Source organism: Otolemur garnettii, unplaced genomic scaffold, assembly GCF_000181295.1.
Source record: "Otolemur garnettii isolate 467f Iridium unplaced genomic scaffold, OtoGar3 scaffold00002, whole genome shotgun sequence".
NCBI lineage: Eukaryota > Metazoa > Chordata > Mammalia > Primates > Galagidae > Otolemur > Otolemur garnettii.
Window position 1 is genome coordinate 17,621,612 of NW_003852397.1, and position 72,089 is coordinate 17,693,700.

The 72,089-nt window shown below is 35.8% G+C and overlaps 2 protein-coding genes across 3 annotated transcripts in view; one reads left to right on the forward strand and one right to left on the reverse strand.

Moving 5' to 3' along the window:
• Positions 1 to 23,775: 23,775 nt before the first annotated feature.
• Positions 23,776 to 56,971, forward strand: HSF2 (heat shock transcription factor 2). 2 transcript variants are annotated; one of them, XM_003781637.3, is made up of 13 exons: positions 23,777 to 24,045; positions 36,046 to 36,154; positions 36,297 to 36,424; positions 37,645 to 37,769; positions 40,937 to 41,012; positions 44,081 to 44,142; positions 45,042 to 45,129; positions 46,692 to 46,840; positions 47,254 to 47,484; positions 48,103 to 48,208; positions 52,726 to 52,779; positions 55,415 to 55,499; positions 55,938 to 56,971. In XM_003781637.3, the coding sequence occupies exons 1-13, from the start codon at positions 23,953 to 23,955 to the stop codon at positions 56,231 to 56,233; spliced, it is 1,602 nt and encodes a 533-aa protein (XP_003781685.1). In that variant the 5' UTR covers positions 23,777 to 23,952; the 3' UTR covers positions 56,234 to 56,971. The 2 variants fall into 2 exon arrangements, with proteins under 2 accessions (XP_003781684.1, XP_003781685.1); XM_003781636.3 differs by lacking the exon at positions 52,726 to 52,779 and having other exon boundaries at positions 23,776 to 24,045.
• Positions 56,972 to 64,721: 7,750 nt separating this feature from the next.
• Positions 64,722 to 72,089, reverse strand: part of SERINC1 (serine incorporator 1) — a 25,938-nt gene continuing 18,570 nt past the window's right edge. Inside the window, exons 8-10 of the mRNA XM_003781639.2 lie at positions 68,784 to 68,928; positions 68,437 to 68,667; positions 64,722 to 66,291 (exon numbers count right to left, since the gene is read on the reverse strand). Coding sequence (XP_003781687.1) covers positions 66,156 to 66,291; positions 68,437 to 68,667; positions 68,784 to 68,928 — 512 coding nt within the window. The 3' untranslated portion in view covers positions 64,722 to 66,155. The remainder of the gene's footprint in view (positions 66,292 to 68,436; positions 68,668 to 68,783; positions 68,929 to 72,089) is intronic.

Consider the following 72,089-nt stretch of genomic DNA (forward strand, 5'->3'; position numbering starts at 1 on the left):
TACACCAAACACTTTATTTTGGGGATAGGGGAGGACCCTGAAAAACAATGGTGCTGCCATTAAGAGAAGTGAGGAAAAGAGAGAGTAGAGCTCAGCCTGATATCCCTACTCACTGAGTTTTAGACATGTACTCAGCACACAGTATGTGCCAGGCACTGGGCTGTGAGTTAAGGGGTAATAGATCAAAGGGCCCGAACCAATTACCCCATGATCATGTGTCTGGCAGCACTAGCAGCAAAAGCAGTAAAACGCAACATACAGCATGACCCAGATCTTTTACTTTCATTCATCAAGAAACATGAAGAGGAAATCCGGACGCATGGCCCACTACCATACAGCAGAAGCTCTTTCTTCTTAGTTCTCTCGCTTCCCCAAGGTCTCCAGAAACTCCCCGTCCCCAAATCCCCAGTTTCTCAACCCAGAGATTATTTTTGCTGCTCATCTTTCTTCCGGTTTTTCTCTCTCTTCGTTTCTCTCCAACACAGCTCCCCCAGCACCTTCCCCAAAGACCATGACTTTTGGCAGGATGTCATCTTTGCCATCCATAGATTTTTTTTCTCTATGAATCAGTCCATCAACTTTATCCTTTTCATTTCAGCACCTATTCTGATTTGGCATCAGGAAATGTCAGACCCTTTTAAAAAGTGAGGAAGGGAATGAGACTAAGTGAGCACAGCCAGAACCCTCTTCAGGGGAAGAGGATTTACGACATTAAAATTTTAAAACATTCAAGGACCTGCTCTGAGTGGTAGTAAGTGGTCTGTGTATTTTTTGTACCAGTTCTTGAAATAATTACTATCATTATATCTACTATAAGGAGGAGGGAACCAAGGCTTAGGAATTCAACATTACCCCAGGTCACATAGCTCGTAAAAAGTGATGCCAGTACTAGAACCTGGATCTGCCTGACTTGGGAACATTAAACTTCCTACACCTTGTGTAGTCCTTAATTGTGAGTGAAGATGAGCCCACTTTATGTCACTGATTGTTCATAGTTCACTTAGGACAAAGAAATGTAAACAGACTGTATATTCAGGGCCCATTAGGCCCACTTCTTCCTATCATCCTCCCAAAAAATCCCAATTTTTTTCAATCTTATACAGTGGAAAAGATCAGGAATCTTAAACCATGTACAGTATGGTATGATGTATATTTCTTTTATAATTTAAAATTGATCAAAGTCATGAGGAAGGAGAAAAAAAAAAGAGAAGAAACTTCCTCGGAGACTTATTCATCTCTTTTTTTCAAGACCTGTTTTAAAACTTTCTTTCCTGTGTGAAATCTCAACAGAGCCCTAAACTCCATAGTACTTTACTTATTCTCCAACACTATATATTTGAGACTTAGAAAAGTCTTCTTTAAAATACTAGATTCTGGAATAGCATGTTCTCAAGTAATGTTTATCATGATAATACTAAGGATAAACAGTTATATTTGCAAAAAGATACTATTCAAAAAGTATCTGTACCCCATTAACTACTATTACAAAGAAAAAAATAAAGAAGATACTAATTTGAGAAACATTGATTTTTTTTTTTTTGAGACAGAGCCTCAAGCTGTCCCCCTGGGTAGAGTGCCGTGGCATCACAGCTCACAGCAACCTCCAACTCCTGGGCTCAAGCAAGTGTCCTGCCTCTGCCTCCCAAGTAGCTGGGACCACAGGCGCCTGCCACAACGCCCGGCTATTCTTTGGTTGCAGCCGTCATTGTTGTTTGGCAGGCCCGGGCTGGATTCAAACCTGCCAGCTCAGGTGTATGTGGCTGGCGCCTTAGCCGCTTGAGCCACAGGTGCCTCAGCCGCTTGATCTAAGCCAGAAACATGGATCTTAATGAAGTACCCTAGTCCTAAACTTCTGGGTCAATTAGTCAGTCAGAAGAAAAAAAAAATGCAACCTTAACTAATTATTTAAATTTAATAAAGACTTTGGGGTTATATGAACATAGCTACTCAGAAAAACAAGCTAAGGTTTTAAAATTATTAAAATTACCATATTAATACCTAAAAAATGATTAAGCCATATGAGTCCAGTACTTCTAATTTCACGGCAGTCTAATTCTTTGCAAAGAGCTTCCATGTACTTTTGTGGTGGCTTCTGTCCTATTCAGCAAACATCCCCACAGGTACTTGCAGTAGAGGGAAAATAATCCAAACTGTGTGTGCCACTTCACTCAGATTTCCTGTACCTTTAATTGGTGTTTGGAGACAGGTCTGTGAACACACAGTCGCATACAGCCCTTCAAGGGCTAACCTCAAGTTTCTGACTGTAGATCTGTTTTCCATTCTACACGGAGAGCTGTATAACTGATGATGGTCTCAGTATTTGGATATTTTTCATTCAGTTGAAATAACTGAAAGAAACAGATCTGAAATACGTCAAAATTATCTTCACTGCAGGCTAAGAATTAATTTTATAATAATGTCCAAAAATACCCACATTTTACTGTATTGCAAGAATTATTGTTTAAATCCAAGTATCTCCAAGATATTCTATAATCTCAATTATTAAAATATAGTTGCTGGATAGAATATTAGGTTTTATGCAGATTTAGAATACAGGAGGAAAGGCTTAGCAATGTTCTGTATGATTTTCCAACATACTCGTGCCTTGGGCACCACCTAGAGGAAAGACGTAAAATTTAAATTGAAAATAAACGTTTGCCTTGGTATAGAGGCAAATGGATCAGGAGAGTTATAAAATAGGAACTATTTCACCCGCCTGAGATGATTTTTCATGTAACCCTAATGGAATATTATTTCCCATATTATGTAGATTAAATCAGATATCAATTGGAATCTAGCCTGAATACTTAACAGTTGCAATTACTTAAAATTTTTACTTGAATATAATTTAAACTCTTATTTCCCTTGGTAAATTAGAGGACCTATAGCTACATTTTCCTCTAACATTGAGCCAGAGTGTATTTATTTTAAATTAAACATAACACTTATGTTGTCATCAAACGCTTTAAATAACAAAGAAAAACCTCTCTCTCCCTCTTTCTTTTCATACAAAAAATAAATTCTGAATTTAGTTTACTGAAACGGAAATTGAAATGTAGATTAGAAAATCTTTCAAATCTAAATGTTCTATTACTTTTAAAAATGGAGAAGAAAAAAATGTAACTTTATCATCACTTTTACAAAATATCTTTCTGGGCTTGATAGCATCTATATAGCAAAGTGAGTTAAATTAATGGTCATAGTAACTTCTATGATCAAATATTTTTAATAACCTTCAGGCAGATATTCAACTTGTTTTCTAAGAATCATTGTTACAATTATTTATACACACAATCATTTGGTTTTTAATTTTAGAAGATTACGGGTATACAAATATTTGGGTTACATGAATTGCTTTTGCACAATTTGAGTGAAAGTCATGGGTGTGCCCCTCACACAGATAGCGTGCATTGTATCCAAGGTGTGAACTTGCCCCTACCCTCCGGCCCCCTCCCACCTGCTTGCTTCCTTTGAGAACACAGTTTTGTAAAAAACGAAAGAGACTTCTTATTGTCTTACTATGCTATATTGAAAGCACTTAACCAGGATGAAACTCTACACCTTCATCTCTTTTTAATATATGCTCTCTTCTTTTAATTGATTTCATATAAAAGTAAAGCTTCAGTTAGTCGTTATATGCCAATGAATCCAAATCCCAGTGCTGGCTCTGGCTACAAAGGCCTGCACCCCTGACCCGGGCCAGCTCTGCTGCTGTCATGTCCCGTTGTTCTTCCCTTCATCCTCCCTGTTGTAGCCACTGGAATTGTTTTGATTTCTCTACACCCTTCTCTTTTCCAAGACTGGGATTTGGCAAATGCTATTACTTTTTCTTGAAACACTCTTCTTCTCACCCAATTCATCTACTTGCCTTATTTTTAGTTATCTTTTATATGTCAGTTCACATTCACCTTGTCAGGGAACTCACTTGCTGAGATTAGGTCAGGCCCTTCCTCCTGTCCACCCCCCTGAGGATGTAAGCATGGGAACACTCTCTAGTTTCGCTCATTATTACAGTCTGGGTGCATGGCATAGAGTTAGTGAGAACTTCAATCATTTCTTGAGTGAACAAATATATGAATGATAATGTCACTTTTGTCTTCCTTCCAAAAAAAATAAAATCAAGATGATTGATATTTTAAAAATAAAATCAATTTATTTCCTCTTTATCCCAAGACCCAATGAAAAGGAGAGCTGAGGCAGATACAAAAACAGTGTAAACCAACAATGAGAAAGAGAACAGAAAGTGGGACAATCAGCAACTGAGCTTAATAAGTCTTGGGAAGACTAACAGAAGATAATGAATTAGTAACTGATAAAGTAAGGCCAAAGAAGATGCTGTAGAGTTCATACACAGAAAGTCGACCAGTCCACCAGGAACCCAAAGACTGATGACTTTGAAGTGCCAGTGACAGTGGAGAGAAGAAATAGGGTTCTAGCCTAAAAAGGGAGAGATAATTTGCAGTATTTTACATCCCCACATCCACCTCCCTCTCTCAGCTTTGTACTCAGAAAGTCCACCTGCCTAGCTTTACCCCCAGTCTAACCCCAAGTGAAAGAAAAAGAGAAATAAAAAGAGAGAGGTAAAGCAAGTAATTGGGACAGAGAGAAAGAGTGTAGAAAGAAACAAAAAAGGAAGGGGGGGAGAAAAAATGAAAGCCGCCATTCTTCTCTGTCAAACCGAGTATACTTCTTTGGAAGAAGGAGAGAGTTGGCATTTGCATGGGAGTTGGAACTCTGACATTTAGGAGCCCTAAATTATAATGTTTATTGCACTCACACATACTTTAAAAAACAATCTTATCAGAACAATAAATACACCTGACAGAAACTCAGTCGGCTTTTCTCTTACTGCTTTCTTAAATACACAGACAAACAGGAAAACCACCAAAAATCTGAGGATAAAAACAATGCATCATAAATGAGTAAACTCAAAATAAGCAGAAATGACTTTCAAACACAGGTAATTCAACGAAGTCTTTAAGAAAAAAGACTTCTTACTGTATCCTCACAGATGTGTGAGAAGACATATCTACTGTACCTAGAAAAGTAATAAGCAAGAACAAGATGCTATTTAAAACAATGTAAGAAAGCAAATGTGTTACTGGAAATTACGGCACAAATACTGGCCTGGTGCTGTGGCTCACGCCTGTAATCCTAAGACTCTGGGAGGCCGAGGTGGGTGGACTGCTTGAGCTCTTGGGTTTGAGACCAGCCTGAGCAAGACTGAGACTCTATCTCTAAAATAGCCAGGCATTGTGGCAGGTGCCTGCAGTCCCAGCTACTTTGGAGGCTGATGCAAGAGAATCTCTTGAGCCCAAGAATTTGAGGTTGCTGTCAGCTCTGATGCCATGGCACTCTACCTAGGGGGACAAAGTGAGACTCTGTCTCAGAAAAAACCTTAAATGCGAGAGTGACTAAGCCACGTTGTCATCCTTCTATGGTCTGCCTGGCTCTACTCCTCTTTGCTATGTTCCTTTCTTTTTTCTCTTTCCCCATCTTTTATTCTCCCTTTGTCCCTTTTTGTTTTCATTATATACCCTCCTTCTGTCCTGCTTGCTCTGCCTCAGCTTTAGAATGTTAGTGGCCTGTCTCATCAATCCTTTGCTTATGTTGGGGATAGTTAATACTCAGTGGATCAGTGACCATGGAAAAATTTCAGAAATGAGTTTATTGATCTCTGCAACAAAGTCATATTGTAAACAAATGCAACTTATTAAACTCATTATATAACATGATGTAATAAGTAGAACCATAGATCTGTTTCCTAGGATCTCAGATATTACCACCTTTTTTAAATGTAAGAAAATAACCTTTTAAAATATTAAAATAAATGTGAATATTCCAGAGAATATTCCAAAATTCCACTGCCCTAATGAATCACTGAAAGAACTGAGAAATCCCGTGCCTTCAACATTATCTGAATAATTTTTTAGGATATTATACCTCTCAGCAGAAACATTTACCATGCTTCATGTTTTATCATTAATTAAAAGAAACTTATATTAACTAAGGGAAGAAAATCTGATCCTAGGGAATACAACTCTCTGATTTACATTTGTAGATGCAATTTTGCTGAGAATGGGAAATTGTAGTGGCTGGAAAATTATGAAATTATCACATTAAACATAATTGGGGGCTTCTGTAAAGGAGATTCAGATTTCTTTAGCAGCTATTTCTCTTACAGGTGATCTTTTCCCGCGGTGTATACAGTTCGTGGCATTAACAGGGCATGAACAGCAGAGGGAGCTAAAGACGCAGGCCAAGCGGTGAAAGTCAGTCAAGGCGAGCATTTCGCCATAGCCTAACCTTGCTTGAATTTAACAGCAGCTTAAGAAAACCTGCTCACCTTGAGGGTGTGTAAAGCGTTGATTGAAGTATTGGGCGATTGGGCCAAGCGTTGATTGGGCGATTCCTCTGTTAACGCAAAAGTACTATGAACGTGTCTTTGATGGAGCTCATTCTTGCTCATTCTTTGATGGAGTCATAGATGATTAGAAAAATACATTTTAAATCTATTTATCTTTTATTTGGAAAGGCCATTTTCAAATATTTCGGCATCTGGATGATTCCTGTTATGAGCATTAACAATAAGGGCAAGGATAGTGAGGAGGTTAAGCCAAAACAGATCATCTCACTCTAGTTTTACGAAGAAGGACTTGTTTAGGGTGGTCCTGTTACAGATTTCTTTTGGCGTAGATGAGGCATTCTTTTTATTATTATTTGCTATTCTTTTCTCTACCATTGTTTTCTTCATATATTGCCTTTCCCTTGAATTTTACTTGCTTGTCTCTTTTTTTTCATTTCCACAAATCCTTATCTCCAAAAGTTTTCTATTTATTCTTTTTTCCTATTTATTCCTATGTATTTTTATTTCACTTCAATTTCATTTTACTTTAATCTCTGTTAATTACTGCCCCTTGATTTATTTTTAATAATTTCTTCCTTTTTTCTCATTCATCTGTCTTTAATTCCATCCATAAATTTTCCTTCATTTATACTCTAAGCCATCACCTTTTAAAATGTCTTTTTCTCTTTTACTTTTCACATTTATTGAGAAAGCTATTCCTTTTTCACTTTTGCAGATTGAGAACAGCAATATCTTTGGCTGTATTGCTTAATTTAGTTATTTTATAAATTTTTAATGAACACCTTCAGTATGAGAGACACATACCAGACATCACCATTGGGGAGTAACCCTAAGTAATGAATGGGGGAGATAGAAATGAAAAAAACATGATTCTTTCCTTCTGTTGTTCAGAATACATACATCTATAGTAAGAAATGGGCACAATACAGTCTCTGTAAGCTCAGATGCAACAAACTGATCAACATAACGGAGGTGGTCAGCATGGGATCCAGGCTTGCTGTACTACATGTACATGTGGTGTATGTCTGGTCTATGAAAATTAGGTCAACTTGAGGTAGTCAGTGTAGGGAGGTGGTCAACTATAAAAGTTCTACTGTAACCACAAAGGCAGTATAATATTAGAACCATAAGAAAAATATAATATATGTCCTGGATATGGAGAAAACCGTCTATGAGGAGGCAGCCCATGTGAGTGATCCTGAGGGATATATATCACTAAGCATAAATGGAAGGAAATTGATGAGGCAGAATGAAGGAACGGCCTAATCGTGTTAAAGCCAGGGGTCCATGTGGAAGAACAGGTGGGAATTCTGTACATTACTTGTTATATAATAAGGATGGTTCCTCTGCCATCCTTAGATGGCATAATAGACTCTGCCTTTGGTAAACTTCTTCAACCCTTCTGAAGACTTGGTAAGAAAGATCAAAAATCACAACGACCAATGTTTACCCTTCCTTTGCTTCTCTCCTCGTTTGTAAAATAGAATTAAAATAGTATATAACTCAGAGGGTTTGGGTGAGAATTAAGCGAGTTAATACACGTGAAGTAAATATTATTGTTCTTGGAGCATAGTAAGTGCTGTAAAGCTGTTTCTTATTGCGATGCTAAGGATTAATCAGAGCCATTTCAAGTACTCATCCATATTCTTTCCATGAAGATTTTTCTAATTTCTCCAACCCACTGTGATCTTTCATTTTGCTGCATATCTAGTCAGTGTTAGTTGGCATTTAATTATTCTCTAATTATTTGTGTATTTTCCTTTTGTATCTTCATTAGATCATAAGTTCTTATCAGAAACCACAAACTGTTTCATGCTTGTTTAATTCATCCATGGAACTAATGTGATTGAGGACACTAATAGACACTCAAAGAAACATTCACTACATTAATCAATATATCCCATATCTGAGAGTATAGATGAGAAGAGGCTGAAATGAAAGCCTGCATATTCATTAATGGAAAGAAAAAATTATAAATGGTCTCAGAAGATATCTAAGAAGAACTTCTCAAAGAAATAGTATTTTACTGCTTTATGGTAGTTCAACAGTATCAAGGGATATTTATTGAACATCTACTATTAAATATCTATTTGTCCACAATAAATTTACTGTTTACATTTTCACAACAACCTTATGAGGCAGCATAAGTGAGTGAGCCTCAGAGGAGACCAATGTCATTCTGTTATTGACAATGACAGAGCTGGGATTCAAACACATGTCTACCCAACTTCAAGTATGTTTTCCTTCTTTTATAAGATCTTCCATCAACATCAGTAAACTGGAGAAATAATTTGCATTTGGGACTAATTAGTGTGTTACATAGGCAGAAAAATTATAGTGACACAAAATGAGATAAAGAAAAATCAAAATGTGAATTTCCAGAATTAGCCAAGGAAATACAGCAGGAGCTATCAAATGTCAAACAGTGAATAATTCTAAAGGGTGGAATTCTACAACTTTATTGCAAAGTCCTACATAAGGCATATTGATACTGCATTTTCCAAGTTGGAGCAAGTGCTCTTTACAGGTTCTATGAAAAACCTTGACCATGTGTTTATTATTGAAAGAATCAAAGTTCATAATAACAATAAAGTACTCGGATTTTTTTTCATCTCAGAAGTTTTATTAAAAGCATGTGACAAAATACACTTTCATGATTAAAAACTCAAAATGATGCACATTCAAAAATATGCATTGTATGTTTTTAAGGATCACCCTATATCCTTTCTTGACTAGAATAGTAGGCTATTTCTTTGTTAACTTGGAGTAGAGTTAAGGCATCAATAAATAGAGCCCATCTCTATGCCGAGTCCTTCAGCCAGCCCTGGTTCTTAACTTAGTTGATAGGGCATTGCATAAAAATCTGCTCCTCTTGAGAGGCATCTGTGGCTCAAAGGTGTAGGGTGTCAGCCCCATATACTAGAGGTGGCGGGTTCAAAAAAACTGCAAAAAAAGAAAAATCTGCTCCTCTTATTATTTTTTTATTTATTCCTTTTTCGACAAATATTTAAGGAGCACCCATAGTGTGCCACACACATCTTCTAGGATCTTAGAACACATGGGTGAAAGAAAGGAAGATCTCTGCTCTTGCAGACAAAAAATAAAAAGGGATGGGGCTGTATGCGAGAAGGGAAGTAATTAAGATAGCTGCAATTTTAAATAGGCTAGTCAGGACAGTCCCCAGAGAAAAGATGACATTTGAGCAAAATCTTAAAAGAGGTGAGTTAGCTCTGAAAATATCTAGGGCAGTGGTTCTCAACCTTCCTAATGCCTCCTAATGCCGCAACCCTTTAATATAGTTCCTCCTGTTGTGGTGACCCCCAACCATAAAATTATTTTTGTTGCTACTTCATAACTGTAATTTTGCTACTGTTATGAATCGTAATGTAACTATCTGATATGCAGGATGTATTTTCATTGTAACAAAGGGGTCACGACCCACAGGTTGAGAACTGTTGATCTAGGGAAAGAGCATTTTCCACAGCAGAATTTTCAGTGCAAAGGCCCTAAAGCAAAGTGTCTCTGACATATTTGTAGAATTTAATCATCAGAAAAATGCAAATCAAAACCTCTTTGAGATATCATCTAACTTCAGTAAGATTAGCCCACATCACAAAATCCCAAAACAATAGATGTTGGCGTGGATGTGGAGAGAAGGGAACACTTCTGCACTGCTGGTGGCAATGCAAACTAATACATCCCTTCTGGAAAGAAGTTTGGAGAACACTTAGGGAACTAAAAGTAGACCTGCCATTGGATCCTGCAATTCCCCTACTAGGTGTATATCCAGATGACCAAATATCACTTTACAACAAAGACATTTACACAAGAATGTTTATTGCAGCCCAATTCATAATTGCTAAGCCATGGAAGCAGCCCAAGTGCCTATTGGCCCATGAATGGATTAACAAATTGTAGTATATGTATACCATGGAATATTATGCTGCCATAAAAAGATGGAGACGTTACCTCTTTTATGTTTGCATGGATGGAGCTGGATCATATTCTTCTTAGTAAAGTATCTCACGAATGGAAGAAAAAATATCCAATGTACTCAGTACTATTATAAAGCCAAAATATTATCACCCACATTGTCATACAAATGATAAAACACAATTATAGCCCAGAAAGAAGGAAAGAAGAGGAAGGTGAGGGGAGGGGAGATGTGTGGCTGGGTGGAGGAAGGGTAATCGGTGGGACCTCACCTATTGTGCATATTGAAAGGATACATGTCAAATATATTAAGTGTAGAGTATAAATGTTTAAACACAACAATTAAATAAGTGAGGAGAAGGCTATATTAACCAGTTTGATGTAAACGTTCCAAATTGTATATAAAATCAGCACATTGTACCCTATAAATGCAGTAATATACATAGTCATGATCTATTAAAAAAAAAAAGAAAAAGACACAATTGTAAGAGGGAGTTACCTCACAAATGCAATCAGTGTAACCTGGTTTCCTGTACCTTCAGTGAATCCCCAACAATAAAAAAAGAAAAGAAAAAGACTTCACTAAAGAGTCTAGTACCTTAAGAATAAGGAAGGAAAGAAGAGTACTAAGAGAAGGGTCTGTTTAGTCTTCCCCTAACTCCTGCACCCAGGTACAGAGGTTTTATAAGATGCCCTGATTGGGACAGGACTCATCACAGAGGTACAGGCATGTAGGCATTGAAAGGAATTTGGCTTCACTGGAGAGACAGAGCCTTTGCAAAGGTTTGTGCATAGGAGCGACATATTCTACCGTATAATTGCATTTAAAAATAAATAGCATACATTGGTAATGTGAACGATTCTTGGTAAAGTTCTAAACAAGACAAAATTTAATCTTGTCCCTTTTAGTAGTTACATCCCTAGAAAGTGAGGTACTGTGTACAACAAAAACATATACAAATAAATAAATAGTATAAAGCCATGTCATTACTTATTAATGGATAATTTAAAGCCAGGATTCCAGCCAATGGAAAATATCATTTGACAATATCCAAAATATCAGTGGCCTTTTTTTTCCTTCTTAGGTATTAAACTTTTTACAGTTAATGATAAATATCACAGTGATGATTTTAATATAGATAAATAATTTTTTATTCACCTAGGCTTAGAATAACATCTTAGGGTCTTACCATTAACTTCTGATTTCTTTCTTTCTTTCTTTCTTTTTTTTTTTTTTTTTGGACACAGAGTCTTATTCTGGTGCCCTAACTAGAGTGCTGTGCCATTATAACTCACAGCAACCTCAAGTTCTTAGGTTCAAAACATCCTCTTTCCTCAGTTTTTGTATTTTTAGTAGAGATGGGGTCTTGCTATTGCTCAAGCTGGTCTTGAACTCCTGAGCTCAAGAAATCCACCTGCCTCCACCTCCTAGAGCACTAGGATTACAGGCATGGGTCACTGTGCCTGACCAACTGATTATTGAAATAAAAAATTGGCTTGGCACCATAGTACAGTGGTTATGGCAACAGCCACATACACTGAAGTTGACGGGTTCAAATCCAGCCTGGGCCTGCCAAACAACAATGACATCTGCAACAAAAAATAGCGGGTATTGTGGCGGGCACCTATAGTCCCAGCTACTTGGGAGGCTGAAGCAAGAGAACCACTTAGGCCCAAGAGTTTGAGTTGCTGGGATCTGTGATGCTGTGGCACTCTACCGAGGCGACATAGTAAAAAAAATATATATATTAATAGTCATTAAAAATGTGTTCATCAATTTATCCAGTCATTATAAGTCAACAGTATTAATAAAATATGTTGGTTAAAGTTGCTTTAACATACAGAGTACCTGGACTTTTTAGTTGGCCAGAGGTTTTGGTATAGTTGAAATTTATGGATCTCCTGCAGAGAGTAAATTATCAGTCTCAGCTGCTTAAAGAACAGAAATGTTTTTCCTACTGGTTCTGGAGGCTAGAAGTGCAAGACCAAGGTCCGCAGATCTGATTCCTTCTCAGGCCACTGCCCTTGGCTTACCAATGTCTGCTTTCCCCTGTGCCCTCACATGGTCGCCTGTCATTCTGTGTAGGTCTCTGTGTTGTCTGTGCTCTAGGCCCCCTTCCCACAAGGACCTCGGTCACATTGGATCAGGTCCACCCACAGGGTTTCATTTTACATTAATTATATCTTTAAAGGCTGTATTTCCAAAAGCACTCACATTTCAGGGTATTGGGGGATTAGAAGGTCAGTAAATAAAATTTGAGGAGACTCAATTCAGCCCATAACACCTAGCAACAAAATCCCAATGATCTAAAACAAGACTGAGGCAGGTCGAAAGCACACAGTTACCCACCTAAGCTCTATGCAAAGCAGAGAAACCCAAACCTGTTCTTGTTCATTTGTGCTTGTTGTTTATTATAGATTTTGATATTTTTAAAACATTTAAACAGTCATTGTTAAAAAGCGGAACTATATGTTACTTTCTAATACTTCTAAATAGAGTCTTGTTAACTGGCTTCTAAAGGTCTCAGCCTGCCTGTGGGCTGACCCTGGGTAAAGGCTAAGAAAGCAGTCCAGCCAACTGGGTGGGTCTTGGAAGCAGGGCTCAGCATCTGGCCTGGGAATTGGAGTACAAAGCACAAATCTATGACTGTATCCCAGTTATAGGTTTAAGAGACAGAAAGAGAGTCAAAAGAGAAGGCTGCCACTTCAGACTGGGGATACCAGGCACTCCTTCCAGGCGTATCAGATACAAGAGCCCTTGGATTGCCTTTAGCATTATGTTCTGGTGAATCCTAAACAAGGTGGGGAAAGACACTGGCTTCAAAGTGGAAAAGTTCTGGCTCGAAACGTGTGTGTGTGTGTGTGTGTGTGTGTGTGTCTGTGTGTGTATGCATTTGCGCACATTTTGTGGATTATGAATCTCTGATAATGTGATCACATTTCTTTGGGTCTCCATGTCAATAAATATCTCCGTAAACATTGGCTCCTATTCTCTGCTCTTCTCACAGCTGAGTAGGACAATTGTAAATTAATCCAGTGAAAAGTAAACCAGAACTAAATTGGTCCAAAGACAACACAGAATATTTCAGCCACCAATGCCCAAAAAGTCACACATAATAAAATTTACAGTTTCCTGGCTTTGCATCAATGTGCTATGAAAATATCAAAGAATCAAGGTAACTCTTCTCATGGAGTCCAATGGTGACATCACTCCTGAGCAACCAATATTAAATGCATCTCTGTCAAGCTTAGACATTCGCTATCAGGACAGAAGCATGATGCTGACATTTCTGGTTGCTAGGAGAGTCGCCGTGTTGGATACGTATACAATGGCATTCTGATAGCTCAAATGTGGAGCTTTTTAAGCAGCAGGACTCTCTTTTTATACACTCGTACAATAACAGAAAGTATGGTTTTACCCTGCAAATGATACATGGTAAGAATTTACAAATCTGAAGAAATAAAAACACAGTATTTAAGGATCTATGTTTAAGAAATTTTTCCAACATCTTTCAGAGTGAAGGAAATAAAAGCCTGAAACAAAGCAGATGCCATCGGGAGCAGAATGGCTGACTACATTGTGCTGCATACATAACACAGAATGCCATTATCATTAAAAGGAACAAATTATAGCTGTGCCAGTTAACTTGAAAGAATTTCCACCAAAAGTCATCAAGAAAAGCAAATGCATAAAATTATATGTATTATATACTCATGTTAATAGCAACCTCATTCACAATACCCAAAATGTAGAAACAGCTCAAGCATCCGTGGATGGAAGACTTGATAAACAAAATAGAGTACATGCATATAAATAATATCTAGATTTAAAAAGAAAAGACACATGCTACAACATGGATGAACTTTGAGGGTATTATATTAATTGAAATAAGCCAATCATAAATAAACAAATGCTGTATGAGTCCACCCCACGAGGCACTGAGAGTAGCCTAATTCATAAAGAGAGAGTAAACCAGTGATTTCCAGGGGTGAAGGGTGGGTGGGTGTGGAATAGGTAGTTGTTGTTTAACGTGTGTAGCATTTCAGATTTGCAAGGTGCAAAGAGTTCTTGAGATCGGTTGCACAAAAATGTGAATTTAATTAACATACTAAACTACATATGCATTTACATATGACTGATAGGGTAAATTTTATGTATAGTGTGCCACCATTAAAAGTACATTTTTTTTTTTTTGAGACGGAGCCTCAATCTATCCCCCTGGGTAGAGTGCCATGGCATCACGCTCACAGCAACCTCCAACTCCTGGGCTCAAGCGAGTCTCCTGCCTCCTCCTCCCAAGTAGCTGGGACCACAGGCGCCCGCCACAACGCCTGGCCATTTTTTGGTTGCAGCCGTCATTGTTGTTTGGCGGCCCGGGCTGGGGATTTGAACCCGTCACCTTAGGTGTATGTGGCTGGCGCCTTAGCCGCTTGAGCCACAGGCACCCAGCCTAAAAGTACATTTTTAAAGTTGGAAAAAGGTATGTATAAAAATGTCAATAAACTATACGTACATAAAGATTATACATATGTAATGTAGTATAGATGGAGAAAGTTTAACAGTATGCTGCCAGGTTTTCAAATGAGTTACATTTTGTGAATGCACGATAGGGAGGTGGTTCAAGTAGATTAAGAAATGGTATAGTCTCTACATGGAGGTAGCAGGGAGTGCTTCCCAGGGATATTTGGGAGGTCTTTATCTGGAAATCTGGCAGTACATCTTGGAATATATCTTTAGCCACTAACACTTGCAAGTCCAACATGCAATAAAATCCAAAACCTCCCCCTGCAATGAAAATTAGCCTCCCAGCTAGCACAGCTCATCAATGGAACTATTTTGTTGCATCAATTTAGAGAATTTTGGCAGATTTATACTGTTGAGAGCTACGCCAATTGGATCATTTATGATAACTAAATTATTGTGGTATCTTCAAAGGGTCATAGCTAGGTGAAGTTCGGTTGTCTCCCTTCACAACTTTACCACTAGGTAAATGTCACACTGAGAGGTAAATCTCAGTTGAAATTCTGCCACACATGCAAAGATGTTTTAGCAATAAAGCACAGTAAGTGATTCACCCTGCTCTGTAAACCTGATGATGTACACTGCAGAGAAGATTCTTTTTATTTATTTATTTTTATTGTTGAGATGAAGTCTCACCTTGTTCCCTTGGGTAGAGTGCCCTGGCGTCATAGCCCACAGAAACCTCCAACTCCTGGGCTCAAACAAATGATCCTCTCGCCTCAGCCTCCCAAATAGCTGGGACTACAGGTGCCCGCCACAACTCCCAGCTTTTTTTTAAAGATGCTATCTCACTCTTGCTCAGGCTGGTCTTAAACTCATGAGCTCAAGCCATTCACCCACCTCTACCTCTTAGAGTGCTAGGATTACAGGCGTAAGCCACTGTGCAGACCTTGCATAGAAGATTCTAACAGCAGGATTCAGCTAACTTTCAAGACAGAGTCAGGTCACAAAATCTATGGGGAAGTAGCAAGCAGTATTACCTTTATACTGCAGGAAGAGGAGTCTATTCCTGGAGCCCAGCACTTTGGAAGGCTCTGAATATCATGAACATATACCAAAAACAATTATTAAGGAATAAACGTCCACCTCTATCACTTGGGATCTAGCACTCAAGGTTGGCATAGTGAAGCCCGACCCTCCACTCCAGTGAGGGCTCCAGGAAAATGCTTCTACCTTGAAATCAAGGTTTATAGATTGTGCTATGTACTGCTTATGTCGAACAGTCTAGAAGCTGCTTCAGACTAAAAGAAAAGTTTGTTTTTTAAACATTTAATACAATTAGATAATATTTTCAAAATTTTAAATTTAAAATGTCAAATATATGTGAATTATTTTGATTTAAAAATTTTGGTGTTAATTATACATTTGATCTTTAATTTTATCACAATTCTAAATATTTTATAACTTAAACATATAAATATAGATTTAACTTTTCAAATTTTAACATTTGTCTCAAATAACATTTTATGAAATACATTCAAATTTAGTTTCCAAATACAGTTGTACTTTGAATAAAATTTAAAAAAAAATTTTTTTTTTGAGACAGAGTCTTACTCTGTTGCCGAGGCTAGAGTGCTATGTCATCAACCTAGCTAACACCCAGCAACCTCAAACTTCCAGGTTCAAACGATCCACCTGCCTCAGCCTCCTAATAGCTGGTATTACAGTCACCTGTCACAACACCCTACTAAATTTTCTATTTTCAGTGAGACAGAGTCTTCTCACTTTGCTCAGGCTGGTTTGGAACTCCTGACCTCAACCAATTTCCTACTTCCACAACTTCCCAGAGTGCTAGGATTACAGACATTAGGCACTGTGCCCAGCTTGAATACAATTAAAATTTTAAAATCTTGATCACTACCATTGATAAAACATTGGTTATATGACAATCTTAGTGGTGACAATCTGACTAGTGACTGCTGAAATAAAGGCAAGAAGAAATTTTTTTTGAACTAAACAAAAATGATCTATTAAATGTCTTTGTTATTTATCTAAAATACCTCTGCTCCATCAACAGAACACCAAACAATAATAATTAAATCTGATCTTCTTGAACCAAAATTAATTTAATAAAACATCTTGCCAACCTTGTCAACCTAAGTGTCTTATAAAGACTATCATTTTATACTTTCAATTTTGTTATTTTGAACATACATACATTTGCCAAGGTAGGAAAATAGAACTATTTTGATATTTTGTTAACTTCATTTGTGATCTTTACATGTTCTAAAATATGGTCTGTGCGCCTCCATTTTTACTTTTGCTCCAGGTCAGTCAAATTCCCTGCTACGGGACCTATGAAAATCAAGGTTAGGGCACCTTGAAAAGGGATAGGCTACTGGCTTAATCTGGATTCTCAGTTTATTCAAGAGTGGGGAAAGCCAATACACTGTTTTTAGTGGTGAATACACATATCCTAAACTTCATTCTTTTCACCAAGGAAAAATCATTTCCACATCAATTATCCTAATTAACAAAACTTTTGGTATCGATACAGAAAAATTAAGCCTTAGAGAGAAGGTATTTGGTTAGCCTTTGATATGCGAACTAACCACCCATGGAGTCTGCATTCCTAATTAGGATATTTCAACTGTTAACTAACTATCCCCAGGGTGCAGATTACAATTAACTATCCACTACATCTTATTATTTAAATCGCACTATTTTTAAGGTAAATTATAGCAAATATAATAATCACCACATCTAAGGGCTTTATAAATCAAGAGTTCTGCCATTAATTGGCCATTCTTTAATGTGCCCTAGCAACTCGTTGATTCAGACAATGCCAGACTTTTGTTTGGAAGGTCAGAATTCATTCAATTCTATCCTGGGATGTCTTCTCCAGAAAGCAGCAGCCTTTATTTGATCTCTACTGTACTACAGCCACTGTGAGCACACAGAGGAGAAAAGACATCTCTCTTTATGGTTGGTACAGGGATGCTGCTTCTAGTACTTGGCTAAACCTTAAAGAGGTGAGTTGTCTCAGTCGTTGACAAACTTTCCTTACGTACCTCTGAGCACATGGCACATTGCTGTGACAGTGGCTACCTTCTCACTGAAATCAATTTCTCCAGTTTAATGGAATACTCAAGATATGAATAGAATTCTGTATTCAATCCATATAATTCAGTTCATTTAATTTTTGAGAGGATTCAAAGATTTTCATTATTGAAAATCATTTGAATAAAATGATCATTTAAACCCTATTGCTTAGAAAGATGAATTCCAAACACCTCCTACTTTGGATGCCTCTTCCACTTGGAATGAGACTAGTTTCAGAGGAGTAGAAACTGCAGCCCTAACAGGAGTCTATTCTAGTGGAAATCATAGACGCCTTATGCAGACCATTTCTCTAATCCACTTCACTTTTCTAATTCTTCCAGTTGTTTAGGTTTTTCAACTTTCGGTTTTCTTTCTTATCAGTGTCCCTCTGCTTGTGTCTGAGCCTTCACCAGGGCCTTGAGTTATGGGATACAGATTCCTTCAATATATCTGCTGTTGGAGTGCCTATGAAAGAGAGAAAGGCTAAGAACCACATTAAAGTTTTTAAATTCCTTATCTACATAGCTACTTCAAGAGCTTCTGCTTTCTGTCCAACAAGGCTGGGGTTAAAGTATCCTAATTGCTTGGGGCTACATAGGACTTTCAGTACTAATCTGGAAAAGTTCTATGCCACCCTGTACTATTTTGTCACACTAGTTAGGGACTAGTTAGGTATTCATTAGTTAGGTGACTGGTTGCATTCTAGCAAATTTGGCATAGAATAGAGGGTTAAAGCAGGGCAGATCCAGCCTATGCCTGGTACAAGTGATAGTGGCACTACCACATTTCCCATGTATAAAGCTCATCTGGTCCATGTGTTTTGCACAAGATTTGTAGCCTTAAGAGAAGGGAAGATGATTGTTTGAACTTTTAAAAAAAATTAAGGAATTAAGTTTCATAGTCTTCTAACTTTTCTCATACTCAAAAGCCTGTCCAAAGGTCCATAAGCATTTTGCTATTGTCATTTGTTTCCAAGACATAAATGACTTCAAGTCTGGGCCTCTATGACATTCCATTAATGTCTGGCATTTCTAGGATTCTAGTATTTGTTCAGTACTAATAGCTCCCCATTCATATGCCTTGCAGTTGAACTATTCTGTAAGCCCTCCTCTTCATTTTCTTTTCTTATAAAAAGGTTTGTACTCACTGAGACTTACTAAGTTGTAAGGATGTACTTATTTGGTTCAGTACTTAATGTACAGAGGATTTCTAAAAGCTAAAATTCTTCATTCATTAAAAAATATTAACTGAGCAGTTCTTATGTTATTAGCACTTTGTCTAGTGAGGGTTTCTGAGAAGTAAATGGGCAACATCAGTCTGGCAAGTACTGTATAGGTTAAGTTCCAGAATCTAGGGGAGCATATTGGAGGAGCTGATCCAGATTTGGGGGTTATAGAAGACTAAACGGATGGTTAGCACTTATCTGTTCATGTATTCATTGAGTAATTGAACAAGTATTTATTGAGAGTTAAATATATACTAGGCACTGTAAATTCATTGTAGATGGAAGAACATAAATATGACACAGAATTTATGTAGAAGAGGTTTCATAGTCTAGTATGAAACACATACATGTAAATAAATAATTACATTATGATGTAATAAGTACCATAATAAAGGTCACCAAGGAAGATTTCACAAAAGAAATGAAGTTGGTATGGCATTAGACTTCACCTTGAAGGTTAGGGAGGAAACTGGGGGAGCATGGGGAAGAGGTCATAACCCGTTGAAATATACAAAGATGTGGAAGAACTTAACCAGTAAGGTAACTACAAACAGTTGGGTGTGGCTACGGGTAAGGTGTTTGTGAAGAATGGTAAACAACAACCGGAAGAGTAGGTGGCATTTGATGCCATCTTAAGGGGTTTGGATATAGAAATTATGGGAAGTCACCCAATGGTTTTAAGTCAAGAAAAGATCTTTTCAGAATTGTGTTTTAGGAAGTTTTCTGTAAAGATTGTGGTGGTGGACCGAGGGAAGAAGCAATTTATTTGAGCTTGAAAACCATCCCGTGAAGTGAATACAGTGGAATTTTCACTCATATTTTGCCTAGGAGGAACAAGGGCTAGGAGATGTTAAGTGACTTGCATAACCCATAGGTCATTCCAAAACTGAAGAAAATCAACACTTTGTCCAGATGAAAGTAGGTAGAAACCCCTATGCAGTTCATCTTTGGGGTCAGTCATCCCACCCTTGAAAATAATCTATAATCTTTAAAGACTTATTCTGGTTGCACTGTTGATTCCCATCAGTTTTTGCATAACGGACTGGATAGAATTTGTGGCACTCTAAACCAGATGTTTTGAAGAAATCACATTCCTCCACAATACGCTTTTCTATTTTCTAAACAAAGGTCTAGGAAACTTATGCTTTCTAATATTATTCTAAACCTCTAAGTCTTGAACTCCAGGCTGCAAATGAGCCATGGAAATAGTACAACTTTTTAAAGTGTAATCAATAGGAGGCAACTCCATTGAAAAAGTGTTATTTTTATCTTTTAATATTATAAACCTTCCAACATTGTTGACACGGGCTTAAATATGTTTCTTCTGATATTTGTGAACTATTATAGGTAGCAAGTAATTGTGAGATAAAACTTGATTTGGTTTTCTTCCCCTCTTGGTTTTATAAATAAGTGTGAACAAGCCAATAATCATGATTTTCTTCTCCCTTCCCATTTCTGTAGTCAATACTTATTTTTTTAGAAAGGTTATTAAATACAATAAATATTAAAAATTAAGTTCGTAGAAAAAGAAAACATAGTAGTTTAAATTATTTCTGGAAGATCTAGACTGGACTTTGTTAAGAGGGGTGGCGTCCCCTGGTTAGAGAATGTCAGTTTTCTGATTTTTCCTGCATAGCAGTGATTCTCAAAATGTGGTCCCAGGGCCAGCAGCATCTGCATCATCACTGAACTTGTAAGAAACATAAATTCTTCACCTGCACCCCAGACTTACAGAGTGCCATGGGAGCAGCAGCAGCAATCTGTCTTTTAAGAAGCCATCTAGGTGATTTTGATGTCGGCTAAAATTTGAGGCACAATGTTGTAAAAGCAAAAAGCATACCTTTCAGATTATGAAAGACATGGTTTCAATTCTATGCTTAGCTGGGTGATTTTAGATAACACCATCTAATTTTCCAATGCTATGGTTTCCTTATCTGATTAATAACTTTATCTCCTTAGCTGGTCTTATGAGTATCCTGTTTATTATTGGCAGGCTCCCTTCTCCAAATGACTCAGATGCGTGCTTAGTTTGAGAGTCATTCTTCTCAAACTTATGGTTTGTAAGATGCCATACATTTAGGGTGACCAGATTTTAACATTTGTAAAGCAGACAGCATGGCCGGGGGCGGGGGCGGGACAGGGCAGGGCAGGGCCTGACAACAATGCAAACTTTGATAAGCAGTTCTCGATAATCACTTCTCAACAATTATTTGTTATTATTACAGTTTAACATAAAATTAACAAAAAAAATATAAAAACTCATATTCTGGAGAAATAGCCACATGGCAACCGAAAACTGTATATTCCCTTCCTGTTTTCCCTTCCGTTCGTGCATTCTTTCCAAAAATCGGGACTTTCTTAAAACGCTTCAGGATGTGGGACAACTCGTTAGAAAGCGGGATGTCTGGTCACCCGACATACATTGTAAGCAGAACCTGACCTAGTGCAAAATGACATTGTGGAGTCTCTTATTCAAAAATTAGGACTTTCAAGATGATGACAGCAAAGCATTCATCTATTATAAGCATGAGGCCTACTAAGCACACCCCTATAGTTGCACACATTAAATGCCCAAAGAGGAGTTTCTGCTCATATTTAACCATACCTTTATGCAGATGAAAATACACCATGAAAGGAGGCCATATTTCCCCTCAAATATTACCAATCTTAAATCCTGAGCTGCTGCAGGTTTAAGGTTGATAGTAGCAGATATGATCATGTGCATTAATCTTAAGGTCGATACTCATTCTGTCACTTCCTTCTAGCTATTCAAATATATTTGTCCTTCAAGACACAGCTCAAGGTCCCTGTGTGTTTCAACTTTTTTTATCTTATGGCACTCCTGAACCTATAGTTAAACTTCTGCAGCACACTTAAATTATGTTGATAAAAAAAAGTTAAAATAAAAGAATATATTTAAAGTGTTTGGACTTTTTTCATAAATAATTCAATTCATGATCTTTAAAAATTTTCACGGCACACCTGAGAGCTTCTCACAGAACATGGGTGTGCCACAGCGCACAGGTTGAAAATGACTGCTATACTCCATGAATAGTTCCCTAACCACCCTAACTCACTAATTTATTTCTTATCTGCTATTCATTTTATATAATATATTTAGCTCTTTTTATAAAATAATAATGATTGCTGATCACTGTGTTCATCTTGTTTCTTGAGTTAGAATACAAACATCTTGATCTTCAAAATGGTGTCATCATTGCACAATGAAAAGAGCAGTTTTTGAGTTCCATAAAGCCTGTGTGTAATACTCTCTCCCATTTATTTACTCGCTGTGACTATAGAGAAATTAGTCAAATTTGAGTCTTAAAATCTTGACTGGGAAAATGGGATAAGCAGTTCATTGGGTTGTTGTAATGATACAATGTGATATAAAGTCTCGGACAAATATAAAAACTCATCAAATATTAAGTTCCTTTACCACATATATCCCTCCACATATCTGATTTTGCTTCAGCAAACAGACAAGTACTGAAGACAAAGGTAATATTCAATAAATATTTGTTCATTGGAAGATATCGTATAATTTATTTTTTAATGTACTATTTTACATATGCCCAGGAAATAAATCTATCTTATGTTATAAAGTGTTATCTCTGACTTGCTGAGACATTTTTGTCTTCACACGCTGACCTTTATAAAAAAGAAGTTTAATTTTGTAGACTTCTTCATAATTTCAAAACACTTTCATAGGTATTATTTTATTAAAATCACACTTACTGGGTGAAAAGATATTTCTAATGAAGAAACAAGAAAAACTTGCCCTAATGGGTCAAGTCATTGCTCTATATGACGCGGGACCAGTATAATGTAATATACTGTAAAATGTCCACGACGATGAGGGAGCTCTACTGACTCCTTGTCCTGTACTTTTTTCCACTATACCAAACTACCTCAGGTAAACTAGAACTTATCTATGAAGTACATGGAGGTACAATTATTTTAATTGGCTAAAATAGTACAAATGACACTTTCTTCTTATGCAAATAGAAACAGCACGTTCCTAACACTCTGCGAGGCAGCGGCCAGAGGATTGCTGGAGACCAGGAGTTTGGGGTTGTAGTGAGCTGCGATGACCACGACTGACCACAACGCCACTGTACCAGGGCAACGGAGAGGGACAAACAAAAAAACCAGTACGTGACATATCTATTACAGTTCCTACTCTGCCGTAGTATGTACTTAGGAGAGAGTTATTATTTAAATTCCTCTTTTTGACAAGCGTATTTGAAAGGGGTCATGTTCTTCCAGTTAAAGTTTAAGTCCACCGTTTTTTATTTTTAAGATAGTTTCATTTGGGGGCCTACTACATCATGCTTGAAAGCTGATTTTTTTTTCCCCTACGAGAACTATTCCTTTCTTTTTGCAAGGCACTTTGCCTGCCAAACGCAAGACTCAAAAGACTCTGAGGACTTTTGTAGCCTCCCACCTACAACCCAGAAACCCTAAGCCGTTTCCACGTGAAACAACCAAGCACGGTCTCCTAAGCCGCGACGGAGAAGACGCCTGAATAAAAGGCAAATGAGAGGGCAGCGCCCCCTTCTGGTCCCACCCCTCCCGGTCTGCAGCATCCAATCGTTTTCCTCTGCCCTGTTGTCGGCCCCTGGGATTGGTCAGCGATGGGATCGGCGCGGGACCACTGCGCACGGGCGGAGCAAGGCGACTTGTCCGTCACGTGCGGCAGCCGGGCCTCCCGGCGGTGTTGCGCGCCTGGCGGAGCTGGGGGGCGGGGCCGGGGAGCTGCTGCGCCTGCGTTGTGGGCGTTCTCGGGGAGCAGCTGCCGCCGCCGTCGCCGCTACCGCCGCGTTCGGGTGTAGAATTTGGAATCCCTGCCCGGCTTTAACAATGAAGCAGAGTTCGAATGTACCGGCTTTCCTCAGCAAGCTGTGGACGCTTGTGGAGGAAACCCATACGAACGAATTCATCACCTGGAGCCAGGTACGGTGGGGCCACAGCGGCCTCCGAACTCCCTGACGAGCCCCTCCTCTCTCTGTCTCCCGCGTGGCTGTCTCTTGCGGCCTGCGGTTCGACGCTGTCCGCGAGGCCCGCAGCGCGGGTCCTCGGCGTTCGGCCTGACTGAGACCCCCGGTATTGTTGGCGCGGGGAGCCGCGGAGGCCGGGCGGACGCTCTCAGGCCGCGGTGGGGGAGGGGCGGCCCGCGCGGGGCGTCGCGGCCCGGAGCCCGGTAACGGTCCGGTCGGGTCCGGTGGGGTCAGCGTTCCGAAGCCGCCGGGCCGAGCGCAGGACGCCGGAGCCACATTACTGCACACTCATCCTCCGTCCGCCCGCTCGGCTCGCGGGTCGCGATCGCAGAGCGGACACCGAGCCCGGGCCAGGATTGTCGCGTAGGGGTTTATACGAGGGAATTCTCCCCGATTCCTCTCTTCCACACACACAGGCCGCTTTGCATCTGAGATCTTGTGAATAGAGCGATCGGGAATTGCCAAATACGATCAAATACAGGTTCATAGAAGATGGCAAATTATTCTTTGAAGATTCTGGGCCATTTGTGTAATAGGATTTCATGATTATTATAATAAAACTGCTCATTACTAAGTGTTCGGTAACTTAGTAAGGACTAAGGGTGGTATATGGATGCCCTGATTATTGGTTTGATTTAATTTCTTTTGAACAAGGATGACCTTAGTCAAGCCCCTTAGCTTGTCTGGCCTAAGTTGAGTCATCCATAAGATGGATGGGTTGCCTAGGTGACCCAAGACCTTCTCACTCCAAATACGAAGATTCTAGGCAGAATTATTAACATCAACTGTGCGTTTGTGTTAGAATACACTGCTGGCCTGTTGTAATAATTTTGTAAAGGGGAGTGGACTTCTTTATTGCAGATGATTACCTATTTGGGCATATTTTTTTGTGTAGATGTGAAAACTATCTGCATGGAGCCTGGCACCTGTTAGGTGTTAAGTAAATGTAATCTCGTCTCCCTTTCTTTTCATTCCTTTCCTGTTATTGAACTCTGAGTTTTATTTACTTTTAGTAAGGACCACCATATTGAGTACATGAAGTTTTTGACTATTATGAGACCATATTCTTGTCTTGTGTTAGTGTCTTTTGTTTATTTCTTAAACTTTAGGATTTAATTTTTATGTGGCCGATAAAAGGCATCTTTTGGGGGGGGCATTATATTAAGCATTTGATGAATTCTGTACAGTTGTACAAAGGTGAAAGTAAGCCAGCCACTAGCATGTACTTAAAATAAATAGCTGTCTCATGCTTTTCATCAGTTGGAAGGATTTGAAGTTGACAAGGGTAGATCAGCACAAACTGTTACTCAGCCACGTATTCATGTTAGAGATTGGACTGAGATTTTCTCCCCACCCAAGCTGACTTTATTGTACCTTTTGGCTTGGACGAGTCATCTTGTTTTTACTGCCTAGAAATGGTACCTAAATATATTGGCAGTTGGTTTTAGGTAAAGGATATTGTATCAGTGGCAGATCTAAAAAGTTCTCATTAGCCAAAATGTTATAATAAAATTCTTGTTTTCTGAGCAGTATCAATTGTGAAGTTTTATACCAATCCATAAATGCATTATCTTATGAGTGTTAAGCCAAATCACTTAATCATTTTTATTTATCCCATTATTAAGTCTAAACTTAAGTTTTAACTACTCATTTTCTAATACGCCTGTGCAACAAGAAAAATGTAAACTCATTGATGACAAAGTCAGTGTCTGTGCCAGAGAGCCAGTAGGTCTTTCATAAATGTTTGATGAATCTGTGAAATCCCTGGAAAATGTAATGGAAGTGATAGGGATGGCAAAGATAGAATTATGTTCAAAAGACTCTTAAGAGATGATCTAGTTTAGTTTCATCCTTCTATAGATGAGTATTCAAGGCTTGGACAGGTTAGATTCCTTATCCATAATTATATAGCAAGCCAGGATTGGGGGCAAGAGTCTTAAGAGATTTCTAAGGTCCCAGATCAGTCTCTTATCAACAGCGCTAAACTTAATACCAATTGGTGCCATATTTAGTTTTTATTCCAAAATGTTACCTTCCAAAAATTAGTGGACAATCCAGATAAATATTTTTTTAGGGCTAAGCCTGGTTCCTTAGGCAGCTGTCTCTCTCACTCTTGCTCTCCACAGATTTTTTTCTAAAAGTAGTGCCAGCACTGAAAGGTAAAACTTTAATTACAATTATGTTAGGTAGAAAAGCCAAAATAAATCCCCCTAATCTTTTATAATTATGTTTGTTTCTGGTTTCTTTCAAGTTTGTTGTGCTGTACTTCCTTTGAGGTAATTTCACCATTTATACTAAGTGAAAATCTTACTGACAACTTTCAGAAGAAGCAGTTATTTGGGGAGCCAGGCAATCTTCTATGCGATTTTTGTTCTCTGTTTGAAAAGAATTTATTTCTCCAGCTTGAATGTAAGACAAGGAAAACAAGCTCTTACCAACTATATTTTGGAAAACTAGGCTTAATATCCATAAGGCATACAACTTCAGTTTTCCTTGAAACTTGCAATATGACAAAATTGAAGTAGTAACCTCATTCTCATCATTGAATATAGAAATTAATATTCTAAGCAATTAAAATCATAATGAATTTGTTACTGATTCTAAGATAATAACATCTTTAGGACCAGAGTATCTTTAAGAAAACATTGTATACATTTCTATTTTTCACTTACTTTTCTGAAAAAAATTTTATTTCCTGTAATTTAAAAATGTTATATATCTATTCATGGCTTTGGTGGAGAGTCCATTGCCAGAGTCAGACAGAGGTGGTACTGTTGGACAACCAAAACTATTTTAAATGTAACAGGGTTCTAAAGAGAGGCACATGTTTAGCTTGGAAGCAACTGGGGAAACTTGATATTTGGAGACAGATTGTGGAGGTTAAATGGAAGTTCTTGCTATATAGTGAAGGACAGTCTTTACTGTTACTAAAATTTGATGATCAATGTATGTTGAAGTGCAGCATTATAAAAGAAGAATTGGAAGGGCATTTCTTTGGTCAGTGTTCTTACCTGTGTACTTACTAAACAACCAGTTTTTCAGATTGCTTAAGACCAAGTGTTTTTCATAAAGTCTTCATACCTATCTATGCCACCTTTTTGTGTTCTCTGGCATAGTGTGCTTCTCTATCCCTCTCATATCAGCAGAGATGAATTGGACATAGGAGGCAGAGGGTGTAAAAACAGAAATTTTCCAATGTTTTCTGTACTGGATGAATTTAAGCAGTAGGCCCTTGACCTCCCAGTATATTAGTATTGTTTTGAACATCCCAGCAACCATTGTGTTGTTTTAATATTCCAGAATGAAAATTAGAAAAGCTACCAAGTGTGGCAGGATAGGGATAAAATCCAGCTTAAATGAGTCTGTAGGAAAGGCAGGACATTCATTGCAAGTATTTTTTATTTGAGAAAGAATAAGCTAAAGACTCAGAAGAAATGGTTGATGAACATTAAGAGGCTATAGACAGTTTGTTAAAGTTACAAATTTGAAAAAGTATTTTAATGTAATAGATCTGAACAATTAGATTATTAGTAGGAGGATTTTAAGTGTTCTAAGCCAAGAGTGCCAAAATATTAACTTGGGCAATAACAATTTACTGCTCTTTAGAATCTTATCAGCATTCGTGGATAAAGTTTAAGGAGAAGGTACCAATGTCTCCCAGACCACTCTAGTAGCTTTCTGTCCCTGGTAAATTAATGTTAAGGAAGAGAGAGAGTCCTGTATTGTATTGCTTGACAGTAGAAGTTGTTTAAATGACAGTAGAAGTTGTTTACTAATTTTAGGGTAGAAACTGAAAGAACACCATAAGCACAGATACAGAATAATATTAATGAAGTGAGTAAGTGTGTGTGTGTGAGAGAAAGTGCAGATATAAGAAAGAGACATTTATTTGATATTTGATATCAAATTTTGATATCAAATTTGATATCAAAGATTCTTTGATATAATCTAACCTTTTGTTTTTCCTCTCTCACACAATTGGAAGTGTTAGCCTAGACCACATATTAAATACACAAACATTATTGAAAGCTAATTAGCAAACAAACAAACAAACAAAAGGTCTTTGCATACTTTTCAGGATGTCCAAGACCACAGATAAGCATAAAAGCCCTCATAAAACCAGCATGTGCCCCATAGGCCACAAGTTGGACATCACTGATATAAACAAAGAGTTAACATTCTAAAAATTTGATTCAGTCCATTTGGCCAAGATTCATTTAGTCAGTTGTAAATATTTGTTTTGAATCTGTTATGACTTGACAACTGTGTTAGATACTAGGAGTTCAATCAGTCTTGAGTCAAAATGGCTACCTTCGTGGCAATTACATTCTAGTGGTGGAAACTGATAAATGAAAAGTAGGCAAACACAAGCCGGCTACAGTGGTGATAGCCTGTGTTCCCAGCAGTTTGGGAAGCTGAGGTAGGAGGATCACTTGAGGCTAAGAGTTTGAGGCCAACCTAAACAACATATTGAGACTCATCTATACAAAATGATAAAACTAAAATAGCTTTGCATGGTCATGTGTATCTATTGTCCCAGCTACTTGGAAGGCTGAGGTAGGAAGATTGTTTGAGCCAAGAGGCCAAGATTAGTATCCCCTATTTACAAAGCTTGACATCATAGCATTAGAAAAAAAGAATTCAAGGAACCTAGCTCTGTGCTTGCAGAGTAGAAAATGGAGAATGAATTTGGAGCAGTGAATTGAGAACTCCCATGTAAACTGACGTGTTTTGTGGGTATTTTAGGTAGGGTGATGAGGTAAGCCTCTATGAGGAGGTGATTGATGTTTGAGCAAAGAATTAAGTGATGAGAAAAGGTGGGCCAGACAACAAGGAATGGTAAAGTGGAAAGGCCTTGAATATGGCATGTTCAAGGTAAGAAGAAGGCCCATGTGGTTAGAGTATCTTTAGAGAGTAGGAGAATGAGAATAGGGAGGTAGGCAGGAGGAGATGGTGTAAGCGGCCTTTAGGGCTGTGGTAAGGAGATTGCAAATGAAGGGTCCAATTAGAAAACCAATGCAGTTTTGCGGTATAGTATTGAAAAACAGTGGTGGCTGAGCCTAGGATAGTAGCAATAGAGATGGTGAGTAGTAGTCAGCTTTGATATCTACTTTGAAGGCAGAGCTGTAGGATTTGCTGATAAATTCGCAGTAGTTGGAAGAGGGACATAGACGAATTAAGAATGATTCATAGATTTGGCTTGAGCAACAGGATGAATCCATTTGTGAGATAGGGGAGGATAAGAGAAATGTGGGTTGCAGATTCTGTTTGGTCATACTAATTTTGAGAGTAAAAATGGAACTCTTGTTAGAAATTGTTTTATTGTGTTTACATTTGATTGACCATGCTTAGTGATATGGTCACACCTAAATTTTAAAGGGGTGGGAAAGTATAGAGCTAGGAAGAGCAAGAATGTTTCTGAATAGCTTTGCCTGACTTCTACATTCCAAGTGCACAAGTGGAAATATTGAATAGGTTGTTGACTATGGGACTTTGGTATTCAGGGTGGAGTTTGGAGCTTGTGACTGGTAAAGCCATAGGACTCAATGAAATCATCTGGAAAGATGCATGAAGATAGAAGGAACTGAAAGGTGAGGTATTCCATTTAGAGGGATGAAGATAAAGGAAAAGCTTACCAGTAAAGGAGATAGAAAGAATGGCGAGAAAGTAGGAAAATCAATGGACTGAGGTCATAGAAATTAATAAAAGGAAGAAGTACAAGAAAGAGATATCAACTGTGTTGTGTATTATGAATATTCTTATATATATCTCCTAGTATATGAAGCAGAATTTTGTAAGGTCTTTACATCCATACAAATTTCTGGAAAATAGGGTATTAAATGTATAACCTCAAGATAGAGCTGTTCCCCCAGGAGATCAAAGCAGCTTATTCTTTTGTTTGCCATGTATGTGGTTTTTTGTTAATCAAATTCTTCTTCAAAACATCTTAAGTTTTACCAATCTAGTGAATGTAAAGTGTTGTCTTAATAGAGTATTATTTGTATTTTCCCAATTACTGATAAGTTATAAAACCTTGTTATATTTTTTGGCCATTTGTTTTTCTGTGAAATGTTTGTCTTGCCCATTTTTTTTCTGTTGGTCTTTGATTATTTGTAGGAATTTTTTATATATTTTTTGTATTCAATTTTTGAGTATATGTATTGCGTATATTCTCTCTTAGCTTGTGTGGCTTATCTTTTTACCTTTTTCTGATGAGAAATTCTTAATTTTAGTATACAGTAGGTCCTCCTTAGTTGACTACCTCCATACGTTGACCAGTTTGTTACAATCTCTTGTGTGGTCAATTTATCAGAGGCTCTACAGGCATTAACTATATCAGTTCTTGTTCATGTTTTTTGTTTCTTCTGATCGTTTTTGTCTATCTACCCTAGGGAGTGAAACATACTTTTCCATCTTTTTTTTTTTTTTTTTTTTTTTGGCCAGGGCTGGATTTGAACCCACCACCTCTGGCATATGGGGCTGGCGCCCTACTCCTTTGAGCCACAGGTGCCGCCCCTTTTCCATCTTTTATCTGAACATTTTTAAGGTTTACATTTCATACTTAAGTCTTGAATCCATATGGATTAGATTTTTGTGTGTGGTTTGGAGGATCCAGTTTTACTATTAAACATTTTCCCTGTAATATTTAGTTGTCTAATATCTTTATTGAAATAGTTCTTTTCGCAATGACCTATATTGCTACTTGTCTTTTGCCACAATTGCACATAAATACTGTCTTAAGTCATTTGGGGTGCCATAATAAACAACAGGGATATATTTCTTATGCTGCTGGAGATTGGGAAATCCAGGGTGAAGGTGCTGTCCAGTGTGGTTCCTTAGGGCCGCCCATGGTTTACAGACAGCTGCCTTCTCCTTATGTTGTCAAATGGCAGGGAAGAAAGATAGTTCTGGTCTCTTTGTTCTTATAAGGACACTAAACCCATCATGGGGGTGCTACCTTAATGACCTGTTCTAAACCTAATTACCTCTTAAAGGCCCTACCTCCAAATACCACCATATTGAGGATGAGAGCTTCAACATGTGAATTTTGAGGGAACACGTTTAATCCATAGTAGATATTGTGGTTTTTTTTCTGGAATTTCTCTTTCATTTAATTGGACAATTTATCCTGTGCCTATATTTCATTGTTTTAGTTACTGTAACTTTAGAAAGCCTTTTAGTAGGGTAATATATTCATCAGGAGTATCTTGACTGCCCTTGCTCTCCTATATACATTTTATTTATTTATTTTTGAGACAAAGTCTCACTTTGTTGCCCAAAATAGTATGCTGTGACTTCATAACTCACAGCAACCTCAAAGTCTTGGGCTTAAGAGATCTCTTGCCCTTAGCCTCCCAAGTAACTGGGACTACAGGCACCTGCCACATCGTCCGGCTTTTTAGAGACAGGATCAGCTCTTTTTAGAGATGGTGTCTCACCTCAGCTCAGGCTGGTTTTAAACTCCTGAGCTTAGGCAGTCCACCCACCTTGGCTTCCCAGAGAGCTAGGATTACAGATTTGAGCCACTGCACTCAGCCTTGATACATACATTTTAAAATAAAAGTTCCATTACAAAAAAGTCTGTTGGATTTTTATTGGAATTGCATTGAAACTATAAATCAGATTAGAGAAAATAGATGTCTTTATGATATAGAATATTACACATGAATAGGCATATTTATAGATTTGTTTAATAACATTTTATAATTTTTTGTTTTTAGATCTTGCACACTTATGTTAGATTTCTTCCAAGATATCTTAACAGAAGTTGTAAATGGTGTCCTTAATTTAAAAATAACATTCTAGTTGTTGATGGTTATTAGAAATACAAGTAATTTTGTATACAAGTGTATAAATACAAGTATTGATAATAAACCAGTGAGCAAAATTATTTAATAATTTGTGTTATCTAAGTATACACCCATTGTATCTGTGAGTGATAGTTTTGTTTTTCCTTTCAGAAACATACACACCCGATTTTTCTTTTTCTTTTTTTTTTTTTTTTTTTGCAGTTTTTGGGCAGGGCTGGGTTTAAACCCACCACCTCCAGCATATGGTACTGGCACCCTACTCCTTTGAGCCACAGACACTGCCCCCCAATTTTTCTTTTTTATAGTGACTAAGACCCCAGGTTGTTGAGTAAAAGTAGTGATCATGGAATTCTTGCCTTATTAATTTTAAAATGAAAGTTTTAAATGTTTACGCCTTAAATTACTAGCTGTTAAGAGAGTTTATCTCTTTATTGACATAAACTGAAAAGAGATGCAAAAAGAGATTGACTTTGGTGGAGTGGAAAATGGATTTGAGATAAATGGATCAAGAACATACTGAGTTAAAGGACATTGTGTAAAAATGTTAATTGGAAATTCAAGTATGAAATTTGAGATGGTCAGGGGAAGAGGTGTAGATGTGATAATCATCATATAAAATAAAGAAAATCAAGTCATTAATAAAGACTTAAAGACAATCCTGAAGATTATCTAAGGAAAGAATATAAATGGTGCTATGATCAATGATAGAAACTTAAGAAACTCACCTACCTTTTATTTGATAGGTGGAAGAGTAAGTATGAGAGGTAAGAAATCCAATATCCTATACAACCAAAGCTCAGAGAGTAGAACATTGTAGGAGGGGATTAGTAGTAGTACCAAATGAAATGCCAACAGAAAAGTGTAGAAGATGAAGATTAGGGTATTGAATTTGGAATTTGACATTTTAGAAAGCCAGAATCATTAGCGAAAGAACCAAAGCCAGTTTTTAGTGAAAGTAAGTGAATGAATTGGAAAAGAGAAATTCGAAATATGTGCTGGTTAAATTTTACATATAAGGAGAAGAAAAATGAGCAGATTGAGAGGGAAGTAAAGTTAAGAGGGAAAGTTCTTTTAAGGCAGGAAAAGATGTATGCATTTTTAATTTTGATAATACTGGTTATTGTCAGACGTTTTAAGTTTGGCAGGTCTAATAAAGGAAAATTATTTGTTTTGCTGTACATTTCTTCAAATATGCATGAGACTGGGCCTCTTCTAAATTATGCGTTGGGTTTTTCTTCAAACAAAATTGTGTTTGTATTAGTAAGAAAGAAGAGGACGGAGATGGATGGGAAGCTTATTTTTATCTGATATTCCAGGCTTAGTATGTCAGGTTTCCAAAAGCTTGTTTATGAAGAGTGAGATAGCTTTTGCTTTTTCCCTCCTGAATGGGAAGTTTATTAAATAATCCTTTTCCATCCTCTTCCCCCTATTTGAATGTTGTTGTTATTCATTACCTATTAAAGTCTCAAATAGATTCGCTGCCGCTTCTGTCCTCTCTTGTTTGTCCATTCATCTCTTTAATTATCTCTTCTTTAGTGCCACACTCTTGTAAGCACTATAATTTTACCTGGGTTAGGCATAGTACCAAACTCTCATAAGCACTATAATTTTATATGTGCCAGGCGTGGTGGTTCATTCCTATAATTCCAGTGCTTTGGGAGGCCAAGGTGTGAAGATCATTTGAGGCCAGGAGTTTGAGACTAGCCTGGGATACAAGTGCAGTGGTGCATGCCTATTGACCACTTAGCATGCTGAGGCAGGAGGATCTCTTGAGCCCAGGAGTTCAAGGTTGCATTGAGGTATGATTCTGCCTGGTGTAGTGTTGTATGCCTATAGTCCAGTTATTCAGGATACTGAGGCAGGAGGATCTCTTTGAGTCCAGGATTTCAAGGCAGCAGTGAGCTGTATTGTGCCACTGCACTTCTAGAGCAAGATCTTATTTCCAAAAAAAAAAAAAAAAAAAAAATTATCTGAAAAATTCACCATTTTTTTCAATATTTTCTTGTTGTGTAATTTTTCAAATGAACTGAACTATTGAATATTTGGTTGTGGTAGCATCTCCATCTCTATGCTAAAAAGTTTTTTTTTTAATTGAGAGAATTTAATATATTGGTTAATTTAGGGAGAATTAGACAGCTTACAGTACTGCATTTGACTTTCCTATCCTTATGTACCTCTATAGTTATATTTTCTTAAAGATCCTGTACATTTTTAAAAATTTATTTTTAGATACTTAACATTTTTCTGTTATTGGGATCTTTTCCATTTTTAGTTTCATTAATCATTTTAGCCATTTTTAAATGCCTACTGTTCATCAACATTAAGTACATTTACATTTTTGTGCAACCATTACCACCATCTATGCCAGAACATTTTTCATCTTTCCAAACTGAAACTTTATACCCATGAGATAATAACTTCCAACTCCCTCTTCTCAAATCCCCTGACAACCACCATTCTACTTTCTATCTCTATGAAGTTGTCTATTCTATTAAAATACCTCATATAAATTGGATAGTATTAGTCCTTTTGTGTCTGGCCTATTTTACTTAGCATAATATCTTCAGGGTTCATCAATGTTTTAACGGCAGAATTTTTTTTTCTTAAGGTAGGATGATATTTCATTGTATGTATATACCACATTTTGTTTATCCATATATAGTATATATTACCATTTTGTTTGTGGACAAGTCTTAGGTTGCTTCTACCTTCTGACTGTTGTCAATATAATACTGTGAACATGGGGGTACCATTGACTGGTCAAATCCCTGCTTTCAGTTTTTTTGAACACATATCTAGAACCAGAATTGCTGGATTGTATGCTAATTCTATGTTTAATTTCTTGAAGAACCACTATATTGTTTTCCACAATAGCCATGTTATTTTATATTTCAGAAATGAACAAAAGTTTCAGTTTCTCTACATTTTTGCCAACACTTATTTTAATAGGTTTATGATAATGGCTGAACTAGTGGATGTGAAGTAATAATCTCATTGGGGTTTTGATTTTAATTTTCCTAATGATAAGTGATATTGACTATGTCTTCATGAACTTATTGACTAGTTGTATATCTTCTTTGGAGAAATGTCTACTTAAGTCATTACCTAATGTTTTTTAATCAGGTTGGTGGTTTCTTAATTGTAGGAGTTTTATATTATTGTGATTTATACATCATTCATATATATTTTCTTACATTCTGAGGGTTTCCTTTTCACTCTGTTGATAGTGTTTTTTGTATAAAAGTTTTTAAATTTATGTATTTGTCTATTTTTGCTTTTGTTGACTATACTTTTGATATTAGATTCATGAAATCTTTGCCAAATCCAGCTGTTTCTCTAACATTTTTGTAGTTTTAGCTTTTATATTTATGTTTTTGATCCATTTAGAGTTGATTTCTGTATATGGTGTCAGATAATGGTCCAACTTATTTTCATGGTACTATCTAGTTTCCCTAGCACCATTTGTTAAAAAGATTGTCCTTTTCCCATTGAATGGTCTTCAAACTCTTGTCAAAATCCTTTATCAGGGTTTATTTCTAGGCTACTTTGTTCCGTTGATCTCTATGTCTATCCTTATGCCAGTACCATGCTGTTTTGATTACTGTATTTTTATTGCAAGTTTCCAATTATTTCTTTTTTATGTAGAAAAACACTCATGGATTTTAATATTAATTTAATAATTATATGTCTTATTTAATTCTTAGAGTTTTTCAACTGATTGTACAAGGATGTACTTATGTCTACTGCAAATAATTTAAAATGCTACTTCCTCTAAAAATTTTATCTTTTCTAATTGCATTGGTTTTAAAACAATGCTTAATCATTATTCTGGCTACATACTGTATTTCTTTTTCAATCATTTCTTCATTAATGGAAATTTTTCTAATATTTTGTCACAGAATATGAAATGGCTTTTGGGTTGAGACATACTCCTAAAGTTTTGAAATGGACATCCAAAGGCTTAATTGCAATTTAGCACTTAAGTGCTGTTTGTTTCTTCTTGCCATTATTAGGAATAGAATGCTGGTTTAAAGGTATCATGGAAGAACCACTCAAGACAGTTTTTGAGTATATTTTTCTCTCTTTGTCACTATGATGTTTCAGAGGTCCTTAACTAATTAACCTTTTTTTTTTTTTCTCTCCAGAATGGCCAGAGTTTTTTAGTCTTGGATGAACAAAGATTTGCCAAAGAAATTCTTCCTAAATACTTTAAACACAATAATATGGCAAGCTTTGTGAGGCAACTGAATATGTGTGAGTATGGTTAGCAGTTTATTTTGGAGTGTTGTTATCAGCCACCAATTAAATCATTTCTTCTCATCAGGATGATAATGGAAAATATATTCTGTACAGATATTGCTACTTTTTCATTCATTTGAATTTGAATCTTTTTCAGATGGTTTTCGTAAAGTAGTACATATTGACTCTGGAATTGTAAAACAGGAAAGAGATGGTCCTGTTGAATTTCAGCATCCTTACTTCAAACAAGGCCAGGATGACTTGTTGGAGAACATTAAGAGGAAGGTAAATTGTTGTTAATGTGAATTAACATCTCATGTTAGGATATTAAACATAGAATATACTTGGAAAAGGTTTTTATTTCAGCTGCTACAATTAAGAATGTACAGAAGTATTGGGTGGTGCCTGTGGCTCAAAGCAGTAGGATGCGGTCCCCATATGCCAGAGGTGGCGGGTTCAAACCCAGCGCTGGCCAAAAACTGCAAAAAAAAAAAAAAAAAGAGAGAGAGAATGTGCAGAAGTACATAGGTGTTCTTTTTTAGGATGAATTAGACCAATAAAACTTATTTTTTTTTGTAGAGACAGAGTCTTACTTTATCACCCTCAGTAGAGTAGGTAGAGTGCTGTGGCGTCACAGCTCACCTCAACCTCCAACTCCTGGGCTTAGGTGTTCTCTTGCCTCAGCCTCCCAAGTAGCTGGGACTACAGGTGCCTGCCACAATGCCCAGCCATTTTTTTGTTGCAGTTTGGCTGGGGCTGGGTTTGAACCCGCCACCCTCCGTATGTGGGGCTGGTGTCCTACCCACTGAGCCATAGGTGCCACCCAATAAAACTTTAATTATTTCCCTCTATGTTTTTTCCTGTGCTCAACTTTACTGAGGGTTCAGTCTTCAAGTGCTTTCTAGAGGGGAAGAAAGTGTTTACATTCTGAATGAGGGTGAAGAGTCAGTATAATGGGATAGCTCATTCCTAAAGTAAGCTTATTAGCTTCCACTAGAATACCAGCTCCCTGGAGGGCTTTTTCTGTAGTTCATTGTTTTACATGTATATCCTGTGCCCCCAAGAAGTCTCTTGCACATAGTAGACATTGGCAATATATTTTTGAATATATTATCTTTTATGAAAATAAGAAATTTTACTAAGCCCATAAAAGGGGTGGACCATGAAAGAAAATAGCTTAACATGCTGCTATTGTAGAAATTCAATTAAACATGGAATGTGGTAATAAAGAAGCTGGGAAATTACAGGAAATTTGACAGAAGGAGGTAAGAAAGACTCTTCAGATGTTCTTGTAGAAACTTAAAAAAAAATGAGCTGATTACTTTTTACTTCCTTTTCCATTTAGCTGTGAAGTTTATCCTTTCCCTAGAATTTCATCTTGAGCCTTTTTGATCTAGATCTCACTTCCTGAACAGGCTTCAAAAACCTCTTGTAATAGGAAATCTTTGAATTACAATTACTGATATTTAGTATTTGTTTGATTTTCTAAATTTATTTTTTGAAAGGTTTCATCTTCAAAACCAGAAGAAAATAAAATTCGTCAGGAAGATTTAACAAAAATTATCAGTAGTGCTCAGAAGGTTCAAATAAAACAAGAAACTATCGAGTCCAGGCTTTCTGAATTAAAAAGGTAAAATATTTTCATATATAATTCTAATTTGAAGGTTGAGTATGTGTATGTGTTTGTTAGGTGTTATAGGTTGTCTGGTGTTCAAGTACTTAAACTTGTTTGTTGAAGCCAGGATCAAAGGACATTTTTATGCAAGTATTGGCTCCTTTTGTGGGCATAGACTTTACCCTAATACTATGTTTTAATTATGGTACTCAGAAGAATGTATGAATCTAAGCACATCAGAACAATTTGATATATGTCTTACTGATGAGTCGGTCTTTATGTTGGTATAAGAGATATGATTCTACTTAGCTTAGCTTTCATGTTGTGTCCACAGACAAATGAAGCCATGAAAACCCTACTTGTTACCTATGCTTTATTTTATGGCTGTTTCTTAAGAATTTTCTGTGTAGCTTACCTTTTAGAAAGAGTAGGACACAAAAAAATAGGGGAAAAAGAACACGAAAGAGTTGTCCTACTTGATTCCTACTTCCATATAGATTTGGGAATGTGTTAGTCAAAACTTTTATCTACAGAAAGATGCTTTATTTTATTTTACTATATCTTGGTGCCATTATCCTAACTTGCTATAGTAATAAATGTGTATAGAGTAAACATGTATTACTCTTGTTAGTAACTACCTGGGATCTTCCCTTATTCTGATAGTTGCCAAGGGCTGGAGAGTAGTTATTTTATGTTCCGCTCCCATTTCAGCTGTGTGATATTAGTTTAATTATTTTTAATGCAAACATCTTCATTGAAAGGGGAACCTTGATTTTATTTTTGTTGTGAATAATTCTTAAGCTTTGTAAGTATAATATGCTGTAGGCTTTCCCATTTTGCCTATTTAACCACTTAATACTGTTTACTATACTTTGGATCTTGTGTTTGTTTATTGGTTGCCCTTTGATCCATTTCTTTAGATCTCAAGTTTAGCTCTTTAAAAAAGGAATCTGAGAATCATCTTTAAAGTCTCGGAGCCATTTTCTGTTGCTTACCTTTAGTATACAGTAGCATCTTTAAATTTGAGTCAAAAAATGTTACAGTTATTCAGTAAATATTAAGAAAAATCTTTTTTTCTATACTTTTATATGTAAATCTACAGTCTCTTTAATTTTCCTTTTTTTTCTTTTTGGAGACAGAGTCTTACTGTATTTCCCTGGGTAGAGTGCCATGGCATCATTGTAGCTCACAGCAACCTCAAACTCTTGGGCTCAAGAGAATCTCTTGCCTCAGCCATCCCAGTAGCCAGGAGTATAAGCATGTGCTGCCACATCTGGGTAATTTATCTGTTTTTAGTGGAGCTGGAGTCTCCTCTTGTTCAGGTTGGTCTTGAACTCCTGAGCTCAAGCAATCCACCTGTCTCGGCCTCCCAGAGTACTAGGATTATAGACACAAGCTACTGTACCCAGCCTACAGTCTCTTCTCTAAGACAGTAGAATCTCTGTAAGTTGACCACCCAAGGGACTGTAAGAAACTGGTCAACATATGGAGGTGGTCAACTTAAGGAAGTAGGTATACTGTATTGATAACTACATCTAGTACATGTCTAGCTATGGAAATTTAGGTTAACTTTAGGAGGTGGTCAGTGTAGGAAAATGGTCACGTATGGAGGTTCTACCACAGTTTGAATTAAGGAAGATGGATTTTGTGGGGATTAACAAAAGATGAAGAATTAAAGCATTTAATAAATGGATTATTTGTCATGCCTTCTCCACATTATCAGTGCTGCTAATACAGTGTAGTTTCAATAAAAAATGATGAATGAAGGAAAAGAATTTTTTTTTTTTTTTTTGGGCCAGGTCTGGGTTTGAACCCACCACTTCCAGCATATGGGTCTGGCGCCCTACTCCTTGAGCCACAGGTGCCTCCCAGGAAAAGAATTCTTTATTGCTATATTAGTTTGTCATATTCTTGGATATGATTTTCAAACATCTTAGTGGTGGCTGGGCACCTGTAGCTCAGTGAGTAGAGCACAGGCCACATACACCAAAGCTGACGCGTTTGAGCCCAGCCAGGGACTGCTAAACAACAATGCCAACTGCAACCAAAAAATAGCCAGGTGTTGGGCGGTGCCTGTGGCTCAAGGAGTAGGGCGCCGGTCCCATATGCTGGAGGTGGCAGGCGCCTGTAGTCCCAGCTACATGGGAGGCTGAGGCAAGAGAATCACATAAGCCTAAGAGTTTGAGGTTGCTGTGAGCTGTGATGCCACGGCCCTCTACCAAGGGTGACATAGTGAGACTCTGTCTCAAAAAAAATGGTATGCATATGGTTTTTGTTTGAGACAGATCTTAAGACAGTTTTAGAACCTGAAACTTTAGTTTGACTTTAACACCAAATTATTTGATCTCCGGCAAGTCCCCTCCATTGTCTAAATTCACTAATTCACATTAGTGTCTCTACCTATAAAATAATGATTCCTTTCTTGTTGGTTTTGGTAGTTTTTAGAGAAGTTTTAATAAGTAATACACATAAAATGGTTAGCATAGTGCCTAGAACCTAGTAAGTACTAGGTGAATGTTACATTTTTTTCCTAAGGTGATTAATGAGGCCTGATCACTTGGTATAGCCACAGTTGGAAGGTTAGCTTATTTTTAAACCAGATAGTCAAAAGAAGTAAATTGCTGACTACTGTATGGATGAAGATGTATTTCTTAAGTTTTTGTGTATGTATTTCCATGAGCAGCAGGTATGAGAATTAAGGAATGATTCTGGAGTCGAATCAAAGTATCTTATTCCTATGTAATTGAACTAAAGTTTTCCCACTCTCATAAAAAATACATAGTAAAAATAAGTATAGTTACATTTTTGTATTCTTTTTTTTTTTCTTTGAGACAGAGCCTTAAACAGAGCCTTAAGTCCCTAAATAGAGTACTGTGGCATCACAGCTCACAGCAACCTCCAACTCCTGGGCTCAAGCAAGTCTCCTGCCTCAGCCTCCCGAATAGCTGGGACCATAGGCACCCACCACAATGCCCGGCTATTTATTTATTTTTTTTAGTTGCAGCCGTCCTTGTTTTGGCATCCCGAGCTGGATTCGAACCCGCCACCTTAGGTGTATGTGGCTGGCGCCTTAGCCACTTGAGTCACAGGCGCTGAGCCACATCTTTGTATTCTTAATTAATGATACTGAGCCCTGGTTTCTGACTGTGTTTTTTTTTTTAATTTCATAAATTATATCATAGTGAGAATGAATCCCTTTGGAAGGAAGTATCAGAATTACGAGCAAAGCACGCACAACAGCAGCAAGTTATTCGAAAGGTAAGACACTCTTTTCCCAGTCTTATATTTGTATTTGTTTAATGAGTACTGTTTGTGACTCCAAAAAGTCTCTATTTGTGTGGTCAGTCATTGATCTTAGTTTCTTACACATTGGGTACGCAGATAGTAGTAAAACAATCAAATCAAACTAGTTAAGTCAAGTGTCATATGTTCTTTTTAATCAAAGCATTTCTCATTAGCCAGAGATGGTCATTTTATAATTCAAGATAATGTCTTAGTAGCTTTTTGTAAATTACATTTAGCCTAAAAGAATGATTTGGGGATATAGTCTTAGGAGCTTAATATTACTATCAATTTCTTCCCCCCCACCCCCAACCACATGCAGTTTGCAATCTACTATCAATTTCTTAACTTTTTTAAATTCTGAATTGGCTTTGCTGTGTTTTGGTGATTTTTTTTGTTTTGTTTTGTTTTTTAACTATAAAAGGCTTAGTTAAGGTCTCAGAAGATAAATAATTATTTTCAAATCAGTTGACCAAATTATGAGTTCAATAAATGGTTCATCAGTGGAAGCCATCATAGTCTATGAAGAAAAGCATTTAATACAGTGTTGTAAAATGAATTCTAAATTTTAGTATCTGAGTTAAAAATTTAATGGGGGAATTGGAATCTCTCTGTTTCATTTTGTCTTTGTCATTTTTTTCTTTGCATATCAGCTTTCATTTCTTAATAAGAGGGGAAACATAAAAGTAAGCCAGCTATTTTTTACTTATGAGCAAACTGGACTATGAATTTAAGCAGTAGAGGTTTGGGGGGAGGGGATAAGGGGTGAAGCTTCAACTTGTTCCTGCTCAGAAAGCCCGTGAGCTAAAAATAGGGTTATGAGTGACAGGATCTGGGTCTGGTGGAACAGGCTTAGAGCAGAGATGAATAGCAGTTGCAGCCTTTGGCCTGTGGTCAAAATAGATAAATTATTATTTTTTAAAAATCAGTATGCAAGAGAAGGTTGAATGTAGTAGAACTGAATCTTAAGTGTTTAGTCTAAGTTTTTAAAATGTCTTTAGGCAACTCTAATGAATAGCTTTGTTAAGACTATTTAATTTAAAACAATATATATACCTTATCTCACACTTTACAGAGAAAAATCTGTTAGTATTTTTCAGAAACTGTGTTTTGGTTAATTATCAACTCAACACTCGACAATCTGTAGACTTTCTTTTCTAAAAGCAGTGATGGTTAGTCCCAGCTACTTGGGAGGCTGAGGCAAGTGAATTGCTTAAGCCCAAGAGTTTGAGGTTGCTATGAGCTGTGGTGCCACAGCACTTTACTGAGGGTGACATAGTGAGAGTCTGTCTCAAAAAATAAATGAAATAAAAGCAAAGATGGTTGCTGACATTTTCATGAATGTCAGAACTCTAACAGTCTGTCTACTGAAATTTAAGTTTGAATATGTTTGTTTTGGTGAGTGGAGCTTATGTAATAATGTGATAACAATCAGTAATTTTTACTCTGTTTTTGGAATTGGTTCCTAACTCTGCCATTTACTCTTTGGCTGTGGATTAATTGAGAATAATATGTGTGAGGTGCCAGTAATAGGACATGTTGGATACGGAAGTCAGATGCTATGACTGTTAGATGTCTCATCTTCTTTAGAGAAAATACTCTGTACAACATGATGCAATAGTGCCAAAAGAGAACTGAGATGTAGAATAAATTTCAGGAGAAATTTGGTCAGTGATTTATTTTATATATTCAAACACTGACATTTTTAGAATTTTCCATAAATTTATTCATTAGCTATCTATATTTTCTTCTGAATAAGTGACTAATCAGCATTTTAATAGACTCTGCTTTCTAACTCTTGAGTTAACATATCTGTATTTTTGTCCTTTGAAAAGTTGATATTCATTATAGAGAAGACCATTTCATATCCTTTTTTAGATCTTGGTGAATATACAATTTAGAGTTGTACAGAAGTTTCAATTGTTATACAATAGTTTTTGGTCCTCCGTTCCTTAGCACCTTTAGGAAGTTGACAGTACATATAATATGTATAAAGGCATACCTTAAGGCAGTGGTTCTCACATCAGTACCCACTGGAGAGCTTACTTAACATACTGCTGGGCCCCATGCTCTAAATTTCACATTCAGCAACTATGTAGTAGGGCTGGGAATTTACATGTCTTAATAAGCTCCTAGGCCAACACTGTTAGTCTGGAGACCACTCTTGAGGAAACACTGCTATAAAATATGAAGACTTGTTTGTGTGTCTTAATGTGTTTGAGTAATAGTTTTCCCTCAAAATTTAATCATGCTGAAGATTAAATTAGCTTTTTTTGATAGTCAGTAAAAAGCTTGACAGATATATCTTAAGATCAATCTTTATAAAATCATCTTTTGTCTCTAATTGTATTACTGATATAAGAAATACGTTACCAATCAAACATGAGATTTCTCTTTTGTATCATAATGTAATCTTGAAAGTATTTGAAGTAAAAAGTTGGAATCTACATCTAGGCAAGTTTGGTACTTAGTACTAAAACAAATAACTCCTGGAAGTTGGTATGTTTATTTAGATGTCAGTTGTAAGATGCATACAACTTTCAAATGTTAATGTGTAAAATATTGTGTGACTTAGAATAGAGGTTATATCCGTATATGTGTTAGTATATGTATATACTAACCGTATATCTGAATTAGTTTTATAAGACTTAGTAATGTAGACAAAAGAGTTAAAGAGTCTACAATGCAGCACTTCTCAACCTGTGGGTTGCTACCACTTTGTAACAATGAAAATACATCCTGCATATCAGATACTTACATTACGATTCATAACAGTAGCAAAATTATAGTTATGAAGTAGCAATGAAAATAATTTTATGGTTGGGGGTCACCACAACATAAGGAACTGTATTAAAGGGTCATGGCATTAGGAGGCATTAGGAAGGTTGAGAACCACTGCTTGCTATAATGGAATAATTTTTTTTTTTTTTGGCCAGGGCTGGGTTTGAACATGCTACCTCCAGCATATGGAACTGGCACCCTATTCCTTTGAGCTACAGGCTCCGCCCAATAATGGAATAATTTTATTTATATTTTTCTTTCAGATTGTCCAGTTTATTGTTACATTGGTTCAAAATAACCAACTTGTGAGTTTAAAACGTAAAAGGTAAGTTTTTATGACAAAACATTTTGACCTAAATGTAAACAGACTTTTTATTGTTTAACCATGGATGGTTTACATATACTTATGGTATGCCTATTGTCCAAAAATAACAATCTTCCTTTGTTAAATTATACTTTTAATACCTCGAGAGTATGTTATTAAATGCTGCTTTTTTCCCTGCTGATGTTTGTGATAGATAAGGATAGCCTACCCTAAGTGGTCACTTTAGAGACTTATGTAGAGTATTCACCCTAGCAATTAAAAGTAGCATTAAGAGGCCTGAATGAGAGAAATTCTAAAAAATGAGGCCGTATTTTAAAAAAAATTAAAATTTGTTTTACTTGATCTCTCATATGTTTGATCTACTCAATAGTCTTTTTAAACCTTTATCTCATCTATGGATTGTAATAGCAGTAAATACCAGTAGCTTCCACTGTCTGGGTAAAAATAGGAGAACAAAAATGGACTAAAAGAATAGTTGGCAGGAAAAAAGGATTATCTGTAAGGCTGTAAGATATTGGGAAAACTTGATTATCACCAGAGCTTTGTGGCCTTAACACACGCTGTCTTCTTAGGTGGTTCTGAAGATACTACCTATTTATTTTTCATTATGTAAATACAGTTGTGTAGCTCAGTAGGTAATGATGTATATCTGGACAGACTATTTTATTTATTATAACAAAAATAGTATAAAAGAATAGAGCTCTGGAGAACTAAAAGTCTTAGACTGTAGTTCTTTGTTTCTTTTCCTAAGATGTAATTATTTTTAAGAATTCTTTGTTTATTCGTACTGAAATTTTTATTCATTGTTAAAGTGAATGTGTGTGTGTAAGTTAATAGAAACAATTTAAATTCTTTGGATGTTTGCTTCACTGAACTGCATGACTATTCTTGATTTTCAGGCCTCTACTTCTAAACACTAATGGAGCTCAAAAGAAGAACCTGTTTCAGCACATAGTCAAGGAACCAACTGATACTCACCATCATAAAGTAATTTTTTTAGTTAGAGTCCATTTTACATTTATTATCTCAAACTAAATTTTATTATGGTGATATTTAATGCATTTAAAGTTTAGAGAATAATGGGCTAAGTGCTTATTCCACAGCTTTATTAAATTGTGACTTTGTCAATATTTGCTTCAGATTATTTTAAGAAATAATTGATTACAAAGATAGTGGTTGTCCCTGTTGCCTATTTCCAAGTTCATTTCTCTCCCCCTTTCATTCCTGATCTCATCTAGAGGTAATCAGTGTCTTAGTTAATATTTATCATTCCAATGGCCATTGTATACATGTGAATTCAGGAATAATATTAGGTATTATTTTCCATATGTCTAAAGTTGATATAAATGGTATTATTTTGTACATGTTATTTTGCAGTGTGACTTTTTTGAGTTAGTGTTGCTTTAGAGATTTATTAAACATTGAGATTTAGTTCATTCATATCAGTACTATAATATGTAACATTAATTGAATGTGAGTTGTAATTATGATAGTATAATATTCATTGTTCTGTTGGGTTTTTTTTTTTTATTACAAATGTGCACTGACTAGACCTACTTTTAACTTTTTGAAAAAATATTTCAAAATATTTTTGTTTACCTTTACTTTTGTCACAGACTCTCAAATTTATCAAACTTAAAGCGAGTGGGATATTAGTCCAGTCCAGAGTCTAGACCTCTGTTATCTTATTATCTTTGTTACTTTCAAATTTAAAATTCTAAATCTTGCTTCAGATTTGTCATTAAATTATCAAGATTTCGTTCTTGGACCTATTGTTAATCTCACATCTGATTTCTCTTACCATCACTATTTCTAAATAAACATACCTAAAGCTATAGTGTTTTTAGTATTGAAGGCTCATGTATGGATGAAGATTTTTTTAATTTAACTGGATTTATATATTTTAAAATATTTCATATCTCTTGCCTTTATATTGGGTTGATATTTATTGAGTTTTGTAGTAATGACAGAACTTTAGTTTGCTTTAGAGAATTGAATTTATTCTATTAATGTAACCATGTCTTGAATACATCTGTAGCTTAATAAAAAAAGAAATCATTGATAAAAAGCCAGGCTGACATTCAACTGTGACATAATAGAAGTATTTTTTTTTTCCATAGTAAAACTAGTTAATGAGTAAGAAAATGTGTGTAAAAACAGAGTAGCTTGAGCCAAAATAATCTCTTTACTGGCACAATGGCCATCTAGTTATGCTTGAAATTTCTAGTGAAGTCTTCAGACTTTTTTTTTACTTTTGAAGTATAATAAATACTTCTGATTTGAAGATATTTCTATACAAACTTTCTTAGACATGTTATCTTCAGAGTCTCTCATAGTAAAAGAAGTAATTAAGTGGAATGAAGATAATACAGCCTCACACCTCTGTGAATTAGTACTACTAATAACAATTACTATATAATTTCCATAAAAGCAGAGAGCATATCTGTTTTGCTTATCTGTAGGTCCCCAGTTGTTTTCTAAATGATAATTTATTTTGATAGTTGTATGATTTCAATTTTTAGATGTGTTTTTCTTTCTGATTTTTTTAGGTTCCACATAGTAGGACTGAAGGTTTAAAGCCAAGGGAACGGATTTCAGATGATATCATTATTTATGATGTCACTGATGATAATGCAGATGAAGAAAATATCCCAGTTATTCCAGAAACTAATGAAGATGTTATATCTGATCCTTCCAAGTAAGGATTTTGTGTGATAAAATTTATGCAAATATTATTGATCACTTCTCTTATCATAGAGCTAAAGTTAAAATTTCATTTATCTTTTGATAAATTAGTATCTAACTCATAATTGATTAAACTGAACAATTAAGCCAAATTATTCAACCAGGTAAAACCTCACCTCTCCTTCCCCTCAAATGTAAAAGTAATAAGAATTGTTTGAGTTTTACTTTTTTTTGTAATTAAACAGTTTTCACTGATGCTTTGTGATCTTGTACCCTATTAAGTGTCAGTACTGTGATTAAGCTACTCAAGAAATTTAAGTCTTTCAATATGTGGCATAGGGAGAGAGTTTTCATGGGGAATGAATGGATACTACTGAATTTATCTGATAATGTAATTGGTTCTTCTTTGTAATACATTTGATCTAGCTGTAGCCAGTATCCTGATATTGTCATTGTTGAAGATGACAATGAAGATGAGTATGCACCAGTCATTCAGAGTGGAGAACAGAGTGAACCAGCCAGAGAATCCATAGGTTCAGGCACCAACCCTCTCATGTCTAGTGCTGTCCAGCTAAATGGTTCATCCACCCTGACCACCGAAGATCCTGTGACCATGATGGATTCCATTTTGAATGATAACATCAATCTTTTGGGAAAGTAAGTGCTCATCTAGGTGTTGTCTAAAATTATTTGCTTCCTGTGTCCACTTCACATACTCTATTTCTGTTTTAGTGATAGTCCTTTGAGATGGTACATCCGTGTAGTCCATCTTTCTTTGTTCTGTTCGTGGTTGAGCTCTGTAATGAAAGGGATTTAGTTATCCAAGAGTAGTCTTTGCATTTTCCGGGCATTTCCTCAGATTTCTTTAATGATATGTATTTGTTTCGAGGTATTTGTGATTTTGTGTATTTGTCTCTATATTAGGACTGTAGAATAATTTCTGTTAAGGGACTTAGTTTTGTAACATAGAAAAAACTAGTATTAGTAATAATCAGTAATGAGATTAAATATTTCATAATAGTATAAAGAAAAAGGTAAGTCAGGCTGTGTTATAGAAGCTTTTTAGTGAAAATACAATTTTGTATTGACTATGAGTTCTCATTTAACCACATTTGTAGGAATCCCAATCTTGAATAGGCTTTCTTGAGATTAACAACTGATAAGCATTCAGCAGTTGCTAGCAGTATTTTGCCTAATCAGGTTGCAATGATGATCTTTTAAATGCAAAAACAAGGAAACCTAACATTTGATTTTTTTAAATCTTTTTTTTCTTAGGGTTGAGCTGTTGGATTATCTTGACAGTATTGATTGCAGTTTAGAGGACTTCCAAGCCATGCTGTCAGGAAGACAGTTTAGCATAGACCCAGATCTCCTCGTTGATGTAGGTATTTGGGGTAGTCTTTTTTGTATTGGTAATTTATGCATTTATATGTATTATTTAAGAATCAATATTATTTTGTATCATACACTGTTGTTTTTACATTTTCTTTTTTTAAAATGAGTATGGTTTTATTTATCATAAAGAACGAACAAATGGATTTGGGACTTTGAAGGAGGGTGATCACTACCTTCTTCTCAATAGGGCAGTTCAGTTAATCTCCCTGTAACAACAGATCAGATCTGTGCAGCAGTACAGTTAAATCCAGATCTTGTCAGGACTTGTTACTGTTGTTATATTTTGCTCTGGAATAAATTATTACTTATTAGAAAACTGTGGAAATTTATTAATAGAGGTACTTAGCAAAGAAATAACATGGATTAATACGTTGCAAATTAACATTTTCTACTCAAATATATTTTAGTATATTTGCTGTATTTTTTAAATATTTTATTATCTTAGGTCACAAGGTTCTCTTGCTTCAGTTCCCACTACTGTCTCTATGAACTTGACTCCAGTAGTGTCTCAGCTATGAATCCTTAGCTACTGTTTCTGGCACTAATAACTATTCTTGTCTTGCTCCTGCTATTCCTCCTTTCCTTACCTAAAGCTTCCTGGGTGGCCTGGTCCAGCTCAGATTAATCTTTTCCTTAGTCCTTAGTTCATTTTATGTTGTGAACAGCTTTCTCTTTTTATTCTGAAAAATTTTGTTGCTTCTTTTTCTGTTTTCTTGACTTACATTATATTCTCTCACATCAAAAGATTCTGTTGTCTTACCCTCTCAGTGAGGCTAAAGGAATTAGTCTTTCTACTCTTAATATTGTTTCAAGTCATTAATTTGCCTTACTCCTCTACTTCTCTTCAGTCTTTGTCAATAATCTATGACTTTGTCACTTTTCAAATCGTCAGCACCTCTGAGGTTTGATTTCACTTTTCTTTGAAGATTTCCTTTCTGTACTGACCTTTGTAACTATATTAAGTCAGTTAAGCATCCATTTTGATCATCTATTTCAACTTGTTAAAATAAGTTATCAGCTCTTATTCCCACTCTAGAATCCAAGGACCTTTCAGGATATCTGTGCTCCTTAAATTGCTAAGAATAAAATAAAATCTTATAATTCTAGCTATTTACAAATCTTTTGCAATCTTTACAAATCTTCAACTTTGGAACATTTATCACACTTGTCTTCAAGATCTTATCTAGTCAACTCCTCCCTGTTCACAGAAGGTAATTCACTGTGTGCTGGTGTTTTCTCGTGTCTTTTCTTAAAGAAAGTACTTAATTCCTTTTTAAAGCTAATTTATATTCTTGTTTGCTGTCTTTCTATATATTTTTTTCTGTCCTTAGTCTTTCCCATCTCCCCTCAGTAAGCATCTTTCTCATCTTAAAAAACAAGTATTTTGATGTTTTGCTAATACTGTTGCTCTAATTTTTTTACTACAAAACTTTATAAATGAGTGGTTGTATTTGTTACCTCTTGTATTCTATTTTTTCTGACGCCTTATATTGTCTTGTTTATTTACTCTAACCATGTGCTGCCTATATTATCTTGGTCTTCCATTGTAAGTAAACTGTGTGGTTTTTTGTTTTGTTAAATTCGTACATTGGGCTAGTGGAGGAAGGTTTATTTTTACTCAGACAAATCTGTATTCCATTATTGATTCTTACTATTTACTGGCTATGTTACTAATCTTGGAAAAGTTAACCTCTCTTGCCTAGTTTTCTATCTGTTAAATATGGCTAATGGTTAACTGGTGGATGGGCTGTGAGGTGGCAGGGCCCGTGAAGCCTGGGGAGTTCAGAGGATGACCCTGAGCTGCTTCTCCTCCTTTAACAACAAACATTCTTTTCTACTCTGCCAGAAGTCACATTGCTCCTGCATACTTTCCTTTTCATCTTGCCTGTAGCATTTTCTCCTTAAAGTTAATCTTTACCCCATGTGCCAAGATGTATGTCATTTAATAGCCTTATTTAAGGTACTATTATAAATAAAGCTAGAACCACAGTTCAGTGGTGGCTTCAGTCTTGGCCGCTCCTGTCCTCCCGATCCCGTCTTTCTTTTTTGTGTATGTCTATTGTGTGTCTTATTTCCTCATTCCCTACCACTCCTGCTCTGGTTCATTCACCTTTTTCGTGCTGGTTTGTGAAAGCTAACATGAAGGACTGTTGCAAGAATTATAAATAATTCATGCTATTAACACAATTAAGTGTTCTGTACAGTAGAACTTTTCTAACTTGATTTTAGAGGCGCTGGACTTTTTTGTCTTTCTTTTTGGTCTGCCAAACCACCTCTATTTTCTATAAGAGGTTTTCTTTTTTTTACTGTCTTAATTTTTAGGCATTCTCCACTGCACCCAATCTTTTATCCTTTTATTTTTTTCTACTTTTTTTCTCGTCTTGATGAGATTTTTGGCTTAGGAGATTGCTCTCAAATATATCTCCAGCTATTAACATTTTTTTTTTTTTGAGACGGAGTCTCATTTTGTCACCCTCAGTATTCTATTAACATTTTTTAAAGTAAATTTGGCATAAATTCTCATTCCATCATCAGTTACTTCTTGCCTCACATTGTGTTCAATGTCATACTTTTATTTTCTGTAATAACCTCTCTTTACAGCTTTCTTATTTTCTGTTGTGATATCAGAGTTCTCTTTACTCACCCAGTATAGTTACTACAGAATCATCTTGGTTTCTCTTCATCTCATCACTCACTAAATCCTAAAATAGTGTTCACAAGCCATACCTACTTTCAGTTTCCAATGTTGATCATCATACAAGATCTTGATTAATTTTATCCTTGAATTATACTTCATTGTCATAAATAAAAAATTCACCGATGAGTTACCTTGTTTTCTGGAATGGCAAGGATGATGAAAATGTGAATTAAATGTGTTGACTAATTCAGAACTTCTATCTGCAGAGTTGAGTACTGGGTAACCCAGAGTACACAGCAGGAAGGATCTGGCTTTAAAATTCAACCAGTTGTGTCAGCTTATATATGATCTCCTTTTTCCTGTTTTAAACCATTCTTCTGCTGAGAGTACATGTAAGACATCCCTGAGTCAGTTGGTTGGAGTTGTGGGGCAAAGAGAGAAGACAGGAGCTTATATTGCTGGCGCTCCTCACGTGCCACCCTCAGTAGGGGCAAAATCTGGTTAGGCCTCTTATGGAATAATATTGAACTGGCAGAAATTAGTTACCACATGTCACTGTCTACTCTCAAGGGATCTGTGCTCCCTTTCTTTTCTGGGGTTAGTAGTTGGAAAGAAAGGAGAAAAAGGAAATGAAAAGGCAAAGCTGGGGACTTTTTAAAGATTTCTGTGCATGTGGAACTTTAAGGAGAGGAATCAAGGTCTTGAGATAATGGAGGATGGATCTACCTGCCTGTTGCTTCTCTGCATTTTTCTATCCCGAAAACTATTTGGTATCTCATTCTTGTAAAATGACCTTATTTCATTGCTCAGGCCATTCAAGGATTTTGTTACTGACAGAATATGGCCTCAACCACTGACTTATCTTCCTGTACTTTTTGAACCTATGTATGTAACTATTTAGGTGAGAATTTCTATGCTATTTGCACTGGCCTTACTTACTTCTAGAATATACCGTACTCTCTTTGTTGTTGCTAATGTTACACTGTTTCCTTTACCTTCTCCTTTTCAAGTTCTAACCTAACATTATTCAGGTACTGCAACATATTACATGGTTTTACCAAGGGCTTTTTCTTTCATTGTGTGTATATTTTTTTGTGAATACTTTCCTCCCTTCACATTCTCTAACTTCCTAGTACTTTTTAGCCCCAGCATCCTTTTTAAAGTATGGGATTGTGTACATTTCTATTAGTTGTTGGTCTTATCTTATCCATTAGATTGTAAGCTCCTGGAGAGCAAGAATTACATCTTCATCTTAAATACTTTATGATGACAATTATTTCTTAAATGCTCAGCAAATTCCTGTGGAATGAATGACTTTGAAGCATATTACTTGAACAAAAATTTTATCCGTAAACTGGCTGGACTGAGGTACAGTAAGCAGTTGTCTTAGCATTGACAACTTCCCTGCGAGGTGAGATGAAAAGAGCCAACAGAATAGAATAGATTTTGCCATTTGGTCAGAGGGCTCGCTTGAGATATAATTGAGGAGTTATTGCTACAGAGCAGATTCTATAAATGTATTACCTGGTTAGCAGGTACTCAGTGAGGACTCAATGTCAGAGTACATATCTCTGAGAGGTTTAAAAAAAAAAAAGTACAGGAAATGCCATTGAATGGAGAATCACAAAGGAGAGCGGATAAATCATTTGTCTCAACTGATTTATCTCACTGTTTTATATTGTTCTGCTATTGTTTTTCTTTTTTCTTTTTTGCTTTTCCTTTCCAAACTTGTTTACTGTATGTAAACTTCCTAGTGCTGCAGGAGCTACATCTCTTTACCCAACATGGCTATATGGAAAGTTTGAACACACAATTCTTTTTAAATATTTTTTTAAACTTATCATCTTTCTTGTTTGGTCTTTCAGCTTTTCACTAGTTCTGTGCAGATGAATCCCACAGATTACATCAATAATACAAAAGTAAGTTTTAATTCATGTTGCTTAGGACCCATAGCTATAAATATCTGAAAAAAGCCCTGTAAGCAGAGAGCAGTATCACTCCCAGGTACAAAAAGCATTTTATATTCTTACCTAAGATGTGTGATCAAGATAATAAAATTCTTGATGAAAAATTAGCTTTTGGTGATGTGGTGAGTTATTGCCCAATGCTATTGCCATTTGTGGGATTTACTACCATTATGAAATCGACTTCTTTTGATGCTGGGAGATCACCTACCTAAACTTGGCATATTCAGGTATATCGTTGAAATAAATGATTAAAACATTTCTTCGCATTTTATCATTTTACATTCTTATTCCTTCTTTAAACAGTTTCTCAGGCTTTTTTATTGGTACTCATATTTTTTTAAATGTTTCCTTAATTTTATTAGCTTTCAGTAAAAACTCAGGAAATTTTACTTACTGGAGAAGAGAGAAATTGGAACAGTGATATATAGATTTTGGACTTCTTTCTTTTAAGTAATAAAGATGTTATTAATTTTTTAAACTTACAGGAAATAGGGTTCAGCAAATTTAAGAGATTCTTTAGAACTTATTTTTTTAATGAGTAGTAAGGATAATTTAAAGTTGCTAGAGCAGATGTTTATAAATAATTCTTTTATTTAGTCTAACTTACTTTCTTAAATAGTTATATACTCCCTCTGTCTTATACAATATTGTTAGTAACCCGTTTTTCATGGAATATAAAGGTAAATCAAGTCCAAATTCCAGGTTAATAAAGTCAGAATTTTATCTTTGTTCTTGTTCTTTGTAGTCCAAAAGTAATAAGCACATCACAAATAAATCTGAGTGAATAGGGAGGGGGGTGAGATGTTTGTAACTATCATCATTGAGGATAGTTTGACTAGATTTCCTATAAAGGTTACAGTGCAGATAAAGAATTTATGAAATTGTGAACTAGAAAGTTGAATATACATTGAATATCTGGATGATTTATATTAGAGATTGAAATACTTTTTTTTGTAAGGGGCCACCTAGTAAATATTTCTGGTTTTACAGGCCATATGTTCTCTATCATAACTATTCAGTTCTGCAATTATAGTGCAAAAGCAGATAATAATATTTAATATGTGGCTTTGTTCTAATAAAACTTTCTTTGTAGATAGGAAGCATGCTGAATTTGGCATGTAGACCATAGTTTGCCTAGATTTACATTATAAGATTCTGTGGAACATCTCAGCTCTGTGTTTCAGTAAATACGGTGGTATTGAATGTTATTAAGTCATAGACCTGATGTTGAGTAGATTCGTCATACATTCATTTAGTAAATGCACTTTACCACTTATTTGTTGTTAGGCATTGTATTATTCTTTTATTCTTGGATGATCTTCCTTATTCCAAAACCAGAAGCTTGAATACAATTTTCAGAATTAGAGATTAAGCAGCAAATTGGATGTTGTTCTACAATAATGTAGAAAAATTAGACAGTGACTTTTTATTATAGTTTGAATCCAGATTAACGTTTTCAAATAATTGGCACATTAGCTGTCATTCCCTTGTTTGTGGCAAGTATTTTATGTCACAGATTGTAATGCTTTCTTAATAAATCAGAATGTCTTGTGCTCTTCAGTACAGCAATCTAAGTGGCCACTATCAATGACTGAGAATTTGCATGGGTAATGAAACCCCTTTTGTCATCCTGGTCCCCATGTTTTAGAGTAACAGTAGCATCTTTGTAAAATACCTATTTTTCATAGTATGAAAATAGGTACCATTGCTTTGATGTTTATGTTTTATGAATACCAAATGATGACATTTTTTTTGAAGTTTAGTAGTGTTTATTATATATGGGAGGCCATTATCTTTGAATCTTGAAACTTACACTACATCACATGATGACTATCAGGTGAATCATTAGTAATAATTTACAGATATTTGTTACACCATGTGTAATTAAACAGCATGCAGATATCTGGGACTTGCAGCTATTCAGGAAAATTTACGAACCTCTGCACCTTGAAGTTTGAACGTTGTTGAAAAGAACACTGAAGAACTTAACATGATTAAAGATTTAATTTCCCTACCACCATCAGATGTAAGGAAAGAAGAAAGTGGTTGAAAGCAATTTAAGTGACTGAAAAGAACTTAAAGAGCTACAAAAAGGACAAGAAGAACCATCATCTTAACTTCGAGACTTCCAAAGCTGTTCTAAATATGTCCTGACCTATTCTAAATATGTTCTTAATGATACTCTGTTTATGAGTGAAATGTATAATACATTTTTGATCATAACTGTTTAAAATGAATTTAATTGCTTAAAGAGTTTATCTTCCAATTAGCATTTTGAAATAAGTTGTCTTTGATTCATTTCTTTTACCATTCTGTCTATTCTACTATTAATATTTGCGATAACCTCTCTGTTTCACACTTTCATTGTAGTTCATACTCTTTGTTTCATCCTCTTGGTGATAACAACAGCCTTCTTAACCAATCTTGTTACCTCTACTCAAATTTCTCTCTCTAGTCCATTTTTCCTGATGTTTCCCTTCTTATACATTTCAGGTAATACACCAGTCTTGTATATTGTATCAGTTTTTATTTTTTAGGAACATAAAATATGAAATAAGTACTTTCATGTTTTTTTTTTTCCTTTTAGTCTGAAAATAAAGGATTAGAAACTACCAAGAACAATGTAGTTCAGCCAGTTTCAGAAGAGGGAAGAAAATCTAAATCCAAACCAGGTAGGTATAGATATAGTATTAGTTTCTGTAGTTTTTTTTTTTTAATCCTATGTAGAAACAAATGCAAACCAAGAAAAGTCTTGTCATATTTAACAGTTGAACACAAAATATACTGGCTTCAGTTCAGTGTATAGTGTGTCAAGGTTCTATCATACAGAGAAAATTGAATAGGTGAGGAGTTGGGTTTTTTTTTTCTTTTCATTTTTTGTTAATTTAACTTTAGGAGAACTGTAAGAACCCTCATTCTTTATTGTTGAATAAAAACTAACTTCTCTGATTATTTAAAAATTCACTGACACAAAGCATCATGTCATTTTCTTGTTTGGCTGTATGAGCATGGTGATTGCATTTATACACATCTCAGTTTTCATTTTCCTCCCTTTGGCTTGAATTCAGTATAAGCTGGTGATAAAAAGAGTGTTTTTCTGATCTTTATAGATAAGCAGCTTATCCAGTACACTGCCTTTCCACTTCTTGCATTCCTTGATGGGAACCCTGCTTCTACTGTTGAACAGGGGAGTACAACAGCATCTTCAGAAGTTATGTCCTCTGTAGATAAACCCATAGAAGTTGATGAGCTTCTGGATAGCAACTTAGACCCAGAACCAACCCAAAGTAAGCTTGTTCGCCTGGAGCCATTGACTGAAGCGGAAGCTAGTGAAGCTACACTGTTTTATTTATGCGAACTTGCTCCTGCACCTCTGGATAGTGATATGCCACTTTTAGATAGCTAAATCCCCCAGAAGTGGACTCTACATGTATATATTCATCAAAATGATGAACTATTTATTTTAAAGTATCATTTGGTACTTTTTTTTTGTAAATTGCTTTGTTTTCTTTAATCAGATACTGTGGAATAAAAGCACCTTTTGCTTTTTCTCACTAACCACCATTCTTGCAGAGCTTTCAAATGTTACTCAGCTGATATCCGTGCACAAGATTCAATGCACATTATTGGCATATCTTTAAGTTGAATTCAAATGGCCATTTTTCTCCAATTGTAGTAAATTGGATTTTTTTTCACAAATATGACCATTAACCCCAGTTAAACTTTTGTGTTTGTTTTACTTGTTTGATGCTGTCTATTTGCATTGAGTGTAAGTCATTTGAACTAATGGTAGAACTCCTAAAGCTTTCTCTGTTCCAGTTACTTTTATTAAATATTTTTCCCTTGGCTTATTTTTAAAACTGGGAACATAAAGTGCCTGTATCTTGTAAAACTTCATTTGTCTGTTGGTACAGAGAAGTTCATTTATGTTCAGAAAAGTTCATTCATATTCAACAGGAAAGGCAAAGTGTACCTGAGTGCTCACTGTCTGATAGGGTTCCAGCTCCATATACATAGAGAGAAGTGGGGATGGGATGAAGTCAGCCTCATCCACTTAGTTGGAGTAGTTTTAAGTAAAGGTTTTCTGGTTTGTGTTTTTTTGAACCATACTATTTAGTAAAATAAATATAATAAATGTTGAGTATTAGTGTCTTCTGTGTGTCTTCTTTGGCAGTGACACCCACACGAATGAAACCATCTCATAGAAAGTAGTGGCTTTAAACTGTTGTCCATTATTCTTAGTATGAGTTATAACAACTTCTTTTTGCCTCATCTCATAAAAATAGACTGTATATTGCTACAAGGGAGAAATATATCTCTAAAGTTAATGTATTTTAAAGTTCTGTGTTAAAAAATTATACTTGCTAGCTTTCTATGTTTCTAACAAAAAACTGAAATAAGTATGCCTCTAATTGTCCCAAATAAAGAACATTATCCCTGGATGCCACCAAGGGCCTATAATTTTTTACCATGAGAGAAGATAAAGTCAAATGTCCTTCCTTTTGAAAGTTGCTCAAAAGAATTTTAGAGACTTAATGCAAAGCCAGGACACTTTATTGCTTGAAGAATCCCACATTCCAGGCAGAGGGTGGGAAGCCGTGCAGTTAATATCTGAATATTGTGTAAGACTGTTCGATGATGAATTTTTAAAAAGGCCATATTCAGTCTCTTAGAGTTTCTTTTACTATGTACAAATACTTAGAAGTAAAGCTTATCATAGAAAAATAACCCTGCCTTAGAAAGGTGTTTGAAGCTAAGGTATTTGACTCTGACAGTGGGATCTTGATGAGTTCAATACACTAAAAGTTTTCTGCATGAGCTGAAGAGGTTACTTTCCTAAAGGTTGTTAAGAAGAAGGTAGAAACTAAAAGGAGGAAACTGAAGCTTTTTCCTTTTTGCCTTTCCTTTCTCATTGTAGGATATGACCATTTTTTTTCTCCTTAGGTATTTTGGAGCTGTAGGAGCACACAAAATAATTTTTAAAAACCTGATTACCAGCCTGGTAGTTTTTAAGTTGATGTTTGAAGATTTTTCATCTAAAGTTCAAATAGTAGGGAGGAAATTTAGGATATTAATACTGCCATTTTAAAATACACTTGTTAAGTGCTAATTTTAAATTTATTTAAAGGAATGTGAATACCATAGTGATTTGATCTCTGTGATTCATTTCACTTCCCCCAAAGAATTTCATCTTTTTATTATGCATGAAAGTTATACATTGATAATCCGGTCCAGATTGTTTCCTGTACTTACAAGGTTCTAGGCATTCAAGAAATTATCTCCAATTAAGCAACTGATCAGAGCAGAATAAACACATTAGGGTCTTAACTGATTGCTAAACCATTTCCTCTTCTTATCATGCAACTAGATTGTTCCCACCTTTGCAAATGGGGTAGCTGTGTAATTGAGTTCTATCTAATAAAATAAGAGAAGTTATGTGTAGCACTTCTAGGTCTGATGTAATAATTTCCCCCTTGCAATCCTCTAAACCCTTTATCCAACACTGGCTTGATGATGGGGCACATGTAGCTTCCAAGTAGACAATCAAGAAGGAACTTGGCTTTCTGAAGTAGTGCTTGGAGGAGAACCATCAGTCCTCCATACTGATTTTAGACTTCAGATGAGGGAGGAACAAATAGTTTGGGGAGTTCATCTATTAGGGCTTGTATTGTTTACTAATACAATACTGTCCAAATCTTGATAACCTATTATTAAACATACTATGTTTATCAGAAGCACATCTTTTAGCTGGGCATGTTGGCTCATGCCTAGAATCCTAGCAGTCTTGGAGGTCAAAGTAGGAGCACCACTTGAGCTCAGGAGTTCTGAAACCAACCAGAGCAAAGCAAGCAAACCAACGAGAGCAAAGCTCAGGAGTTCTGAAACCAACCAAATTTTCCTGTTTTCTAAGAATAGAAAATAAGTTGAATGTGGTTGTATGTGCCTGTTTACTAGCTACAAGGAACCTGAGGCAGAAGGATTGCTTGAGCCCAGGACTTTGAGCTAGGTTTATGCTGTGGCACTCTAGCCGGGGCAACAGAGCAAGACTTATCTCCAAAAAAAAAAAAAAATTTACATCTTTTAGTGGGATAAACATGTTTTGGGTTAATAAGAGTTATTTGGTGTCAGTTTTTTCCTCTATTTTCATTGATGTTAAAGTCCTAAGAAACTTACTTAAAATATAAAATGAGAAAGGAGTTTATATATATAGCAGTGATAATCCTTTGAATTTGTTCAGAATTATATGCCACAGTTCACTATTATCAAGTTATTTTTTATGATAAACTGGTGACTCAATTAGATCATCATTCAATTTTGTTGAAAGCAAAAAATTATGAACCATCTGAATCACAAAGTTTTGTTGTTTTTTAAACCAGTTAGTGGTTAGTGTTATCTTTCTCACTGGCACTTAAAAATGTCCCTTTACTGATGAGAGAATTTGTCCAAAGTGCCTTGGTAAGATTCAGAATGGATAAAAAATCTATTTGTGCTTTATCAAGTATGCAAAGGTTAAAAGGAATGGGGATGATGCCCTGTCCTGCCAGACCTTTTCAGGCAAAACAATCTTAGGGAATTAAAGAAAGCTCTGGTTTCCTTAGAAATAATGTAGCTTCTTTGCCATAGGAAGGCTCTGTTCTGTCTGGGAAATGAGTACCACACTGTGAAGATAACAAACTTAAAAAGGTACCCCACCCCCAGCCTGGCGTGGGGCTCTCACCTGTAATCCTAGCACTCTCTGGGAGGCTGAGGTGGGTGGATTGCTTGAGCTCCCAAGTTTGAAACAAGCCCGACCAAGAGCAAGACCCTGTCTCTAAAAAAAATAGCTGGCATTGTGCTGGGTGCTTGTAGTCCTAGCAACTTGGGAGGCTGAGGCAAGAGGATCACTTGATCCCAAGAGTTTGAGGTTGTTGTGAGTTAGGACGTCATAGCCCTCTACCAAGGAAGACAAAAAGACAGTCTTGTCTCAGAAAAGGGGGTACCCCAATCTTCATCCCCCCCATAGCTTTCTTTTGCCTTAGGGAAATAAAAGTAGGGCCATAAAACTTTGTGGTTTACTAACTGCAAAATATTCATAAAGGGTGTGTCAGTGTGTTTCATACAAATGACACACTTAGGAGTTTACCAGTGTGAGAAAAAAAGGTGTGTAGACTGGAAGAATGCCCAAATGATACTTATGATTTACATCTAGGGTACTGCATTCAAGAATTAGAGCCTAGACCTTCATTTCAAGCACATGGAATACTTTTTGAGAATGGATATATAGCATATTAGGTCATAAAGTCAGGTAATAAATTTTAAGGGAATGGTAACAAACAGACTAACCACAATACAAATAAGCTAAGAAACCAGTAATATCGTTTTAATATTTCTTAATATTTTTTGAAATTGAAAAAGAACTGCTAAACTTGGATCAAGCAAGAAATATTGTAAATAATTATATTAGTAACTTAAAACATACGCCTACATACCAAGACTTGTAAGATACAGTTTAAGTAATAACTAGGAAAAAAAAAAATCTAGGCTTAAATTGCTTTTGTTACAAAGGGAAAAAAATGAACTGAACATTCAGATTAAGTCAAATGGGCCAGGCATGGTGACTCATGCCTATAATCCTGGGAAGCTGAGGCGGGCTTATCACTTGAGCTTAGGAGTTCAAGACCAGCCTAAATAAGAGTGAGACCCCTTCTCTACCAAAACTGAAAATCTGAGGCAAGAGGATCACTTGAGCCCAAGAGTTTGAGGGTGCTGTGAGCTACAACGCCATGGAACTCTACTGAGGATTAAAAAAGTGAGACTCTGTCTCAAAAAAAAAAAAAAAAACCAAAAGAAAAACAACAACAAAAAAACCCAGGTTAAGTCAAATGACAGAATAAATCCAAATTAAATGGAAAGAAGGAAATAAAGATAACAGCAGAAATCAATGATAGAAAACAAAGATGCAAGTAAGAACAGAAAGACAGACCTTGCTTCTTTTAAAAACTATTGAAACAAAATCTTCTGTTAAAACTGAGGAAGAAATAAGGCACAAACGATAATAACAAAGATGAATTTTATAAATGACACATGAAATTTAAAAGTACAGTATTATCAACAATTTAAAAACTGACCAAAAAAACAATTACATATAATTAAATTGCACATGAACTTTATGGACACTCTGTATTTTACCCAAACTATTTAAAGACACCTATACTCTTACAACTACTAAATAAATTGTATCAGTAGTTTGAAATTTACCCCAAATACCAGATCTAGTGTTTTATCAGTAAGTTAAACCAAACTGTTCTTGCATGAAATCAATATAACCATGATGCCAATTTGTATTCTTAATTCAAAATAGCGACAGTGTATTATATATGCTTACATGTGTGTGTGTATATACACACACACACACATATATAATAGAAGCTCCATAGTTGACCACCTCCGTAAGTTGACCTAATTTTCACAGACCAGACATGCCTCGCATGTATTTATTGAGTAGCCCTAGTTTCTTATATTTACCACTTCCATGTGTTGACCAGTTTGTTATAGTCCCTTGATAGTCAGGTTCTATATTTATATAAGCCATGCCTAAGTATGGCTACAAATGGTATATGATAGAAGGGAGAAATTAGGATTATTTTGTTACTGTAAAGTACTACTCAACTGCCCAGGAAGCAGTATATTATTATTTCAAAGTGGGCTTGGATTAGCTGTAAATGTGTATTGCAAATTCTAGAGCAACCGCTAAAAAAAGGATAATTGATATGCTAGAATGGAGAGAAAACAAAAGCATATAAAATGCCCAATTAAAACCATAAAAGCCAGAAAAAGTGGAAGAGAAACAGGAACAAAGAATAAGAGCAATATATAGAAAATAGTAACATTATGGGAGATACTTATCCAAATATAAATACCTTGAATGTCAGTAGTCTAACTGCACCTATTAAGATGTCACTATGGAGCAAAAATGATCCAAATATATTGTTTACAAGAAATCCACTTTAAATGAAAAGACACATGGATTAAAAGTAAATGGAGAAAACAAAATCAATAAAGAAAGCTGATGAAACCAAAAGCTGGAATTTGAAAGATCAATAAAATCTCTAGCTAGACTAAGAAAAAGACACAAATTATTCAGATCAGAGATGAACAAGAGACATCACTATGGAGCCCATGGACATTACAGTAATAAAGGAATATCATGAACAACTCTATGGCCACAATCTGATAACCTAGATGAAACAGACCAAATCCCAGAAGACAAAAACCTGCGAACATTCACACCAGAGAAAACAAACACTCCAAATAGGTCTGTATCTATTTTTAAATATGAATCAATAATCAATCAACTTCCAAAAGAGAAGATGCTAGGATTCATTGGTGAATTCTTCTAAACTGGGAGACCTAGGCAGGTGGATTACCTGAGCTCAGGAGTTTGAGACCAGCCTGAGAACAAAACACTGTCTCTATTAAAAATAGAAACAAACAAACAAACAAAAATAACAACTAGCTGGGCACTGAAGCTTGTAGTCCTAGCTACTTGGGAGGCTGAGGCACGAGGATCACTTGAGCCCAAGAGTTTTGAGATTGCTGTGAGCTGTGACGCTACAGCATTCTACTGAAGGCAACCAAGGAAGACTCTCCCCAAAACATTTTTAAAGACGAAACTATCAATTTTCAACAAACTCTTTCAGGAGGAAAAAACAAGGCGAATACTTCCAAATTCATTCTATGAGGTCCAAAACCAGAAAAAACTACTGCAAGACAATAAAACTGCAAACTATAATCTCTCATAGATGTAAAAAGACTCAACAAAAATTAGCAAATCAAAACAACAATGTATAAAAGGAATTATACACCAGAACTAAATGGGATTTATCTCATGTATGCAAGGCTGATTCAACAGTAGAAAATCAATTATTAATAATATGATCCATCTCAACAGACTAAAGAATAATCACATAATTCTATCATTAAATTAAGAAAAAGTATCTGACAAAATCTAAAACCCATTCATGATTAAAAACTCTTAGTAAAATAGTAGTGGAAGGGAACTTTCTCAATTTGATAACAATATCTACCAAAACCCCACAGTTAACATAATTAATGTCGAGAAATTAACAGCTTTCCTACCAAGATCAGGATAAAGGCAAAGCTGTCCTTTCTAATTATTCCTTTCCAGTATTTTAACAAAAGTCCCAGTTAATGCAGTAAGACAAGGAAATAAAAGGTATAGTGCTTAAGAAGAACTAAAATTTAAAATTGTCTCTGACACAGTCACCTATGAAGTAAATCCAAAAGAACAGACAAAACTAGTACAGCAAGGTTGCAGGATATATGCTTAATATCCAGAAGGAAATTGCTTTCTTACATACTAGCAATGAGAAATGGAATTGGAAATTAAAAACCCAATGTCATTTATATTGGCATCCCCAAAATGAAATACTTAAGTATATATCTAACAAAATATGTGCAGTATCTACATGAAGCAAGTTATAAAACTCTGATGAGAGACATCAAAGAACTAAATATTCTATGTTCATGGATAAGACAACTCAGTTTTGTCAAGTTCTTCCTAACTTGATCTTTAGATTCAGTACAATCCCAGTCAAAATCAGCAATTTTGTTGTTACTGATAACTAAAGTTTATATGCAGGGGCAAACAACCCACAATGGCTAACACAATATTGAAGGAGAAAACTGACATTTAGAAGACTGATACTACTTGTCTTCAAGACTTAGCGTAAAGCTACAGTAATCAATATAGTCTGGTATGGGTGAAGGAACAAACAGATAATGGAATAGAACACATAGCCCCGAAATAGACCTACCTATCAATTTCTTAAAAAGGGACAAAGGCAATATAATGGGGCAAAGATAATCTTTTCAAAACAGTGCTGCAACTGGACATCCTCATGCAAAAAATGAAATCTAGACACAGACCTTACACTCTTCACCAAAATTAACTCAAAATGCATCACATACATGCAAAATTATAAAATGTATATAAGGTAGCAAAAAAAAAAAATCTAGATGGCCTTGAGTATGCAATGGCATTTTACATATCACACCAAGGGCACCACAACACATGATCCACAAGGATTTTTCTCTCTCCCCTCTTCCATCCCTGACCCCAAGCAACCATTAATCCATTTGCCTTTTCTATGATATTAACATTGCAAGATGTTAAACATGGCATAAATGGAATTGTACTGTATGCCATCTTTGGGGTTTGGCTTTTTGCACCTATCGTTCAAGTTGTAACATGTACTAAAAGTTCACTCCTTTTTTACTGTGTTAGACGATACGGATGTATTATAGTTTGCCATTTACTACCTGAAAAAATCTGCATTGTTTCCAATTTTGGCTATTATAAGTAAAACTGCTATGAACATTTATGTACACAGATTTTTGTGTGAACATATGATTTGGGATAAATGCCTGAGACTTCCATTGGCATTGTGCTACCCAAAATACTGACCATTTCAAAATAATTATTGAATAAAATACATTAAAATTTGGCAGCTCTTCCAGGTTGGAATATTTTATTGGTAGAACTGGATTTCTGTATTTTCTAATAAGGGAAATTTCTATACGATCTCAATTGTCAGTGAGAAGAGAAGCATGATGGCAACTAGAAAAAAAAAAAGATAGATAGTAAAAATATTCTCCAAACTAATTAACCTATTGAAGGCTCTTTAGGATGAGAACACCATTTTACCTCTGAGATCCAACTTCAGGGATTACTTAACAGACAACCAAAGGGTAAAAAGTATCTTCAAAACAATTCAGTTTTGGGGACAGAAAATAGGTACTTTCTAGTGTCAGGTTCTTTTTTATATAGAAAGAAAAGAAGTCTGAGTATTACTACAGCCACCTAAATTTGAGTTGCTAAAAAATACACTACACACTTTCTCTGGATTCATTTATTTAGAGATACAACACAGGCATTCAAAATTGTGGAACACAATAGCAACACACACACAGTAAGGTTGAGGAATAAGATGAATTGTTATATACCATTTACTTTAATAAATACTTTTAAAGATGCAAATGTAGATTTTAAAAGCTTCATTAGACACTAATGACACAAAACAACTAAGAATTTCTAAGTTTACTGTCAGATTTTTTGATTTGCTTGAAATATAATAATTATATATTTCATCTACTTGGCAGTAAATACAAAAGCATTTTAAACATCTTTTGAACTATGTAGTGTACTATAAGCAGAAGTTTATTAAAATACTCCACCATTCTCCAGACCTCAGTTTATAGGCAGAAAGCATGCTGAACACCAGCAATCCACATCACATAAATTACCCACCAGTAATGAGGTGTGAAATCAATTATGCAAGTATTTTGAATAGAAATTATTTTTCAATGTCACAGAGAATGGTTGCCTTGGAACTTCGCAGCTTTGCTACTAATTGGCTATTTGAACAAATAAGAATGACTTTCAGTTTCTTCATTTTAAAAAAGAGAACTAGAGTAGGTTTTATCAAAGTACCTATAAAAAGTCTAGTATTTTGTAGTTTTTCCCTACCCTCTAAAAAGTTACCACCTTTGATTTTCAAACCTTTCAAAACAGCTTTCAATAGCTTCCTTCTAACCCATGATTATCCTTTTCAAAACCTTGCCTAATCCTTCAGTTTCTAGTATCTCTGTTAACCCAAACTTTTGCAAGAGTTTATAATGACCAAAACAATGTTCATTTTGTTGGCAACAGCCATCTCTACCCAAGAGTATTCAATTTAGTACCTACTGCCACTAATCTAACTTTCTTTAATGACTCTGCTTCAAGCCCCATCTATAAGACCTACAGTATTGTCCAGCAAACACTCCCCTACTTTCCTATCAAGAAGAAAACCTGAAAAGATTTTTCAGACAACTGCCATTTAAATGACTTGTTTAGACAATTTTACAATAGCCGCCTTCTTTGAGGTCTCCTGAAAGACAATGTAATATATCAAATATTTCAAAAGGCAGCCATGCATTTGCTTTTATAAAACTTTCTAAGACAGCTTAAGGTCTGATACAATTTTAAAATCAAACTGTCAAACGGTTTTGTTTTCATTCTTAATTTCACAGGTACAGGGCAGAGGACAGGGCCTAACAATGTTAACACCTTATTCATAATACTCTCCCTTCACAATTCATTCTAACTCACGTATCAGTGCACTTGGCAAGAAAATAATAAATTGGCAAGCGGTAAAATCTAATTCATGCCGAACAACACTGGAAAAGATACATGGGAAACACACATATACACAACTTTACAAAAGTTTGGAATACTCTTCAAATAAGCAATGATTGAAGTGAGACTGTCATGCTAGATGTCCCATTCAGTCAAAATCACGATTTGTAAGAACAAGTGGTGCCACCAGTGTCCAAACATACAGCACGATGCCAATCCAACTGGACGAGATTTTCACCCAAACAGCTGTCCACTGACTTTTCATCTCACGAGAGGGTTCATACCTAAAATTTAAGGAAAAACTTTTTAAAAGGGCAGAGGGAACTGGATTATCAACCATCAAGCTATGATACTTCTTTAACTCAGCAGTGTTCTATATATACCAGATACACAGTTGCTGCATCTAATCTTCTATCTTGCTTTCCACACAATGTGAAAATAAAAATCAATAATTTCCTTTAATGGAGTAAGTACAGAGGTCTCTGAAATAATTACTTGGAGGTACTTATTTCTGACATGCTATTATAAGAAAAACAGAATGTAACCTCTGGATAAATAAGACATTACTATTTTGGGGGTCAAACTTTTGAGATATACAAAAATCAAGAAATGTAAAATCCACACAGATGGAAATAAACAAGGCTCTCCCCACAACACTATAAGCTAAGTGAGTTGAAATCTGCCTGGGTGCATCAGAAAGGATGCTGTCAACTATGTTTCTTGGAAGTAAAATAATGGACTATAACAGTCTGTCTCAAAACTTTCATAATGACCTATGCAGAAGATTGTTTGAGGTATATTTAAAAGCCCCTCATTCTGATCTCAGAATGTAAGAGACTGGGAAGGAAATTTATCCCACCAAGTTCAGCTGATTTTTGTGTTAATGAATCATACCAAAACTCCTTCTGGCCTAAAGTCTTAACATTTATTATTATCTGACAGCTGAAGCCTCAATTACTAAGAACTATTTGGATCAGGGGTCCTCAAACTTTTTAAACAGGGGCCAGTTCAGTCCCTCAGACCACTGGAGGGCCAGACTGCAGGCCCCAGGACAAGTCAGCTACTAAGCAGGACAGGCAGCGATGGCAAAAACACCCAGCGAGCCACATAAATGTCCTTGGTGGGCTGCATGTGGCCTGCAGGCCATAGTTTGAGGATGCCTGACTTGGATTCTTATACCTTAGAATATGCTATAGGGTAGGAATTTTATAAAATACAGTCTTTTTAATAATAAAATCAGTGAAGGTTAATCTCAAAGAAATGCAGCGAAGAATTTTTTCTTCTTCATCTTTTGCTGGTAATGAAAGCCTTTGTATAAATTATCTAAGGGTATTATACATTAAAACATTATTAGTAACAACCAAAACATTACACTTCAATTTGAACCTTAGCCAAATCTTTCTTTGGACAAATTTAGAATTTTAAAAAAAGAAATACTATAAATTGCTACCTATTCTTACAAGATTTACAAATTAATTTTGAAATGATGAAAAGAATATAAATTATAGTTTTAAAGAATTCTAAGACTATATTCAATTGAATAACTTTCAGAGCTTTTTCTGATAAAGTTCAAACAGAACAGGAGTTACCTTTTACTGCCCTATGTTGGGAATTAGTTAACAATATTAAAAAATAAACATATCAGAACAAGTATCAACATACATTTCCATTAAAAACTGTTAGTTTCATGAAATATTTTATTTTAATCGATTTAGAACTATTTTAATGATTCCATTATTGCTAAAGTAAGGAGGTAAAAAGTTTGCATTTCTCATGCTGATCACTATTTTTTAGCTGTAAATACTGAAATACATCACAATTAAAAAGTATTTTAGGGCCATGCATGGGGCTCAAAGGGGTAAGGCACTGGACCCATGTAAGGGTTAACAACTATATTACAGCACATTCAAGTGAAAGTGCATCTTAGAAGGAGGCGCCTAGCGACCTTGCTGATTAAGAAAAACGATACAAAAGACCAGAGGCGGTTTAACACGTGCACACATTCCAAAGAAATTTACTCATATTACTCTCCACCTTCTTCCTACTTCATCCTCACAATACTAGCCTATCACAAACCAGGACTACATACATAACCAAATCTAGAAGTACCCCTCGTTCCCCCACTAACTAAACCTATAAAAACCCCTACCTATTACAATAAACAGCTTCGGCTCAGTCCCTTTCCCAATGTGTCTGTCTTGTCTTATTTGTTTTCCCCTTTCATACGCCGCCGCCGCCCGCCGGTCGGGAGGCGGCAGGCCCATGTCCAGAGGTGGCAGGTTCAAACCTAGCCCCAGCCAAAAAACTGCGCTAGCGCACACACACACACACACACACACACAAAAGTATTTCCTATCATGTTTTACAAAGGAGTCCTTAAAAAACCACCAAAATACCCACATCCAAACTTTTCATGAACTGTTAAGTACCTGTACCAGTTGGTAAGGGTCATCATGATATAAAGGGAAGCCAGGAAAAGCATGAAGTGAAAAAAGGAGTAACTGTAAGTGACACCATCCCTTTCGTTATCTACAGCTCGGTGAACATCATCGCCATCCTCCAACGATCCATCACTTCTGGCTCCCCCGTCTTCTATTAATGTTGACTCATCACTTGTTAAAGTCAGCTTATTAACCTGACTATTGTTTGAAGTACGGATGCTGTATAGAAAGAGAGTTTAGGAAGAAAGAAGGAAAAGAGCATTTTTAAAAGAAGCAATTCATAAAAAGATAGCTAGACTTCTCATTAAAAAAAAAAATTCCTTTGTTTTTCTTACCTTGAATAAAACACACACAGTAAAAAGAGGATTAGTCCTATAATTCCCTGAGCATGCCACCACTGGACTGATTGCCCTTCTTTTGGGATTGTGCTTGTTGTATTATAGCCAATTATGCTTAGTAGGCTTGGGTTGCAATTTGTTTCTGTAACATAAATTAAGGCCAAATTAAAATGTGAGAATAACATAAAAATTATTTTTTACAGCACAATAGGAATTTTTAACTCTTCATACACATGTGAAATCAAAAAATTTTATTGGAAAAAGCACAAGCATAACAACAAAATACTTGAAAACAACTCATATTTATTAATGAGATTCTTTTTTTTCTTTTTAAGTTTTATAGTTCTAATTTTATAGAAATGCTTGGAAAAGTTGAATCATTCAATTTTAAATCACACGAAGCTGAGAGACATACTGTCTCTTTATTGATTAGGAAGTAAAATTAAAGATGACTTTCCAAGGTTAGTAAAATTCTAGTAGATTCAGAAATAAAACTCAGGTTTTCTATAAATGCACTGCACAACACACTGGCTTTCCTCCTGCAGGAAAGAGTGAGATTATAATACTGACTTTATCAGTTTTATCAGTTTGTCAAAGTACATTACTGAAAAAGCAAGATAGCTTACAAAAAAAATTTTTTTCTTGAGAACCCTAACACACACTTTGAACGAATGACCAAATAAGGCACACTAACTTACAGTATATTCAGTTTCTTTACTATTTTGAAAGAAGGAATTAAAATAGGATTAGTCCAAAGTTTATATTTTCCTCCCACAAAGCAGTATCTGTCAAACTCTATCTTACTAATGAACGTAATTCTGACCTTAAGGCCAGGGGGATAAAACTAATCTCCAAGTAAATTACTAATTTTTTTCTAATCATTTACCTAGGAAAAATGTTTCTCTAATATACAAATCAGGAAAACCAAAAATTAACTCCCACCTTTCTCCAAGTGATAAAATACCTTCAGTTTGTAAACTCAATGAAACAACATTCAGATAACATATTTTATGTTTTTTAGGAGGAAGATCATTTTCTTCATCTTCTAAAAATAATTTATCACTAATTGACTTATACTGATTCCTATTCCCATGGAATCCAATATAACTAGTCTATAAAGAGATTCATTACAAAGCCAAATTATCATATTCAACTGCAAGGTAGTCATAGAGTAATTTGGTAATGTGAAGAACTTATACTGTTTACAGTTGAATCAGCAGGCATTTCTTTCTGTATGTAATAATCTTAAATAATGTACAAATGACATTTTCTTGTAATTCTGATACAGGCATACCTCTCATTATATTGTGCCTTTTTAAAAAAGCCACACTTTGCAGCTACTGTGGTTTTTACAAAGTGAAGATCTGTGGCAAGCCTGTGTGGAACAAACCTATCAGGGCCATTTTTCCAACGTCATGCTCACCCATCTATGAACGTTTTAGTAACTCTCACAATATTTCAGACTTTTCCATTATTATTATACATTTTATGGTGAACTATGATCAGTGATCTTGGATGTTACCATTGTAACATTCCTTTGGGGTGCCACAAAGGAATATATGCCCATATAAGATGATAAACTGAATAAATGTGTGTGTTAATAATAATTACCAAAATTTCACCGATAAAAGAGAGTCTCTCTCTCCCTAGTCCCTGAGACACAACAATATTGAAATTACTAGAGGAGACACTACTCTAGTCTACTCTAGTAATTAATAATACTAGAGTAGACTCTAAGTACTCAAGTGAAAGGAACAGTCATACATCTCTCACTTCAAATCAAAAGCTAGAAATGATTAACCTTAAAGAGAAAGGCACATCAAAAGCCAGGCCTCCTGGTGTCAAGCTGTGAATGAAGGAAAAACTATGGAAGGCAAACAGAAGTGTTATTCTAGTGAACATATGAAGAATAAGAACAAAACAGCCATCTCGCTAATATGGAGAAGGTTTGAGGGGTCTGGATAGATTGAACCAGTCACAACATTCCCTTAAGCTAAAGCCTAATCCAGAGCAAATCTCGAACTTGCTTTAGTCCTATTAAGGCTGAGAGAGGTAAAGTTCCAAAAGCTAAGTCTGAAGCTAGCAGAGGTTGGTTAATTAGGGTTAAAGAAAGAAGCCATATCCTTTGCATAAAAGTGCAAGGCGAAGTAAAGAGTGATGTAGAAGCTTCAGCTAGTTATCCAAAAGATCCAGCTAAGAAAATTGATGAAGGTGGCTACACTTAAGAACAGAAGAGAAAGCATTTATATTAGAAGAAGATGCCATCTATAACTTCCGTAACTAGAAAGGAAATATCAATCCCTGGCTCCAAAGCGTCAAAGGGCAGGCAACAAGTGATTCAAATGGAAGCCAATGTTCATTTATCATTCTAAAAATCCTAGGGTCTTTAAGAAATATGTTAAAGCTACACTGCCTATGCTCAAAATTCTAGGGCCTTTAAGAATTATGTTAAAGCTACGCTGCCTATGCTCTATAAATGAACAACAAAGCTTAGATGACTGCCCATCTGTTTACAGAAAGCTTTACTAAGATTTTAAGGCTAATTTTGAGAACTACTACTCAGAAGAAGATCCCTTTCAAAATATTACTATTCACTGACAATGGTCCTGGTCAGCAAAGAGCTCTGATGGCGATGGGCAAAGAAATTAATGTTGTTTTCATGCCTCCTAAGGTAACATTCATTCTGTACCTCACAGATCAAGTAATAATCCTGATTTTCAATTCTCAATTTTTATAAATACACTTAGGAAGGCTATAGCTGCCAGAGAAAGATGTTTCTGATGGTTGTGGACACAGTAAACTGAAAATCTTCTGGAAAAGATTTACCATAGTAGATGTCATTAGGAACATTTGTGATTCATGGGAAGAGGTCAAAATATCAACATTAATAGATCTTAGAAACTACTGATTCTCATAAGTGACTTTGAGGGGTCAAGACTTCAATAGAGGAAGTAACTTTAGATGTGGTGGAAATGGCAAGAGAACTAGAATTACAATTAGGGCCTGAACTCTGAGCTGCTGCAAATTTATGATCAAACCTCAACTGGTAAAGAGCTGCTTTTATAAATGAGTAAAGAAAGTAGTTTGTTGAAACGCAATTTATTTTCTGGTGAAGATGCTGTAAACACTGTTGAAATGACAACAAAGAACTTAGAATATTACCAAAACTTTGTTGATAAAACAGGCAGCATTTGAGAGGACTGACTCCAATTTTGGAAGAAGTTATACTATGGGCAAAATATTACTGAACAGTCTTGTGCGCTACATAGAAATATTTCTTGAAAGAAAAACTGATGCAGCAAA

Excerpts from the sequence above, each read along its gene's own strand:
- HSF2 (XM_003781637.3), top strand. The coding sequence starts at position 23,953 with ATGAAGCAGAGTTCGAATGTACCGGCTTTCCTCAGCAAGCTGTGGACG. Across the intron at positions 24,046-36,045 it reads AATTCATCACCTGGAGCCAG|AATGGCCAGAGTTTTTTAGT; the intron begins GTACGGTGGGGC and ends TTTTCTCTCCAG. Across the intron at positions 36,155-36,296 it reads TGTGAGGCAACTGAATATGT|ATGGTTTTCGTAAAGTAGTA; the intron begins GTGAGTATGGTT and ends AATCTTTTTCAG.